This window comes from Pinus tabuliformis, chromosome X, assembly GCF_031772625.1.
Source record: "Pinus tabuliformis cultivar Carrire ecotype Pingquan chromosome X, CPIR1, whole genome shotgun sequence".
Lineage (NCBI taxonomy): Eukaryota > Viridiplantae > Streptophyta > Pinopsida > Pinales > Pinaceae > Pinus > Pinus tabuliformis.
Window position 1 is genome coordinate 467186328 of NC_142308.1, and position 72089 is coordinate 467258416.

Sequence of the window (72089 nt, forward strand, 5' to 3'; positions counted from 1 at the left end):
GATGTAGAGACATTATCTTCTAGGCAAGAGGTTCACATTGATGAGTGATCAAAGCGGGTTGAGGTATTTGTTTGATTAATAGAATCTAAAAGCTAGGAAAGCTATATGCTTGGCTACCCTTGATGAGTTCAACTTCGAGATTAGATACATCAAAGGGAAGGAGAACCGGGTTGTAGATGCTCTTCGCAGGAAGCTACAAGTAAATCATAGAGAAACTATGAGCTCTTATGGGACAGAGTTATAGGATAGGATCTTGCATGTAGGTCAGCAGGATGACAAATACATGGAGATCATGCATAGGTTACAACAAAGTATAGGTACAGGTACAAGTGTAGGTGCAAGTGCAGGCACAGGTACAAGGGATTAGGATGCAGATTACCATCTCACGACAGATTATTTGGTGAGGTTTAGAGACAGGATCTAGGTGACGAATTGCAGTAAGCTCAAGAAGCTCATCTTGAGAAAGTTTCGCGCAAATCCATACTCAAGTCATCTAAGATATCAAAAGACGTTGACATCAGTGAAGAAGTTATACTATTTCCTCGAATCTAAAGAAGAAAGTCCCAGAGTTCATGGCCGGATGCTTAGATTATCAACATGTAAAGGTAGAATGTACGAATCTAGGTGGTAGCATCTAGATTGTCAACATGTAAAGGTGGGAATGTAAGCATCTAGAATGGAAATGGAAGGTCATTTCCATGGATTTCATTACATGTCTTCTGAGAACAGTGAAGTAGCATGATTCCATTATGGTCATCATTGACAGGTTGAGAAAGGTAGCTCATTTCATTCTAGTAAGGGCTACATACTCATCCAGTGAGGTAGAACAGGTGTTCATTAGAGAGATAGTGAGCATGGAATATTTTATGGGCTAATATTCGCAAGTAGGCTAATTTTTTGTGATTTTTCCAAAATCAAGATTCACCAATTTCCATTTCTTCCAAAAATTATTCGCCCAAATTTTACAGTATAAAATTATTTTACCCTAAAAATTGCCAAAATTATATTGACTCTGTCGATAAAATAAATATAAATTTGGATATTTTTATAAATATATCAAAAACCAATATATAGTTTTCATATTAGACACTAGTGAGATTCGCCAAGACTTATAAACTTTAAAATAATTTTCCATCCTTAAAATTGTCTTTGATAGTGAGACTACACAGTGTTCCAAAGAAGATTGTGTCGGATAGGGATGCAAAGTTCACTTCCAAGTTTTGGAAGGAGCTATTTGTAGGCTTAGGTACAAAGTTGGCCTCCAATACATCTTGTCATCAACAAACATATGGATAGATAGAGATGGTCAACAAGATCTTGGAAGATATGTTGAGAATGTACGTGATGCACCAGTAGAGGAAATGGGAAGTGTATCTACCATTGGTGGAGTTCACATACAACAATGGTTATCAGGAGTCATTAAGGATGAGTCCTTTCGAGGCATTGTATGGGCAGAGTTGTAATACTCCCATCAGATGGAGTGATCCAGTGAATAGGATGCTTATTGGACTAGACATGTTTGTAGACATGGAGAAGGAAATACAGTTTATAAGCAAGAATCTAAAGGCATAACAAGATAGATAGAGGATTTATGTCAATTAGCACAGAGTATTCAAGGAGTTTTAGGTTAGAGAGCATGTGTATTTGTGCGACAAGCCCAAGAAAATCTCTTTGAGGATTGGTTCATGTGCTAAGTTGGAACCACTATATTGCGGGCCTTTTAAGATCCTTGAGAGGATTGGAGCATGGCATATCAACTTGCACTGCCTCCAACAATGAAAGTCCATGATGTTTTCCATATTTCATTTCGTAAGAATTATATAAAGAATGTTGATCATGTTATTGATTGGTCTGTATTGTAGGTGGAGCAAGAAGGAGAGTTTGAGCCATAGCCTCAGTGCATACTGCAGCAAAAATGTCTCGTGCTCAGGAACAAGGCCATAGAGAAAGTTAAAGTGTAATGGAAGCACTTTCGGCCTGGATAAGCTACATGGGAGATGGCAGATTAGATCCGAGCCCTGTATCCTTCATTGTTTGCTAGTTGAGGCAAAATAATTTTGGTTTGATGTTGGTATATGTAGGCATATGATTTTATGATGTTTTGATATATGTATGTATATGTATATGGATGTAAAGACCTCCATGAGCTAAGTTATAAAGCCCCAATAAGCGATATGGGTGTCATATTATTATGGTTGTTATATTGTCATGATGTTTTTCTTTTGAGTAGGTCTTTCATTGTAGATATTGTAGTGATCTAAGTTAAGAAGCTCCATAGACAATATATTTTCTTTGAAGTAGGTTTGCTAAGGTCATGGTGTGGTTTAATACCAACGATGGTGTTACCCAAGGGGGAGGGTTCTGTAACAACCCTGGTGAAAATTTCATGTAATAAAAGTTCATAAAGGAAAAATAAGACCATGGTTAAGGGACACTTATTCCAAGTTGAATGTTGGGAAAAGATATCTTAGTGTGCATCACTGGATGTGTGTTTTGGTTAAGGAAAATTGGCAAAGGCTAAGGCAAAGGCATTAAAAGGAAAAAATGCATTTTTGGCACATTTACTTATGAAAATAAAGGAAATTAGGAGAAAAGGAAGGTGAAAGGTCACAAGTTTCATGTGAGGAGGAAAATGAAGGAAAATAATGGAAAATGAAGAAAATAGAAGCCTTATTCATAAAAAGGCTTCTGAAGATCAGTTGGTAACCTTTTGTTAGTTCATGTTTGGAGCTCTCTCACTATTCTCTCTCTCTCTCTCTCTCTCTCTCTCTCTCTCTCTCTCTCTCTCAGTATTGGTCACTTAGAGTTTTTCTTGGAGCACTCTAGTTTGAAGCAAGGAAAGGAAAAGAAAGCAAGGATCAAGGAAGGAAAGTGGCATCAAGCAACTCTAGAAGGAATACTTGCAGGTAACCTTGTGCATGTGTGCTTTCCTAGTTGGTTTGTTCATGCATGGCTTTGCATGTTGGTGTATGGCTATCTTGTTGCTGGTAGCATGGTTTTGTCAGATTATGGTAGTGGCTTTCAGCCTAGCCTTGCCTTTTTCAAGATGCCACAATGTTGGGATGTTTATTTCGGTTTTTGAGCTTTGGTTTGCTGGATGGATTTCAGAATCCGGGGTGGAGGTGGTCTCAAGTTCAATTCCCAAAGGCCTAGGAATCCCTTGACCGGTTTTGGTGGGATACATGCTAAAGCCTAAGGCATAAGTCTTGGTTTAGGGCCTAATGATTTGGGTTTGGATTGCGGTAAATCTTGAGCGTATGGTATCGATTTAGGGCCTAGTGATCCAGTTTAGATTGCGGTAAATCCTGAGAGACAAGGAGACAGAAAAATTCCTCAAGGATAGTGATGGATTTCGGATGGCATTCCAACTTCAGTTTGGTTGTGATCGGAGCACCGACTTTGGTCTGATCACAGTTTTATTAGGGTGGAGGTGGTTTGACCTCTAGGTTCCCTTGGTTTCTCTTGTATTGGTTGTTGTATGAGATCCCACAATCATGCTTGGAATATGGCACACAGGGGACTGGCTGAAAGAGAGATTTGGTTCAACGATTTCTATGGTCAGGTGGTATGTTGAAGTCCTAAGCCTGGTCAAATTTTCCTATGATTAATAAAAGCTAATTTTTCTTACTTTTGCACTTATGTATATGTGGATTAAATGGTTCTCTTATCTCTGACATTTACATGGTTTTATGCTAGTTATAAGCATGCTTAAATGATTGGTTCATGTCATGGTTATTTTATGTATTTAATTGTAACCGTCGAATGAATGGATGAAAGGCCTCTTTGATGATATAATAGTTCATTGGAGAAGGAGGTGATCCTTCTCGTTATGTTTCATAACTTATTTTAGTCATTTATGCTCAGTCTTGTATTCGAGCCCTCTAGGTTATATTGATGCCAAGTGTTTAATAGAATATCAGTCCTAGTTGGGGATGCTCAGGCCTAATCCTATGGTTGATTTTGATTCATTTGAATTGCTATCATGTTTCTAATGACTCTTGAAGTTTCCAACAAGTTCTAGGAGGAGGTTGGGAAGTCTAGGCTAGAAAAATGGCTCAATTTCCAGGATTGCTGGCCCACAAAGTGTTACCTTAGGGAGTAACAATGTTGGCTGGTGAATGGGAAGAATAATAATTGACCTAGGTTGTTGCTAGGGTGCGTTACTCTATCCTAAGTTTCTCAAACAATTTTTGGACTTAGGGAAAGGTTGTCTGAGTGGATGACTTGTCTCTTGGAGGGTCTGTTGATGATGTTGGATGACTGTGTGTGATGTTCCATCGATTCCACTTCCTTAAGGACACATAGGAAGTCGAATCTCATCATAGTACCCTCTCACCTCATGTTTACCCTAGTAAATGTGGTTACATTGGATAAATCTAGGAGGTGGTGTTACACAAATTCCTCATGGTTTAGGTGGAGAAATATATAAGAATTCATGCTTGTATAAGCCTAGTGATCCCTCGAGTCATATTTGGTGGGATTGTGGTAAATCCTGGTCGTGTATGTTTCTTGTTTTGGCATAGGAATCCCTTGGTGGGATATATTATAAACCCTGGTTATATAAATGAGGGTGTGGGCCTGGGAATCCTTGACTGGTATATGGCAGGATTACGGTAAAGCCTGAGGAAGCCCTAGTTTTTTTGTTGTGAGTCCCACATTCATGCTTGGAATATGGCATGGGGGTGATTAGCTAAAATAAAGATTTGGTTCAACCCAATATATGGTGAAGTGGTACGTGGAAATCCCTAACTTGGTTGGTTTTTTCATATGTTAATAAGAGCTCTCTTTCCCTTGTATTTCATGAGTAAATTTTATTTCTATTATGTGGCTTTAATGGTTGTGCTATCATTGATGTTTCTCTAGTTATATGTTGGTTATAAGCATGGTTTTATGATAGACTTGAGTTATGGCTCTCATCATGTTTTGATTAGTGAAATAATGGATAATCAATGAATGGCGTAATAGATGATAATAAAACTATTGTGAGAGGTCTTCATAGCTTCTTAACGAATCTAAGATAAGTACGAGGTCCCTATGTTCAAATGTGTTTTTATGAGCTATACATTAAATGTTCATGATGTGTTTAACGAAATTCCTATCATGGTTAGGATGAGTCAGGTTAGGTCCTTGTTCAAGTTTTGCATTAGAGGCCTTTTATTCTTGTTATTTATCATTTCTAATAATTTCATCATGTTCTAGGAATATCCTTGAAAACGTGCCTAAGATTTTGGGGTCACTAGTAGAAAGTTGCCTCATAAAGACTGCAATCACATGGAGGTATTTCTATGGGACCAATTGGATGGTTTTAGTTGCATACAAGCCTTGTTATGGGAGACACTGGGGGTCTAGTTCAGTAAAAAGGCAAGTTAAGTAAGGGTTTTGGCACCTGGAGTGGTTGGCTAGCCCCTAGGGGTCTTGTAGCTCCTAAGGAAGGTCATTTTGGTTTTTGGTGTGTCGATTCCACATCCTTAACTATACATGGGGAGTTAAATCATATCAAAGTAACTCTTAATCACATGTTTGCCCCAATGGACTAGTTATCTTGGGTAAATGTGGGAGGAGGGTGTTACGCAGCGGTATCAAAATGGGTTTCGCTCTCTTTGGGTGATTTCTGATTTCTGTTCTCTTTGGGCAATACCTTAATCCACAAAGTGTCATCAAAGCATGGTTCATCCCTTGGACTGGATGGGCGTAATGTAGTTGTCATGCATGCATATAGGTTGTATATGTGCTTGATGTGTATGATTGATGATGGTCATTGTTGCATTTGTGTTTCCATGTAGAAGTTGATGGTGTTGTTGTTAGGATGTGTTTGTCGTGAATGCATGTCGACTGAATATGCATTTATTGTGTATGTGAGTTGTATATGTATTTGTTATGCATGTCAGTGCCTATATGTTGTTATGCATGCATTGTTATGAGAATGATTGTGGTGAATGAAGTCATGGTATGTAGTTTCTATTGTCATGCATGATGTCGATATATTGTTATGATTATGAATATACATGTATCATGCTAATCTGGTTGATATTGCATACGAGATACCCTATTCTGAACTATACTGAGGTATGTTGATTATGTTTATATTTTGGTTTAGATGATATGATATACTTGTAGGAAGAAAAAGATCAAAGATGACTAGTAATATGGTGGGTTATAGTTCACAATATTCTCCCTATAAATCATATGAGAAACATGATGATGGGTACTCTCCTGACATAGAAGACACTATGATAAGTTTTAAGGTATAAATAAGGAGTTACAAAGAATATAATGACAGAATCATTTGAGTACAGGAGAAACAAGTAGAGATTAATGCAGTTAACCTTAGATTTTGTGAGACTTGTAGAGACATGGACCACTCAGGATTAGTCATGGATAAGAAGACAAGACTAATGGGGCATATGGAATTAGGTCTCATGGTGGACATAGGTCAAATAGGGATGACACAATCAGAGGTGGCAGGTTCTTGGATATGCTGGATAAGAGTGGTGTTGGACATAGGTTCTATTCTAGTTCAGGTTCTGATTGGTACCATGTTCATCATCGCTACTGTCCTTACAAGAGGAGTGACCTAGGATATTTTCCATATGAGTTCAAGAAATCCTAGAAACCTAACTTTGATGGAGATTTGAAGAAGCCAGAAGATGTAGAGGCATGGTTACTTGGCATGAAGAAGTTCTTTCAGTTGCATGATAACACAAAAAACATGAAGGTAGGAATAACTATCTTAAGCCTCAAAGGGAAAGTAAACATCTTATGGGAATATGTGAATCAGGCTAGAGACATCATGACAGAGGAGTTGATTTGGCATGAATTCAAGAGACTTTTCAAGAAGAAGTACTTGTCAGAAAGTTGATATGATGGTAAAGCCAAGGAATTATATGAGCTAAATATGGTAACGATGACAGATGAGGAGTATACGACCAAGTCCCTAGAATTATTGAGGTATGTACCGTATCTTAAGGATGCAGACACCAAAGTTTAGATATTTTTAGTGCATTTCCATTAGCATTTAGAGATTGGATTGAGTATGACAAGCCTCGGTCGCTTGAAGAAGCCATTGGTATTTTAAAACACTATTATGGGAAACTGAAGAGCAAGACACAAACTCAAAAAGGTTGGAAAGGGAGAGATAGGAATAAAGGTAAATGGTATCCAAAAGGAAGAAGACCCTAGGATGCAGGTGAGAAAGAGAATGTTTCACCTTACAAGAAGTTTAATGAACCTCATCCTAGATAATAACAAAATATAGGTGATGGTAGGAGATAGTTGCAGTGCTCGAAATGTGGGACGAAGAATCTCAGGAAGGATTGTCTACAGAATCAGGGTGGTGGGCTTGAGATATACAATGCACAAGAATTGCAGCCATTTGGGGATATTGGAAATAACATTCATTATATATTTGAAGCATCGTATGGTAGGTAGGTGGATCACCAGACATCTATTTTCAATACGAAAGGTAAGCTTTGTGATCAAGTTATTTCTGTTTTGATTGACCATGTATCTAATTATAGTTATGTTAACCCTGACTTGATGGAAAAGTGTGGTTTGAATAAAGAAGTGCATGTAGAGTCTTGGTTAGTGCAATTGGCTCTAGCTACAAAGAAAAGAGTTCACCATTGGGTAAGATATTTTTCATTTGAGTTAAATGGTATGCCTACATCAGCACATCTGAATGTGTTACTATTGGGTTCATACAAAATGCTATTGGGTATGGATTGGTTGTTTCTTAACATGACTAAGGTGGAATTTTATGATAAGGCTATTCAGTGATTGGATGAAAATGGGGAACAAAGAATCTTGCAGGGTAAGGAAAAGGAAACATTAGTGAGAATGGTTACAACCATGTAGGCAAAGTGTAGTCGTAGGAAAGTGTGTGTGTTATTTGCATTACATATTTCTATTAACAAAGGTAAAGATGTTGGATACAAAAGTCTTGAACAAGTACATGGTTTTACAATAGTTTCAAGATGTATTTCTCGTATATATTTTAGACTTTCCACCTCACAGGGTAGTGGACTTTTCCATTGAGTTGGTATGAGGTTAAGTTGGTACAAGGGGAAACACTAGCATGTAAGGAACCTTACAGGATGAGCACTCCATAGTTAGTGGATTTGAAGTTGCAGTTGAAGGAAATGCTTGAAAAACGATACATTAGGCCAAGTGTATAATTTTTGGGTGCACTATTGTTGTTCATGAAGAAGAAGGATGGTACTCTCAGGTTGCGTATTGGCTATGGGCGGTTGAATAAGGTAACCATCAATAATAGGCATATGTTTCCAGGGATTGATTATTTGTTTGACCAGTTGAAGGGAGCAACAATGTTCTCGAAGATTTTTCTAAGATCATGATATCATGAGGTATGCAATAAAGAAGAGGACATATACAAGACTGCTTTCTAGACCATGTATGGGCATTATGAGTTTTTTATAGTTCCTTTTGTTTTTACTAAAGCTCCTTATCTGAAAAAGTTTGTTATTGTATTCATTGATGATATATTGATATATTATAAGAATGAGGAAGAGGATGTTGAGCACTTAGAAATAGTATTAAGATTTCAAAGAGAGCATCAATTGTATGCCAATCTTAGCAAATGTAGTTTCTTTCAGACAGGTATATTACTTGGGGCATGTTGTTTCCAAGGAAGGCATAACAATAGATCCAGAAAATATAAGAGTTATCATGGAATGGGAGAACCCTAGGAATGTGGATGAGGTAAGGTCATTTATGGGGTTAACATGTTACTATAGGAGGTTCATTAGGAACTTATTTTGGATTTCATATCCTGTCACATCATTGTAGTGAAAAGGGAATAAATTTGAATGGTCAGATCAATGTGCAGGATGTTTTAAGCAGTTGAAGCAATTGTTGACAAATGTTCTAGTTCTAAACATTTTGGATCCATATAATGAGCTAGTGGTGTGTACATCACTTGTAAAATAGGACTTGGTGGAGTCCTTATGTAAGAGGGATAGGTGGTATGTTATGAATAAAGGAAACTACATGAACAAGACCATAGCTTTGTGACACATGATCTTGAGTTGGTTGTGATCATCCATGATTTAAATATGTGGAGACAATATATTCTATGAAGGAAGTTCATCTTGATGAGTGATCATGGTGGATTGAGATACTTGTTTAACCAACCAAATCTGAATGCCACGCAAGCTAGATGGTTGGCCGCGATTAGTGAGTTTGACTTTGAGATCAGGTACACTAAGGGAATGGAAAATAGTGTTTCATATGCTCTTAGCAGAAGATTGCAAGTGAATCATATAACAATTATGATTTCATATGGAAAATATTTATAGGATCAGATCCTACAAGCATGACAACAGGATGAGAGGTATAGGAAGCTTAGTCATAGGTTACAACAGTAGGGTAGTGGTGAACAGGATGTGGACTATCATCTCACAGTAGATTATTTGATCAGATTTAGGGAGAATATATATTTTCCAGACAAAAGTGAGATCAAGAAGATTATCTTGAGAGAATTTCATGTTAATTCATATTAAGGTCACTCTAGATATTAAAATACATTGACCAATGATGAAGAAGTTCTACTACTAGTTGAATCTGAAGAAGGCATTGGCAGAGTTTGTGGCTAGATGTTTGGATTATCAACAAGTAAAAGCAAAGTGTAAGTATCCATGTGGCTTACTACAGCCGATTCTAATTCCAGAGTGGAAATGAGAGGTCATTTCTATGTATTTCATCATGGGTTTACCGAGGACATCTAGAAAACACGTTTCCATCATGGTTGTGGTGGACAGGTTGATAAAGGTAGCACATTTCATTCTAGTGAGGTCTAAGTATTCAGCTACTAATGTAGCATAGGTCTTGATTATAGATATAGTGAGGTTGCATGGTGTTCCAGAGAAGATTGTGCCAGACAAAGATTCTAAGTTCACTTCTAGGTTTTGGAAAGAGTTATTTGCAGGTTTGGGCACATAGTTGGCCTTCAACATAACTTATCATCAGCCAACAGATGGACAGACAGAGAGGGTCAATAGGATACTAGAAGATATGTTGAGAATGTATGTTATACATCAAAAATGAAAATGGAAAGAGTATATTTTACTGGTTGAGTTTGCTTACAAAAATGGGTATAAGGAGTCATTGAGGATGAGTCTATTTGAGGCATTCTATGGGCAAAACTGTAATACTCCTATTAGTTGGTGTGATCCACTTAAGAGGGTATTGATAGGGTCGGAAATGTTGGAAGACATGTAACAAGAAATGCAGGTTATCAAGAAGAATCTAAAGGTAGCACAAGACATAAAAAACATTTATGCAGATCAACACACGATGTTTAAGGAATTTTAGGTTGGGGAATAGGTGTACTTACGCATGAAGCCCAAGACGAGGTCCTTGAGGATTGGCTTAGGTTCGAATCTAGCACCTCAGTATCGCGGGCTTTTTAAGGTCCTTGAGAGGATTTAACTAGTGGCCTACAAACTTGCACTACCTCTGACAGTCAAAGTCCATGATGTTTTTCATGTTTCATTGCTTAAAATATATGTAAAGGATGTTTATCATGTTATTTATTTCTATGTATTATAGGTGGAACCAAAAGGCAAATTCTAGTTGGAACCTTAGTACATTTTACAAAAAAATATTCTCATGGTCCTGAATTGAGAAATCAAGCAGGTTAAAGTGTAGTGGAAGCACTTTGAGCCCAATGAAGCTACATGGCAGATGGCTGATCAGATGCATGATGTGTATCCTTCATTGTTTTTTTATTGAGGAAAATCAGTTTTGGTATATGCATATATGTATCTTGATGTAAATACCACAATGAACTGTGTTATAAAGCTCCAATAAGTGGTATGGGTGTCATGTTTTTATGTTGTCATGTTGGTTTGCCTTTCAGCAAGTTATTCATTGTAAATATTGAATCGAGCTAAGTTATAAAGCTCCATAAGCACTATATTTTGGTTTTTAGTGGCCTTTCTAGTTGTAGGTCTCATTTAACACCAAGGATGGTGTTCCCCTATGGGGGAGGGATTTGTAGCAACCCCATGTTAAAAGTTCTTGTAATAAAGTTAATAAAGGAAAAATATGACCAAGGTCTTGGGACACGTATTCCAAGCTAAATGTTGAAAAAAACATCCTAGTGAGTATTCATTTGGTTTATTATGGCTAAGGGGAAATTGGCAAAGGCAATGAAAAAATGTTTGGAAAGGAAAAAGGAATTAATTAGCATTTTATTTATGAAAATAAAGAAAATTAGCAGAAAAGGAAGGTGAAGGTCATAGGTTGCATGTGAGGAGAAAAATGAAGGGAAAATAATGGAAATTAAAGAAAATAGAGGCATCATTAATAAAAAGGCTTATGAGGATTAGTTCACAACCTTTTGTCAGTTTTATCTTGGATCTCTCTCTATTCTCTCTAATCCCTCATACTCTTGCACACTTAGAGCATTCTTGGAGAACTGTCGCATTGGAGGAAGGAAAAGGAAGGACAAAAAAGAAAAGGGAAGAGAATATACGGAAATGAAGAGTTGGATCAAGCAGTTATAGAAGAATTACCTGTAGGTATAAAGTTGCATGTATGATTGCCTTGCTAGTTTTGGCATGCATGGTACATGAATGTGTGTATTTGGTTCTCTTTCTATCATTGGAATGGGTTTTTCCAAATATGATATTGGTTTTATCCTTTCCTTGCCATTTTTGAATAGCCATGATGTGATGGGGTTACTTCATTTGGTTGAGTTGGATTGGTGGATGGTTCCGAAACTGAGTGACATGGTCTCAGGAAAAATACCAAGGCCTAGGAATCCATGGACTAGTAAAGGTGGGATTACGACAAAGCCTAATTATGTATAACCTCATTGGGCCTAGGAACCCTCTACCAATGAATGGTGGGATATAAGATGAAGCCTAAAGGGTGGAGATGGATCAATTCCTCATAGTTAAGCTAGTGAAATATGGAGACATCCATGCTTGTATAGGCCTAGTGATCCTTGGAACAATATGTGGTGGAATTGCGGTAAATCATGGTACTGTATGTTCCTTGTTTGGGCCTAGGAATCCATTGGAATGATATATGGTAAAGCCTCATTGTATAGATGAGAGTTTAGGCCTAGGAATCCTTCATTGGTATATGGTGGGATTCTGGTAAAGCTTGAGGAAGCCCTGGTTTTTTTGTTTCAAGTGCCACATTCATTCATGGTATATGGCATGAGGGTGGTTAGCTAAAAGAAATATTTGGTTCAACCCAATCTATGGTCAGGTGGTATGTGGAAGTCCTTGACATGGTTGGATTTTCCATATGTTAATAAGGGCTCTCTTTCCCTTGTATTTCCTGAGTAAATGTACTTGTTATTATGTGGCTTTAATGGTTATTCTGTCATTGATGTTTCTTTGGCTATATGTTGGTTATAAAGATGGTTTTATGAAAGTCATCATGGTTTTATTATTAAATGAATGGATAATGAATGAATGACCTAATAGATGATAACGCAACTATTGTGAGAGGTCACCAAACCTTCTTAACAAAACTTAGATAAGTATGAGGTACCTATGTTCATATTTGTTTTAATGACCTATACGTTACACGTTCATGATTTGTTTGATGAAATTCATGTCATGCTTAGGACGAGTCAGGTTAGGTCCTTGTTCAAGTTTTGCATTAGAGGCCTTGTCTTTTTGTTATTTATCATTTTTTATAATTTCATTAAGTTCTTAATAGAGGCCTGAGTCATAGCCCTGAAAAAGTGGCTCAGATTTCAGGTTTGTTGGCACAGAACTGCCTAAAAAGGACTCAAGTCACATGTAGGCATTGTTTTCGGAGCGACTGGATGGTTTCATTCCTATGGAGGGCTTGTCATGGGAGCGATTGGTGGCCTAGTTTAGTTAAAAGGAAAGTTAAATTAGGTGTTGGGCACCTGGAGTGGTTGATTAGCCCCTCGGGGTCTTTTAGCTCTTGAGGAAGGTCAGTTTGGTTTTTGGTGTCTCCATTCCACTTCCTTAACTATACATGGGGAGCTTAATCATATCATAGTAACTCTTCATGACGTGTTTACCCCAGTGGACTAGTTAGCTTGGGTAAATGTGGGAGGAGGGTGTTACATTCTAACTTAAATTTATTGAGTTAACTGAGTGACAAGATCCATGTCACACTATTTAACTACCTCCTAGCTGTCCTGCTGATATGGAAATCGATTTACTCAATTTGACTAAGGCTAAAGTTAAATTGAGTCTTTCTAGATATATTTTTTCAACACTCCCTCTTAGCAAGAATTGGATTTTTCACCACCCCTATCTTGCAACTGTTGAATTTGAATTTACCTCTTAACAATGCCTTTGTCAAGATGGCAGTATCTTTCTCCTTTATTGGAATGTACCATAGCAACATAATTCTCATATGCACATAGTCCCACAAATGATGATACCAAATATCAATGTGCTTGGACCTGTGATGAAATACCATATTCTTAGAGTGCTTAATGCAACTCATATTATCATAATATGTCACTGTCTGATCCATCTCTTGACTGAAAATACACATAAGTGTATTTTCTTCATCCATATGGCCTCACATGTTTCTTGACTTATAGCCATGTACTCAACCTCTACTGAGTTGAGCACCACAGACCTCTAATTCTCACTAGAACAAGAAATAGTTGCAGACCTAACATTGAAGATAACGCCTCAAGTAATTTTACTAATTGATGGACTCCCTGCCCAATATGCATCAGCCAAGCCTTGAAGATTCACTCCCTTTTTCCTCCTATACTATAATCCATACTCGGTAGTGTCTGAGAGGTACCGTAACACATGCTTTGTTTCCTTCCAATACAACTTGTTAGGCCTCACCAAAGCTTGACATGGTTTATTTAATGTATAGAACATGTCAAGTCTTGTCTTTAAAAGATACATCAAAGTCCCTACAAGTTTCCTATAAATGGTAGCATCATCCTCTTCACCTAAAGTGGCATTCCCCTTCCTCCAGTTTATAGCTAGATGTATGTCCATTGGCTTACAATTCTCCATGTGAAATATCTAAAGTATTCCACAAGCATACTTCCCTTGAGACATAAATAATTCAACATCACTTTGCCATACTTCCAGCATGAAGAAATAATGCATTAGGCCCATATCTTCCATCTTAAATTCCCTTGAAAGATTCTCTTTGTAAGAATGGATCAACTGCTCATCACCTGTAAATATTATATCATCAACATAAAAAACAAGACTAGAAAACTTACCATCTTCCACAATATGACAGAGGTTCGCATCTTCCTCAATTTTGGTGAAGCCAAATCCACTGAAATAATTATCAATCTAAGTGTACCATGTTTGAGGCACCTATTTGAGACCATACATTGCTCTCCTAAGTCTACACACATGTGACTCTCAATCATATGTCTCAAATCCTTCTGGATGCTCTATGTAAATTTCCTCTTCAACAACATCATTGAGAAAAGTGGCCTTCACATCCATCTGGTGGATTTTCCACCCCATCGATGTAGTCAATGCTAAAATGTATTTGATTTAGTAATATCTTGCAATTGGTGCAAAAGTCTCCTCATAGTCCACTCTCTCTATTTGAGAAAATATTTTGGCCATAAATCCAGCCTTTTACTTTTTGATGCTCCCATCAGTTGCATGCTTCACTTTGTCGATCCATTTGGAACCAAAAGATTATTCCCTTCTCATATTAACAATATTTCCCATACATTGTTATTCATGTTGGATTTGTATTATTCCACCATGGCATCAACCTAAACAAGTTAAGAAATTGCTTCCTTAAATTAAGAGGGACCTCTCTTAGTGAGCTTTGATATGAAAGCCATGTAAATATTGTACCTATTAGGTGGCCTCCTCTAACTGTGTTATGATGTGAGGGGTCCCACATTCTCCCTTTCATCTTGTAGAAATAAATCAAATTCTATATTCCTTTTTCCCCCCTCTCTAGAATATTCTGGTTGAGTGGGTGACTCCACTCTACCTCTTGTCTGGTCCACTACATGTGGCTACTCCACTACCTCCTAAAGCTCATCATGAGGCCCCTCCTTTGGAGCTAAAATATATTTCTCTAGTGGGATACTCAACTCTTATTCTAGAGAGAATCTCATATCCTTCTCCTCATTGAACTTAACATCTCTCCTCACAATTGTCGTCCTCAGTGAAAGAAAATACACTTGATAATTGTGTGGAGTTTCAGTGTATCCTACCAAATCTTCCAACTCTACCATAGGCTCAAGTTTCATCCTTGAATCCTTGGAGACATGGAAATAAAATAAAGCTCCAAAATTTTTGAAAGGAGACACATCAGGATTTCTCCCAGAGAAATATCCTCTAGTTTGATCATGCCAAGTATTCTATGAGGACTCTGGTTCTGTAACTAGACTACTACGTTGTATGCTTCTTCCCATAGATGCAATGACAACACCTGATCATGCAACATGTCCCTAGCTGCTCCCACTAAGGTCCTATTCTTCCTCTCAGCTACCCCACTCTGCTATGGGTTATGGGGTGCAATCAGTTCTCTTTGAATACCTTCTTTCACATAAAAATCCTTTAAGGCATGCGAAACAAATTCACCTCCATTGTCGCTCCTAAGAGCCTTCACCTTCTTCCTAGTGTCCTTCCCAACCAATGCCTTGAATTCAACAAATTTTAAGAAAAATTCATCCATCTTCTGCATGAATAATATTAACCTTTTTCTAAAGAAATCATAAAAAAAAATAACACAGTACTTATGTTTTGCAGTGGAGGCTATAGAAAAGTGTCCAAAAATATCAAAGTGGACTTGTTCCAAGATTGCATATTATCTTCTCTCTGAGTCATGGAAAGTGGATTTGACATATTTTACAATGTGCAACCCTTGTGGACATCCTGTTGGTTAAGGGATCCTTTAGGGAGACTGGTGGTAATTTGTTGCATGATTTTTAAGGCACCATGGTGTAGATAGATGAATATCATGTGCTAAAGTTCTCCATCATCTCATCTTTACACCTTTTCAGCCTTTTTGCTCAATGCAGTTGAATCTCTCACCTCAATTTTGTATAGGTTCTTCACATGAACCTCGATCTACTTCACTTTCCCAGTAGCTACGTATCTTAGGAATAATTTCACTAAATTACCACTCCTACGAAATGAAGTGAAAAAATCGGGTCCCTCCCTAATTGATATCTCTTATTCCCAACTTCTATCTCTCTCTAACTAATCTCCTTTACTGAAAAATAATAGCATAGCCATGATCCTCTAATACTTCTATAGAGATCAACCTCCTCTTTAGGTCAGGTAAAAACATAACATCTTTGAGGTGAAGAGGAGAGGATTTCTCCCTCTCAAATGTGATAGTCCCAATTCCTATAGTATTTCACCTCCCATCATCCCCCATTTTGATATGGATCTAGAGATCCTTCTCCTCTAGGCTACTAAAAAACTTATTGCACCTTGTTATATGGAATGAGGCATCGAAATCAAGGTACCACACACTCCCCATAATAGTGTTGGCCATGCATTCTATTAGGGCAAGCTCTAGTTCGAATTTTGAAGTTAGTGCTTCACCTCCTTCTCCTCCTAAAGGATTCTTGGTAAACTTCTTGTGCGGACATTTTCTAGTATAGTTCTTGAATTCGTGGTAGTGGAAGCATTTTGTCTTATTGAAGTATTTCTTATTGCCATTACTTTGGATAGATTTAGGTTTGCTTTGGGTTTTCTTCCTTTTTCCCCTATTGTTCTTTCGAGCCAAGGAAAAATTCTCTTCATCCTCAACTTTGGATGATGTCCCAACTCTATTATTTCTCATAAACTCTTTTTGAACCAAATCATACCACAATCTTTCCCAATTCAATAATTTTTCCCTTCCACTCATAGAGTCCTAGTAGTTGTGCCAAGATTTGGGAAGGCCTAGAAGAGATAGGCTCACCAAGTCATCTTCTACAATATTTACACCAACCCCTCCAATCTCATCTTGAACTTGTGTAAACTTGGAGAAGTATTGTGGAATAATATCATTCTTTTGCATTCTAATGTTCTGAAGTTTATCTTTCCAAGACTATTTTCTATGGTCACTACTAATTTTGAATAGCTCAGTCTATATGTTCCACATAGCAAATGGTGTCTCTCTGCGATGGATATTTGAGACCACATGGTCTCTCACACATTACAGAAGAATTCTCTTGTCCTTAGCAACACCCTTATTCCATTGGGCTAATTATTGTGCATCTAAATGTTGGGGTTTTTCAATGTCATTTTTAATGTATTCTAACACACCATTATCTTTGAGCACTATTTCCATTTGATCCTTCTAGAATATTAAATTCAAGCTACCCTCTAGGGCATACTCCAATCTCAGTCCACTGAAAGACATTATCCCGATCCTAAGGAAAAATTGTTGCACTGAAGTTGCCAAATCAAAATGTTTGAGGGACAAGTTTGAAATACTGGATTTAATGTGATTTGAGGGCTCCAATACCATATAGAAGTTTGATATAAATTGAACTTGCTCAAGCTTATAAACTAGAGAAAAAAGATACACAATTCTCCTCTACTGGTCTACGGAATGGAAATCATAATTTATAACCTCATTGATAGACATGCAATAAGAAAAACCACAAATAAACAATGATTTCTAGGGGAAGCCAACTGGGAAAAACACCTCAAGACTCTTTTCATTAATCAATTGAATATAGAAATTATTACAATTTCTAGCTCGAGCTCTGAGCTCAACCTACAAAAGAATAATTGTTCTTTCTACTTAATAAGAAACTCTGGCCAACACTTAGCCAATTATTTTCTCGCCAAACCTGCTATTTATGTGCGCAAATATTGAGGAAATTAGCCCCTAAAAGATAGGAATTTCCTCGAAACTGATTGCACAATTCCCAAGGATTGATATTCTAACTCATGTAACACATGTACACTCAAAATTATTCTACAATTGATGTTACATTGCCTTGTCCTCTCCACTTCAACTAGGAAACTCAAATTTCTTCCATGCACTAGCTATTTTGGATTGATTGATGATTTAACTAACAGATCTCTGAGTTAGAATTTTTTCCAAATGTGAAACTAATCTTCAACTGACTCTATCAATAGTTAGAGGTTAGTTAACTAAATACAACTGAAAATAATTGAACTAGATTACAAAAATTTAGCAATCACATAGACATAACTAAACTCTAAGCCTTGTAACTTGAATTTACTGAGATACCTGAGTGAAAAGATACATGTCACACTAGTTAAATGCCTTTAAGTTTTCCTATTGATGTGGATATTCGATTTAATCAATTTGAATAAGGCTAAAGTCAAATTGATCCTTTCTTGCTACATTTTTTCAACAATTTTCCATGTTTCATTACTTAAGAGATTTTTCTAGGATCTTGGTCATGTGATTAATTCATCTGTATTGTGGGTGGAACTAGGGGGAGAGCTCTAGCCATAACCTTAGTGCATTTTACATCGAAAATATCTCATTCTTTGGAATCGAACAATCGAGCAAGTTAAATTGCAGTGGAAGCACTTTGGGCCTAATGAAGCTACATGAGAGATGGTTGATCAAATGTAGGCTATGTATCCTTCCTTATTTTTTGGTTGAGATATTGCATTGATAGATGTATTTTGGTTTATGTTAAATATTCATTTATGTGTTGTAAATACCACATCGAGTTATGTTATAAAGCTCCAATAAGCAGCATGGTGTTCATGGTTTCAACAACTGATATAATGCAAATGCTACATTGAGCAGTGTTATAGAGATCCATGGGTAACATGTTTTTTTGGTTATAAGAACCATTGAACACTGAGGATAGTGTTGCCTCAAGGGGAGGGGTTTGTAATAACCCCTGGTTGATTTTCCATGTAAATAAAATAAGACTAAGGTCATGGGACATGTATTCCAAGATGAGTGGTGGGAAAAACATTATTGTGGGCATCATTTGTGTTTTATTTACGACTATGGAAATTGGAAAGGGCACTGGAAAAGGAAAAAGATATTAGTTAGCATTAAATGATGAGAAATAAAGTAAAATAAGAGAAAAGGAAGCTGAAGAGACAAAAATTTGCATGCAAGGGGAATCAAAGGAAAAATGAAGGAAAATGAAAAAAATAAAGGCATAAATGATAAAAAGGAATCAGAGAGAAAACTCATAGCTTTTGGTTAGTGTTAGCTTTTGTCAATTCAATTCTGACAGTCTCCTCTCATTCTCTCTCTACCATACACCCTTGCACACTTGGAACATTCTTGGAGCATGCTTGGAGCACTCTAGTATTCACTTGGATTTGGAGGAAGTGGGAAAAAGGACAAGCAAGGAATCAATGGGTAGTGGGAGGAATAATTTGATCAGTGGCTACAACAGTGATATTTTGCAGGTACCAATTTGCATGTGTGATTTCCTTGTTGAATTTTAGATGCATGGTATATGCATGTCGCTAATTGGTTATGGGTTTCCATTGGCATGGAGATTTTATTGGATTGAATATGATTGAAGCCTTTCCTTGCCATTTCCTAAATAACCATGGTGTTGTCAATTTCCTGCTTGTTTTCTTATTGCTTCTCAGGTTTCCTATGACTATGGGTTGGAAAAAATGCTCTAGAGCTCTGTACCATCTTGGGTTTACTTACAAGTTCCTAGAGCCTATAGGTTGGGACAAATGCTTTGGAGCCTTACGGGTAGAGTTACTAGTCATTGGAGTTGTAGGTTGGAATAAACCCTATGGAGCCTTGATTTAATTGTGGGTTGAGTTACTAGTTCCTCGATCCCTAAATAGCTTGGGTAGAGATCGATCTTGTTATTGTTAGTAGTTCCTAGATCCTGGAAGCCTTGGATGGTTATTGTTTTTATTTAACCCTTATGATCATGCATTCATGATTGTAATATGGCACATGCATGATTGCATAAAATAGAGATTTGTCTTAAGCCAGTCTATGGTCGAATGGTATGTGGAAGGCCCTGACTTGGTTGACATTCCCATATGATAATAAGAGCTATTTTCCTATTGTAATATATGAGAAATGGTTTTGGTTATCATGTTGAAATTATGGTTGATTTGTCATGGTTTCTACTCTGGTTATTGGTTGGTTATATGTTGGTTATATGATGTATATTTTCTATGGCTGTTGTCATGTTTTTATGAGTTAATGAATGGTTGATGAACACATGCAATAATAAGTGTTGTTGAAGCAAGTTGGAGAGGGCTTGGAGCCTTATTAAATATTCTCAAATGAATATTGTCAACTTATGATCAAATATGCATTCATGACCTCTACCTTTCATGTTTACCATTATTTGATGAAATTTCTATGATGGATTAAGCATGTCTAGCTCGAGTTCTTTCTTTACTTTTTATTGATTATTATTTTCATCACTTATGATTACCTTCTGGAAAGTTACAGGTAGTTTTGGGTAGTGGTCTGGAGGCTAGCCTAAAAAGTGGCTCATATCTCAAATCCGCCAGCATTGAATTGCAAATTTTAGGTCATAACCGCATGGAGGAAATCCTATGCATGTGTTTGGGACCTCATAAGCACATGCATGTTATTTTGTGGTTGTGGCTAGGTAGTTTCTTTGTTGAAAAGAGCCCCATCCTAGGGATTGATCACTTGGGTGGTTTGTAGGCCCTTGAGTGGTCTCTAGTTCCTGAGGGATGTTTGTAAGTTGATGGTATGTCAAACCCACTTCCACAATTGGAACTTGGTGGTCAGGTAATATCATAGTGACACTTAACTCATGTTTACCCTCGAGGGCTTGTAAAGGTGGGTAAATTTGGGAGAAGGAGTTAATACAAGAAGGAGGCAATTACTAGGATGACCCAACCTCTATAGTCCATGTAACATCCCTAGTAAAAATTCCATTTAAAAGTTAATAAAGGAAAAAATAAGACCAAGGTCATGGGACATGTAATCCAAGTTCAATGTTAGGAAAAACATCATATTGGGTGTTCATTTTAGTTATTGTGGCTAAGGAAATTGGCAAAAGCAATGACAATGGCTTTGGAAAGGAAAAATGGAATTTTTGGCACATTTATTTATGAAAATAATGGAAATTAGGAGAAGAGGAAGGTGAAAGTCACAGGTTGCATGTGAGGAGGAAAATGAGGGAAAATAATGGAAATTGAAAAAAATAGAGGCCTCATTGATAAAACGATTCTAAGGATCAATGAGTTGGCTTGGTGAGTGTAGCCTTTTGTCAATTTAGTTCTGGAGCTCTCATTCTATTCTCTCTCTCTCATACTCTTGGACACATATAGTTTTCTTGGAGCACTCTTGGAGAGTGTGGCATACTTTGATTCTTGGAGAAAGAAGGCAAATGAATAGAACAAAAGCATAACAGGACACCAGGACTAGTAGCTACAATGGGTTTTTCTTGTAGATACTGAGTTGCATGTATGTTTTCCTCACTAGTTTTGGCATGCATGGCATATGCATGTGGTTTATTGGTTAGAATTTGTCATTGACATGGAGGATTACCTATATTGAGAGTAGATTTTACTAGTCTTGCCATTTCTGAGATAGCCATGTTGTTGTGAGTTCATGTCTTTGTTTTTCTAGTTGGTTGTCATGTTTCCTTTAGCTTGGGTTGAGTTACTAGTTCCTAGAAGCCTTGGTTGGATAAACACTTTGGAAGCCTTGTAACAACTTGGGTTGAGCTACTAGTCTTGGAAGCCTTGGTTGGAAAAACACTTTAGAAGCCCTTGGTGGGATGAGTTACTAGTTTTGGAATCCCTAGTTATACAAACACTCTGGAAGCCTGGTGGCAGTTGTGGGTTGAGTTACTAGTCCTGGAAACCTTGGTTGGAACAAATGTTCTAGAGCACTGGAAGGCTTGGGTAGGAACCAATATTGTGATGGTTTATGATGTCTAACCATAAGGTGGAATCATTATTTGATGGGTTGAGGTGGTTTGGCCTCTGGAAGACCTAGTTCATTTTTTATGGACTGTTCCATCAGATCCCGCATTCATGCTTAGAATATCGCACAAGGGTGACTAGTTGAAGAGAGATTTGGCTAAGCCATGTCTATGGTTAGGTGGTGCATGGAAGTCCCAAACCTTCTTAACCTCTACATCATAAACATAATGTTATTTGTCCTTGTTAATTCATGAGTATTATACTGGTTTATATGTGGATTATATGGTTATTGTTTCCTTCGTAATTATGTTGTTATTATGTTAGTTATGAACATGTATTATGATAGTGGATATGTATGGCCCTCGTCATGTTTTTACTTGGAAATGAATGAAAAATGTATCTATGGCCTAATAGATGAAATTTCAGCTAATGTGTTGAGGCATCAATGCATCTTGGCGATTCTTAGATATGTATGAGACCCCTATGCTAATTTCCCTTGTTAAAACCTATAGCTTTCATGTTTGTGGCATGTTTGACGAAATGCTTTTCATGGCTAGTCGGGGTCTAGCCAATCCCTTGTTAATTTTTTTGCAAATGTATTATTGTTTTGTTGTGTAAATTATTTTTTGAGGGTGTCATTGAGTTATGGGCAATGACCTAGGCTCTCAGTCTAAAAAAGTGGTACAAATCCTGGAGTCGCAGGTACAACAATCGGGAAAAAAGTCCTCGGACGCTCTCTTGTCATTATTGAGGGACTGTATAGAGCCTCTTAGATGCACCTTGGTCCATATCAAGGGATAATCCATGGGTTTGATGCACTTAAACTTTAGTTGGTCTCAGGGACTGGTTACCTGAGTGGTTGGCATTGCTCCTAGGAGTTTTGTTGCTGTTGTGGATGGACTGTGTGATGTATTCCACCATTTCCACTTCCTTAAATGACACATATGGAGTCAAATCATATCATAGTAACTTCTCGTCACATGTTTACCTCAATTGGTCAATTACTTTGCTAGATGTGGGAGGAAGGTGTTGTAGAGTGCTATCAGAGCGGGTTGTGTTCTCTTTGGGTGATATATGATACCACATAGTGGTATCAGAGTAGCTTTTGTTCTATTTAGGTGTTATATGATACCATAGAGTGGTATTAGAGTGAGTTGTGATCTCTTTGGGTCATATCTGATACTATAGAGACATATCAGAGCAAGTCACACTCCCTTGGGTCATATCTGATACCACAAAGTGGTATCAAAATTGGTGTCATTCTCTTTGGGTGTTATCTGATACCACAGAGTGGTATCGAAGCATGGTTCACCCCTCAGAGTGGATGGGAATTGTGTTGGTCATGGATTCATGTCAGTTGCATATGTGTTCCTTATGCTTGTAGTCCATGTGCTTATTTCATTTGCATGGTGTTGATCATGGTTATAGTGATGTCACCATGTGGACCTTAATGGTGTGGGATGTGTCGTCATGAGTGTATGGTTTTATAAGTAGTTTTTATGCATGTCGGTGTCTATATGTTGTTATTCATGCATTTTCAAGGTGAAGTTTGTTGTGCATAAGGTCATTGTATATAATTAGGTCATCATGATGATATTGGTATGTTATGATGCTAATGTGTTGGCTGAGATAGAGCAGGAGATGTAGATCATCAAAGTGAAGTTGCAGCATTGGTCCTCGAGGCAAGAGCATGTCATCATACCATTTTGTATGTTGGGCATGCATGTATGTAGGTTAAGGATTTTTATATGCATTATGGTTACATATATGATAAACGTTATGTGATCAATGTAGTCATCTACACATGTGTGAGATAGTCATGAAAGATAGTAACATGTGGTCATATGCATTGCTATTGTTTTCTTATGATAGTTAACTTGATGATTATGTTATATGTTGTTGATGAGCATGTTATATGTTAAATTTTTGTTTTTATATGTTATTTAATGATTAGGGTTAGTGCATTAATATCTTCATGTTATATGTATCATGCTAAATTGGATTTGCCTATGCAGATAGTTAGGGTTATGAAATTCAGGTAGAGTCAACATATTTTTGATATTATGTTGTACTAATCTAAATTGACCTTGCAGTGATTGTTACGCATGAATGATAATTGTTTATGAGGTTATAATGTGTACATGTTAGCTAGTTACTTTTATTGATATCATGACCTTATTTATGGTTGATTTGATATGTTGTGAAGTTGTATCTTGCTAATCTAGATTGATTGTGTAGACAAGATAGCATCCCCTGAGATACATTAAGGTATGAGTTTTCTTATGTCATATATTTGGTGCTTGACTATTTGATTATGTTGTCTATTTGGTGTTTGAGTGTTTGGTGTCTATTATGTCATCTACTTGACTTATCTAACATGGTACGTTTATAGTTTGTTGAATATTTGATTTATTGCATGATATGAGTATGAGCCTATAGGATTTCATGAAGGAATGATCTTGTTTTAAGATAGTCGTACTAACACATATGTGTTGAGATAGCTGATATCTACTTGAGTGTAAGTAGGTGACAATTGTAGCATTATGTCTAATGACTACGAATTGACTATGGATTATGACATGACTATTATTCTTGGTAAAGATTGATTTCAAATTAGTAGATATGTTTTCTTGATCTTTAGAACATGTGGCTAACATGTGTGTTCAGTTACAAGGTAGCGTTATTGACACAACTAGGTAAGATAATTGATATATTGTTACATTTGTTTATGCACAAACAATTATGTGTTATGGTAGTACGATATAAAGAATTGCATGGAAAACGATTTTCCATGGAATCTTGAAGAAGGCTCATGTTCATATTTCTGTTGGAAGCACTGGGAACCCATGGGGATTGAGTCATGGTATCTATTGATATTCTTGTGCTTTCAGTAGCTTGTCATTTTCTTGTGCATGACTTGTAGTTTTGTTATTTCTAGTGAATCATTATGCCACTTTGTCTTTGGTGTCGTATTGTTATTGGTTTTTATGATTTCCTTCTTATCTATTTCTTGTTCTTTCCTTTTATGTTTTGAGGGTCTCGGGAATTGGTTAGGAAAGAGGAAAGCTAATGGAGTTCGAGGATAGTTGTATGGTACTAACAGGTGATGTAAGGCCTGGATGAATCTCAGTGCATGTATAAGTGCAGTTGAAGGCAAGGGTATGCCAACAAGTTGGATTGGTTGGTTCCATTGGTGTAAATGAATGATGGCAAGACAGTCATGAGAAAACTAATCAAGAAAGGTAAAGTAAATATATTTGAGGTGTCAAATTCCTTCACTATTTTGGGAATTGTTGTTCTCAATGTTGTGCATGATGTGCATGGATAAAGAGAGTTCTCTTAACCATGACCTTATGATATTTGGTAATTATGTTGTAATCATGTTTATGCTAATGTTTATATACATGTATGTATCTATATATCTATGTCACTATTCAACAGGGTCATTAGGGATCATTATTGTGGAAGAATGATTGCTTATGCAGGTGAATGTCATGGATAGAATCCTGGTTCGTGAGGAATCAAGTGGGAAGAGTAGATTGACAGATCTCTAAGGTCAATATCATGTGGATATGAATTGATATTATGTGATATACTATATCTATGTTTATGTTATGGAAAGGCTAATGATGAGAGATACATCAATGGAATGAAAATAATGTTATTCGCGGCATGAAAGGATAAGCATAGATGACAAAGAGACACTGGAAGTAAGGTTTCTTGGTAGAGGCAGTATGGTTTTTGATGTGCAGTGCTATTGTTGTGTATATGTTGTGCATATTTTATATTCAATGATTGTACCTATGGTGTTGTCTGCATATTGAAAATGCAGTTCTGGGTATAGATGGTGCTATCTACATGTTGGATATGCGGTGTTGTGTACATATCATACTGTGCACATGATGGATATGCAGAATTATGTGCATATGGTGATGTGCACATGTTGGATATGCAGTGTTGTGTACATATGATGATATGTACATGTTGTATATGAAGTTCTATGTACATATGGTGTTGTGTGCATGTGGTGCTATGTACATGTTGTACATGTTGTGTTGTGTGCAGGGGGTGTTGTGTACATGTTGTGCATATGATGTGGTTTACATGTGGTCTCGTGTACATGTTGTGCATGTGGTGTTGTGTACATGTGGCATTGTGTACACGTTGTGCATGTGGTATTGTGTGCATGTGGTATTGTGTACATGTGGTATTGTGTACACGTTGTACATGTGGTGTAGTGTACATGTGGCATTTTGTACACATTGTGCACGTGGTGTAGTGTACATGTGATGTTGTGCACATGTTGTGTAGGCAGTGTTGTGTGCAGGTGGTACTATGTACATGTTTTACATATGGTACAAGTGTACATGTAGTATTGTGCGCATGTCATACATGCTGTGTTGCAAGCATGTAGTACTTTGTATGTGCACTGTGTAGTCGTGATATTGTGACATGTGTATTCATTGCATTGTACTCTGTGTATGTATATGTATATTGTTGGGCATCGAGTGTAGGTGTATGTATTGTGTTATGGTGTACAGTGAATGTAGGTGTATGTATTGTGTTTTGTTGTACACTAGGTGTATGTGTTGTAAGTCAAGTGTAGATGCATGTATTGCATGGTGTTGCATGTCATGTGTTGTTGTATGCGTGTGATGCACACTATGTGTATGTGCACATGGTTGAAGAGAAGGCACTGGGTGTTTTTTGGGTGTGGTAACTAATCCAGAGTGGGTATGGAATAAAGATAAAGGTAGAAGATAAGGATTGATTAAAGGATAAGTATCAATAATTTATTTTAGTTTTATTATGCATGTGATTTACGATTATGGTCTATGATGATTACATGTGATATATGATTCTGGTTTATGATGGTTACATGTGATTTATGATTTTGATCTATGATAGTTGTGTTTTGAGCTAACCTGATATGATATGTTTATACATGACCATTTGGTCAAAGATTTTATTTTGACTTGTTATGACAGGAAGTGAATAGAATTGCAAGTCTACCTTATTGATGAGCTACTAATGAGGTATGATTTGCGTTTACTTCAATTTATTTTGAATCTAATGGAAATTATTTTCTTGCTACAGGAAAGCATGGAATGCACAGTTGGGTGGTCAAAATTGACGATAAGCATTGGCAACAACAGCAAAAGAAATTAGAATAGGCAGCAGTATGTTGGTAAATCATTTAGGAGTAGGGCCATTGTGGGACATGGGTACCCAATAGTGTCCATTGATTTCCATGAGCATGCTATGAATGATATGATGGTTTGACGCAATGATATGCCTTGGTTTTTTGACATTATGATGTGAGGAAACCTTGCCAAGGGATGGGCTTCCTGGGATGGGGATGTCAGCGAAACATAGAAAGTGTGTGACTCCACAGAAGTGGGTGACCAGATTTCCCTAGGGTCTGTGAAGTAGAGAAGGGAAGGCCAAGGGATGGAATTGATTTGGTCAATAAAATTTCAAGATGGAATTAGATGCACATTAGGAATGTGCATGGAACAATGAGTCGGTAACTATTCACTGAGAGGACAAGTAGTGCCAAATTGTGGTGCTTGATAATAGATGCATATTTTACCTTGCAGTGGATTCTGAACTTCTTGGGAAGGAGGTGAATTCCGGTATTACTTTGAGGGTGGAGGTGTTAGCATCTGGATTCCCTTGTTGCGGAATCATACATTGTATCCTTTTATTTGTTGTTTGAGAAAATGTTCATATGTGTATATGTGTGTATTATTGTAAATATCGTATCGAGATGGATTTATAAAGATCCATAGAAAATATGATTTTGCTGGGTGAAGAAAATGTATGTGTGTGTATATGTGGTTATTATTGTAAATATCATAATGAGCTATGTTATAAAGCTCTAATGAATGGTATGCTTGTCATGTTTTAGCATATGGTCATTGTAAATACTACAACGAGATGTGTTATAAGGCTCCATGGGAAGTATGTCTTCTTTTCAATGATCTCATTGGTTATAGGTGTCATTTTACAACGAGGACGGTGTTCCCTCGAGGGGGACGGTTAAGTAACAACCCTAGTCACAATTCCATATAAAAGTTAATAAAGGAAAAAATTAAGATGAAGGTCATGGGACACATATCCCAAGCTAAATGTTGGGAACAAAATCCTAGTGGGTGTTTATTTTGGTTATTATAGCTAAGGAACTTGGAAAAGGCAACGACAAAGGATTTGGAAAGGAAAATGGCATTTTTGGCACATTTATTTATGAAAATAATGGAAATTAGGAGAAAAGGAATATGAAAGGTCACAAGTTGCATGTGATGAGGAAAATGAGGGAAAATAATGGAAATTAAAGAAAATAGAGGCCTCATTGATAAAAAGGCTTCTGAGGATCTGTGGGCAAGCTTGGTTAGTGTAGCTTTTTGTCAGTTCATTTTTGGAGCTCTCATTCTATTCTCTCTCTCTCATACTCTTGGACACTTAGAGTTTTCTTGGAGAACTCTTGGAGAGTGTGGCATACTTAGATGCTTGGAAAAAGAAGGAAAAGGAAGAGAAGGAAAGCATAAGAAGACATTGGGATCAACAACTACAAGAGGTTTTTCTTGCAATTACAGAGTTGCATGTATGTTTTCCTCACTAGTTTTGGCATGCATGTCATATGCATGTGGTTGATTGGTTAGGATTTCTCATTGGCATCAAGGATTTCCTATATTGATAGTGGATTAGCCTAATATTTCCATTTTTGGGATATCTATGGTGTTTTGGGTTCATTTATTTATTTTTCTAGTTGATTCTCATGTTTCCTTTAGCTTGGGTTGAGTTACTAGTTCCTGGAAGCCTTGGTTGGACAAATTCTCTGGAAGCCCTATAACAACTTGGGTTGAGATACTAGTCCTGGAAGCCTTGGTTGGAAAAATTATTTGGAAGCCCTTGGTGGATTGAGTTACTAGTCCTGGAAGCCATGGTTTGAAAAACGCTCTAGAAGCTGGGTGAAAGCTTTGGGTTAAGCTACTAACCCTGGATGCCTTGGTTGGAACAAATGTGTTGAAGCATTGGAAGGCTTGGGTAGAGACCAATCTAGTGATGGTTTATGATGTCAGACCATGAGGTGGAATCACCATTTGATGTGTTGAGATGGTTTGGCTTCTAGAAGCCCTGGTTCAATTTTGATGTATTGTTCCATGATATCCCACATTCATGCATAGAATATGGCATAGGGGTGACTGGTTGAAGAGATATTTGGCTCAACCATGTCTAGGGTCAGTTGGTTCATTGATGTCCCAAATCTAGTTGGCCTTTGCATCATTATATGAGGTTATTTCTCCTTGTTAATTCATGAGTATTATAGTGGCTTATATGTGTATTATATGGTTGTTTTTTCCTTGGTATTTCTATTGTTATTATGCTGGTTATGAACATGTATTATGATAGTGGCTATGTATGGTCCTCATCATGTTTTTACTTGTAAATGAATGAACAATGTATATATTCCCTAATAGATGAAACCAAAACTAATGTGTTGAGGCATCATCTTAGCGATTCTCAAATAAGTGTGAGACCCCTATGCTCAGTTCTGTTGTTAAGAGTTGTAGTTTTCTTGTCTGTGACATGCTGGAAAAAATGTCTGTCATGGCTAATAGGGGTCTAGTTTATCCCTTGTCAACTTTTTGGCAAATGTATCATTTTTATGTTGTGTAAATTCTTTTCTAAAGGTGTCATTGTGTTCTGGGCAGTGACCTGGGCTCTAAGCCTGAAAAAGTGGCACAAATCCCAGAGTCGCAAGCACAAAATTGGGGGAAAACATCCTCAGACACTCCCTTTCCCTTGCTGGGAGAGCGTGTGGAGCCTCCTAGACACACTTTCGTCCATATCAAGGGAGCATCCAAGGGTTTGATGCACTAAAACTTAAGTTGGTTTCAGGGGATGGTTACCTAAGTCGTTGGGATGTCTCCTAGGAGTTCTTTTTCTAATGTGGAAGGTATGTGTGATGTGCTACGCCAGTTCCACTTCCTTAAATGACAAATAGGGAGTTGAATCATATCATAGTAACTTCTCGTCACATGTTTACCCCGGTTGGCCAGTTACTTGGGTTGATGTGGGAGGAGGGTGTTACAGTCTAGTTATGGAAATGTGGCCTCTCTTTTTTTTACCCTTTTTAACTTTCTCAAAACCTAAAACTAATTACATCATTATGTTCATATTATCAATATCTTTCTAGTTATAATATTTTTTTTAGATGCAACTCCCAAATCAAAAGATATGACCATTCAAATATTTTCCTATGACATAATGCACATCATCTTGACTGGGCATGTGGCACCCACATGGTCCCCACGTGGTTCCCACATGATGCTCACATGGCTACCCCAGTAATGCACCATGTCACCACCCATGCGGTAGTTCCACATAATTGTCAACATGTTCATGTTGTTCCACAGATTAATACCCTCTCTATAGCTCACAAGGCCCAACACATAACTTATGCACTATATATACATTTCATGTGGGCATGGGACCCTCTAAGGCCACATGACCTTACAAATAAAATCTCATGAGGAACCTATGCAGCCCCTCATTGAATCTAATGGGGACAACCTTATTGGGGTTATGTGGACTCTTGGTGGTCCCTCCTCGACATGACCCAAACCCATTTGTTGTTGTCACTCACATGGGCTCTACCATTCAACATAATCCCAATCCATATCTATTTGTAAATCTTTCAAAATGTCAATTTTACGTGGAGAAGCCATCATACCACCCACTACCTTGACTTGGTCATAACGAATTACATGATTACACTCCTTTCACACCTATAAGAGTGGGCCCGGCATCAGCACATCACCCCGGAAATTAAATCCCAATGGGGTTGCACTTGACTCCCTTTGGAAATCACCAGGGATAAAAACATTGGGGTGACATCATAGATTATTGCCACTAGGTGATGTCACCCTCTATTTGGCCCCACTTTAGAGGTGCCACATGTCACTCGAATCTAATTCATATGTGCCCACCAAACCCTCAAAACTAGTTGGCATGTGTCTTGCTCTGTAGATTCCACATGGCCCTAAAGGCACATCACCTGCCACATTGGGTGTGGGTCCCACCTGGACCTCCATTGCATGCTAAGTTTGGGTTTCCATGTTACAAGTTTTTTGGGGTTTTCAGTTTTTTCTTTACAATGGGTGTTCAATTAGTCCAACTTCCATGTCATCTTGGCTTCTCGATCTAATTGGGATTTGGGGCTTTCTCTTCCATCAACACTTTGGTAACTTATCCCTTTCCAAGGCCTCCAATGCATTGTTTATAACTATCATACCCAACTATATGCCAGCCCTTCCCGACTATCTCTCTTGAAATTTCCAAGGCCTTGGACCATCCTACAAATACATAGATAGTTAGACATGCATATATTTATATTTTAATTCCATACTTCCTTAGCTTATGAGGGCATCAACCCAACATGTTTATACATATACAAAGAAACACACACACACACACACACATATTAACGTTATCCTTCCTGAGCTTTAACATTGCATGCATCTCTCATGAGCTTTCAAAAGGGCTTGGTCTGGCCCATTTAATATATATAGATATATATACAAACATATATACATATATACATCAAGTTGTCCCTCATAAGTTTAGTAATAGTTAAACAGGGCTCAATAAAACGTTATTTTCAATTTCAAAACTCATAAACAGAGATGTGCCATTCATTTTCATTGCAATCCATTAAAAAATTCCAAAGCTCATGATAGTTCAGAAAGCTATAGGCCTCTCATGCCAATGATAAGAAAAAAAACAAGCACATAAATACATGCAGGAATCCTTGTATTTACATAGGGAGACATACATGAATTCAACATTACTCAAGTAGACAGAAAATCACATTTCATGGAAAATCACAAGTGTTGAACTTGTGCATTGAATCTATATCAAAACAGGCCTTATGCCAACATAGGATTTAAACCATTCCTTATCCATGCCTTTGAAACATAAATGTTCATTTGTACATGAATATCTCATTCCTCAGCATTAAAATCCATGATAAAGCAATACATTAAATATGCATAAAGCATTCAAAATGTGAGTGTCATAGGCTGACAATTATCTTTGATAGATTGAACTAGGCAAATAACATTAGGACTTCAACTCTACACATAACCTTAGACACATTTCATCTAAGCCTTTCTTGTAGTAATCACCACTGGGCTATGTTCTACAGCTTGGGGATGTGTGCCTTAGGGATTAAACTTAATTTTCCAGCTGAAAAATGGATTGTAAAGAACCATCCACAGTGGATGATATCCATAAAGTTCCATACATGGGGTCATTTTTATTGCGGTCTGGAAGGAAGTGTTATACCACCATTCTTCCAGAGGCAACGACTTGACCCATTGTGTTTATTTATCATATACAATGCAAGGGAGATCTTCTCCCAAACATTTTTTCATTATGTTAGTTAGCCCGTCAGATTGAGGATGATAAGATGAGTTATGAGCTAATTTATTGCCAAGAGAAGAAAATAATTATGTCCAAAAAATTCTGGTGAAAATGGGATCTCTATCACTTACAATAATATTTTGGTTTACATGTAGCTTTTGAACCGTTTCCATAAATGCAATAACAACTATATTGGCTCTGAAGGGATGAGATAATGCACAAAAGTGTGCTTACCTGGTAAGTCTATCAACTACCACCATGCTGACACTCCTTCCTCAGGAATTGGGTAAACCTATGATAAAATTTGTTAATATCTCCTCCCAATGTTGACTTGGAATGGTTAAAGGTTGTAACAAACCTTGGGTCTTAATTGTCTCAAATTTATTTTGTTGGAAAACAAACTTTCTTCCACAAACCTCTGAATATCAGATTTAAGTCCATCCCCAAAAAAATCCTTCTTGACCCTCTCATAAGTTTTTAAAAATACTGAGTGCCCCACTAAAGTAGAGGTGTGGAATTCCAAAAGAATATTTTGTTTGATTTGGGATTTCTTACATAGATATAGTGATATTAGTACAATAATGAATCATTTTTGTAGATAAATTATTTACTCGGATCTTGTTTGAACTTTTAAATGATTGTCCACACCTCTTCATCATTCTTCCATTCATCCCTTTCTTAAGTTATCCAATAAGGTTGTATAATAGAAATGGCACAAAGCAATGCTTCCACATCCTCATCCTTTCTTGTGAGTGCATCTACAACAACATTTTTCTTCCCTTTTTTGTACATGATTTCAAAATGATACCCCAACATCCTTGTGACCCATTTTTGCTAATATTCTAAGGATAATATTTTTTCCAAAATGTATTTAAGGCTATCATGATCTGTTTTTATCTTGAAGTTTCTTCTCATTAGGTAAGGACATGATTGCTTTAGGGCATGTAGCATCGCCAACGTTTCCTTCAAATAAATAGGTTTGTGTATGTACTTTCCATTGATTTTATGACTTTGAAAAGCAATGGGTCTTCCTTCTTGCATTAAAAAAAAAATCAATTCCATTTCTTGAGGCACCATATTCAATAATAATTTTTTTTGTGAAGTAAGTTGTAGCTAAGACCAAAGCTTGGCACATTGCCTCTTTAAGATGTTCAAAGGCCTTAGTTGCTTCTGGAGTCCAAAAAAATGCATCTTTCAATAGAAATGTTGTTACATGTGCTATTCTTTTCCCGTAATTCTTAACAAACTTGAGATAATACCTTATCAACCTGGGAAATCCTCGAAGGTGCTCTATGTTTGTGCGGATTATCCATTGCTTGATAGATTTAATTTTGTTAGGGTCTACCTTAACACCCTCATGAAATATAATATGAACCAAATATTCCACCTCATATACCCAAAAGAAACATTCTAAGGGTTTTGCATACAATTGTTTCACCTCCAATAGATTAAAATCCCTATCAACATGTTGAACATAATTTTTCCAAGACTTGTTGTAGATTACTATATCATCAAAAAATACTAACAATTCTTTTTTAAGAAATGGTTTCAAAGTAGGATTCATCAAACCTTGAAATGTGGAAGATGCATTGGTAAGGCCAAAAGGCATGACCAAAAATTCATTATGACCTTCATGAGCTTGAATGTTGTTTTTGGGATGTCTTCTTCCTTGATTCTAATTTAATGATATTTGGAACAAATATCCAACTCGGTGAAGTAAATTTCTACATGCAATTCATCCAACATTTCATCAATGACAAGAATGGGAAATTTATCTTTAATATTGAGCTTATTGAGTTCTCTACAATCTAGACACATATGCCATGATCCATCCTTCTTTTGCACCAATACTATCAGAGAAGAGAAATAACTTTATCTAGGTTGAGTAATACCCACTTCTAGAATTTTTGTGACCATGTATTCCATTTCACTCTTTTAGGCATAGGGATATATAGAAGGTCTAATGTTTGGAGGAACACATCCTAGAATCAAGTAAATATCATGATCATGATCGTGAATAGGTGGGAGACGTTTGGGAGTATCAAATACCTTGGAATGATTTTCTAGGACTCTTTCAAGATCTGAATAAATGGATGATTTTGATGTTTGAACATCTACCGAGCATAATTTTTCATATATGCCTCATTGTTATTTCCTTAAAAGTTGTTTCATGCCATTAGAGCTGACTATCTTCTCTCGCATCCTTGCAATACCTCTTAATTCAATTTCCTTTCCTTCCTAGAAAAAAACCAAGGAAGGTTCTTGAAAATTAAAATTTATCATCCCCGAAGATTGTAATCATTGGACTCATAATACAACATCAACACCAAACATTGGGATGGAAAGCATTGGACTATTCAATTCATATTCCCCAATGGTTAGCTTGATATTATGGAACTTCCCTCAACAATTTATAGTTCCTCCATTTGCAACTATCACTTGACACTTTGGTGCTGGATTTAAAAAGCAATTCAATTCCTTGACAATCTTACAATGAATAAAATTATGGGTACTACCAGAATCACTCAACACTATTACCTTTTTCTTCATGATGTATCCTTCTATCTTGAGAGATTGACAAGTGGTAAATCCCACCAAATCATTACAGGATACGGTCAAATTTATTTCATCTTTATTTGGGGTTGGTTCCTGGTGTATATCCTCTTATTTTTTATGTTTCTTGTTCTTTTTCTTCCTCCTCTTCACAATCTATGCAAAAAGAAATCTTCTAAGCACACTTATGACCTTTAGTGTATTTTCTATCACAATTGTAATGAATCCCTTTTGCTCTTTTTTCCTCCAGTTATTGTGGTGTTTGTTATCACTCTATAATTTCCCTAGTTGTAATGGAAAATTACTAGTATAACCTCAAAGAATTATTTTTATTGGGAGTTAGCCCTTCCAATCTAGAGAGGGATATCTCTATGACTCAATTACTAAATGTGACCACAATAAAGGCTCATTTTATGTTTAGTGTCCAGATCTAATAAAACAACCTAACAAGTTTGGCTAGAAAAAAAGGAAAAGAACCATTGGGTATGGAGTCAAAGGGTGACTTCAGTCAAGATCTTCAAGATATGGTGGATAAATGAAACATGGCTTAGAGAAAGACAATCAATGCTTATTCATACCTTTTGATTGCTAAACGAGAGGTGGAAAAAGAGAAAACAAATTATTACAATGGAGCATCAAGAAGAATTCTATGTAACTTGAGCAGAAATATTGATAATGCTTGAAACTTATATAACACATAGCATATTAATCAAAGATGAATTCTACACAAACTTATATAACTTTCATTTCAAGTATGAACAATTTAGGAAATGGGCATCACCAAGAGACTGACTAATGAGCATCACAAAAGAATATCTGATATGAAAGATTCTAATACTTTTGTTTTGAAATATAATTAATCTGAAAAATAGAGTCAAATACACAACAAGTCTATTTTCTTGAAAAAATAACCCTCAGTTCTCCTTTCTTCATAGTTTTTATAGAATAATTACATATTCTCTAGATCCACAATCTTTGGGTAAATTCGATTTACAAAATATTAAACTCTACATATATATAATATTTAATATAATACAATTAGATAAATGGAACAAGAATTAGAAGCTTGTCATATTTTCCAACTTTGAACCTGAACATATAACTTATTTTGAAATATGGAATTTTCTGCTGATTTTCTGGAGGGAAATATGGATGTCAATCATCCAAAATTAGGACCACTTGGAAATTGCCAGTTGAGACCTTCGACCTTTCTTTTCAGAAAAATAGATAAGTCATCGTATCTCCTCAAAATGTAGGTCTTTGTTGATATAATATCATTCATATTTCTCAAGTGTAGAGAAAAACGCTCCCAACAAGATGTAAATTACTACTACCCAAATATCTGGGTAATGTGTTGCCAGAACAAAGTACTAACAAAGTAGATTTTTACACACTGCCATTTAATTTGGTAGTGTTATTTCACCTTGCTTATTTAAAATCCTCTGCTGCCTCTACTATGAGGCCAATATTACTAGTCTCTAGTCTTTTTTCTCTTTTTCTTCTCCTAAGCCTAGCAGCCACGGTCTCTACAATCATCTCCTAGAAAAAACTTTATTTTCTCTTTCTTCTATTTGGTGCATTTGTTTTTTTTGACATGTGTCTTTTCTACTTATTCAAGTGTTTCTTGTCTCTCTTCATCCACATTAATACCATGGTATTTAAGAGTAGGATTTAATATGATCCTTGAACTTAATCTCAACTTGTTAATAGGCCTTGTATGAGGCCTTCTTGCTTCATATTCTTCAGTTTATGCAACCTTCTTTTTCCTTCCTTTCTTTATAGAACTTAGTGATTTTTCTATATCTTTCTTTTTGAGTTTTAAAATACTTCTTTTAATAAAAAAAAGATAAAGGTACATTATCATCAACTTCGAATCTTTGAAACACTTGGATTTCAAACTTCTAGCATTTTTCTTGAATTTTTGTGGCTTTAAAAGTCTGTGGCTGAAAGACCTCTGACTTCACTTTCTTTGCAGGACATTTATTTTTCCTTATATAAACCCTTTCTACTAGGGGAAATTGTGTAGGGTTTTCTTCTTGTTTATTTAATGAAGTTATCTTCATACCCTAGGTTAGCACATAGGAACTTCTCTGCACTATTTTAGAAGTTTGCATAGGGGTTTGTTTTTTCCTTTGTTTCTTACCCTTGCTATCTTTAGTGCTAGTAGCATCTATTTTAACAAACCCTCCCTAAAATACAAAATGCTCCCATTTCCTTTCCACTTTCCTAAGGTGGCTAACAACTACTGTTCTGATGAGACCTTTGGGAAACATATAGTGAGGGGGAATTTTAGACTTTTCACTAACATTAGCTAACATTTTACTCAAACTATTCAATAAAAAATAAGGACTATTCATTCGAACTTGACTAGAAAGATGAGCTAAAAATTTAAAGTGATACATCCCTACCCAGTCGTATCTTCCTACGTAAGTGAAATAAATTCTGATGATCTTGAGGGAATTATTCCATAACGGTTGTAGCCAAGCTCTCTGAACTCAATGAGTTCTGTTCTTGGACAACTATTCTCTGTCAATTAGAAACCTCATTACCTCTGCAATGGTTTCCTTTGTGATTGGAAATGAAATATCAAAAACCATAGCAATTCTCCCATCAAAACATTCATAGAAGGTTCAAGCCACTTCATAGTTGAAACCTTGAAAGCTACAACAAAATGTTTCCCATCCAGACGTGCTAAACAACTTAGCAAGATCAGCGTCACACTTGATAAGGTTAGGACCTTCTGGCTCATTTTGATATAGATGGTTGCTTCTTCCCCTGTTTCAAATCGCTTGACACTAAAAATTGAGAAATTTTTTGGATTTCAACAAGAATTCTATCACTTGATGAGTTGGAACACTTATGAACCTCCACTAAAACAGTAAATGGTTATGATATAAGTTTTATAACATAAAACGTGAAAAAATGCTCCACACTTATCTATGCTTACATTAAAGCTCGATTTACAACTTGCACTTATTATAATGCACCTTTGACATCATAAGAGAATCGTTTGATTAAATCCAGATGGTACCCTAATGGATTGGTTACAATAATTTTGGCACATGGTCATTTGATTTCACAACTCCCTTTTTAAAATAATATGTGCTATCTTGTAATTTGAAATAGTAGTTCCTCTATCTTTGTATGATTTACCATCTATTTCCCTTTGATTTGGTATGGATTTTTACTTTTATCGTTACAATGAGCAATACCAAATTAGAAGGAAACTCTTTTTACTTATATTGTTACAATGAGCACTGCCAAATAAAAAGGTAGTGCAAACTAACGTGGATAGACTTTAAACTTTAGGACCACACAAGAGATGATTTTAATGTAATATTTCATGTGATAACAATGTCATCCTTGTAGGTTATGGGAAGCTAGGAACAACAACACTTCCATATTTATAGTTGTGAGTGGTAGATTTCCTTGTTGCCATAATTTTGCTTTCAACTTTTCATGCCACCTTGAATGTATTTTCCAATGAATTAGGTTCCCAAAGGTGAATTTCATGTTCGATGTTATCCTTTAAAGTCCCTATTTAGACATCAACCATATTCTCATCTAGAATATCATTTAACTTGACATTTAATGTTTGAAAGTCCTCAATGTGCTCCTCCATTGAACCATTTTGTTTGAGATTTATCAATTGGATAAAGAGGGTATTTCTATTTGTATCCTCATATTGTGCTACTAATTCCTCCATAAAAATTATCCAAGTGACAATTGATTTACAATAAAAAAGTCTTCAATACCACACAAATTGATCGGATATAAATATGTAATGTGTACCTTTTGTGTGTGTCGCAAATCATGTTAATCAAACAATTGCTCCATTTGTAGTATCTATGTTACCAAATCCTTGCCATCAAACTTCCTCATATTAATATATAGAATGTGGTGGTTGTTCAACCCAAAATTAGATTCTCTAAAACCATGTTTCACATTCCTTTTGTTGTAATCATCATTTTCATGGACTACCTTATCACCATTAGGAAGCATTTTCTATAGAAATTTTTTCAAACCTTCTATGTCTACTTTTATTTTTACCTATAAACCACCTATATTAACATTCATCATTGCTTCCAATTCATTTTTAGTTAATCTTTGTGGCAACGAAATGTGTTTCACTTCATCTCATAATTTTGATATACCATGTTGTGTTTCTTCATCTTCTTCACCCAGCATAGTAGAGCCTTCTATTGGCTTAATGAGTGTATCCATTTTTTTTGTTGCGAGTCATATTGGAACCAAATAATGATATATATTCTTGAGTATTAACTTTGAATCACTTCAAACATATTTTTGAAACAAAAGTTATGCAAATTTAAAAAATACAAACCTTTTTTCTTTCTTTTTGGAGCTTGATCTTGAAACTATTGTATCACTATAATTTAGGCCAACCAAGATATGAATCTTCATTCTAAGGTATATTTTTGTGTCTTATTTCCAGCCCCACCAATTAGACTGAGATTTGATTCTTCAAGAGAAATTTATGCCAAATTTCCCATGCTGACTTGATTATGGACTAGTTGAGTAGAGCGAGCTTGTACAGTATGCCACTTATCACTGTTTGAACATTCAGCCCTGAAATTGATACAAAAATAACTGCATTCCATGAAATTTCACCCGCCTTTTATGAAATTCAAATGTGAAACATGAAGAAAAAATTATAATTATTTTCCCTAAAATTCTTATTTAAGACAAAATTATAGAGCATGCAAAAACCCTAGCTTCCTTAGACCATATCTCTGAAAATATAGTGAACCAAGATTTAAAATTTTTGCATAATGTTCATAAAGGTTTTGGCTCTATGTGTTCAAAATTTTATCTTTTCAAGTTTGACTAGATAAAGTTATAGAAAAAATTCTAGGATGACCTATTTAAAGCAATGAAACCCTAAGATCCAAAGCTCTAATACAAAATGTTATGTAATGAGATTAGAAAACAAAAGAAAAGAAGGATCAACAACTTGAAAAAAAACCTTTTTAAGGGGGAAACCTCCTTTTACATCACATAAATGAATAATTTGTGGATGGTACAAATGGAAATACCTCCTTGGAATATATAGGAGTCTAAAGGGTCACAATATAATCAGAACCTACATAACAATAATAGTGTAAGGGCACAAAAATAACAATAGTGGGCTTCTATGGCACAAAATGATAACAATATAGGCTCTTCTCTAGTATGAGAGGGACCTAACAAATACTCTTTCCGTCGGGTGATTTCACACTCCATATGTCCCCACTTTAGGGGCACCACGTGTCACTCAAATCCAAGCCACATGTGCCCACTAAACTCTCAAAATTAGCTAACATGTGTCCTTCTCTCTAAATTCCACATGGATTTGAAGCCACAATACCCACCACACTGGGTCTGGGTCCAACATGGACCTATGTTGCATGGTAAGTTTGAGTTTCCATGTTAAAAGTGTTTTGGTTTTCCCCTTTTCACTTTGAAATGGGTGCTCAAATGGCCCCACTTCCATGATGTCTTGACCTTTCAATCTATGTAAGACACATGGATGGCTTAGCAGGGATCCAATCCTTTAACCCCTGGTAACGAATCATGTTTCCCACGATCCACTCTTAGGTATAGTTCCTAGTCATATGACAGTTAGGCTTGAACCCCTTTTTACTCCTTCGGGCCCTAATTTCATCCCTACAACACTTGCTCAATTATGTATTTGGGGATTTCCCTACCATCAATAGTTTGGTAATTGTTAATGCATGTACAAGAAGCCCTTTCCTAGTCCTCCAATGCATAGTCTATAGTCATACCCGAGTAAATGCTAGCCCGTTCGGGCTATCTCTCCTAATATTTCCAAGGCCTTGGCCTATCCTACAAATTCATAGATAGTTAGGCATATATATATATATATATATATATATATATATATATATATATATATATATATAGATATATATATATATATATATATATATATATATATATATGTATGTATGTATGCATGTATGTATATATATTTTAACATTATCCTTCCTCATAATATGAGTGCTTCAACCCAACATGTTTACACACACACACACACACACACACATACATATATATTAATGCTATCCTTCCTAAGCTTTAACACTACATGCATCTCTCATGAGATTTCAATAAGGCTCAGTCTGGTCCATTCGATATATATAACGTTATCCCTCCTAATTTTAGTAATAGTTAAATATGGCTTGATAAAAAATCTTTTCAATTTCAAAACCCATACACAGATATCTTCCATTTATTTTAATTGTGTTCCATTAAAAAAATTTCAAGCTCGTGCTATAGTTTAGAAAGATACAAACCCCTCAGGCCAATGATAAGAAAAAAAAGGCCCATAGATACATGCAAGAATCCTTTCATTTACTCAGGTAAACATATAGGAATTCAACATTCCTCAAGATGATAGAAAATCACCTTTCATGACATATCACATGCATTAAACCAACAAATAATATGCATCAATATAAGCCTTAGGAAAACACATAATTTACACCATTCCTTATCCATTCCTTTGAAACAAAAATGTTAATTTAGACAGGAGTACCTCATTCCTTGCCATTACAATCCATTATAAAGAAATATATTAAATAGGCCTCAAGAATTCAGAACATGAGATTCATAGGCAGACACTCAACTTTTTCATATTGAATCAAGAAACTGATATTGGGACTACAACTCTCCACCAAACCTTAGGAAAACTATAGCCAAACCTTTCTCACACTAGTCACCCCTAAACCAAATTCCAAAGCTTCAAGTTGAGTTCTTAAGAGAATAAAATTAATTTTTCAACTGAAACAGGGACTCCAGAGAACCATCGACCTCTACCCAACAACTACTTCATGAAATTAATATCCCTCAAGGAATCCAAAGGTCCACCACATATACCCTTCAAATTAGCAAGGAAATCTAAAGGTTATGCCTATACCCTCAAATAAGCAAAGGGAATCTAGAGGCTATATGTCCAACATCAAATCAATAAGGGAATCTAGAGGTTGTTCCTCCACACTAATATCAACAAGGGAATACATAGGCCTGCAAACTAGATCAATCCACGTCTGTGAAAATGTTGTCACCATCACTACAGAAAGCCCTAAGCATGACCTTTTCTAAATGACCAAGTTTATGGGATTAACTGCTCTAAATCAAGCTTTCCAGCCCCAATGTACCCTGTCCCTTTAGAGACCCGCATTTAGCACTGAGTGCTTCCTTCTACACCAGCGCTAGTCAGCAACAACTTTCTCCTTACTTAGGTTGTGCTAATTCTAGAAATTTGGGAAAATTAAAAAGAATCCTGAAGCTACCTCTTCTAGAAGCTTCCAAGAGTTGTTTTAACCGTTTACTATGGATACAAAGATTTATTAATCTAAGGGTTCATATTCCTAGGGTATAATATTATTCATAAGGTTTATAATATTAATCCTAGGGTTTATTATAAATCCCTTAGGTTTATAATCATGGTCAACCATGGTCCAACATCACATTGTGACAAAGACTGTCTCAATGTAAAAATCAACCAAACTCAACCATTTTCAACCATCATCAACCATGGTCAATCATGGTGAACATTGGTCAAACATGGTTGGCCATGGTTAATTATGGTCAACCATGGTCCAATGCTACATTGTGACAGTGATTGTATCAATATGAAAATTAACCATTGTCAACCATGGTCCAATGTCACATTGTTAGAACGATTGTCTCAATATGAAAATCAATCATGGTCAACCATGGTTAATCATTGTCAACCATGGTCACATTGTGACAAATATTGTCTCATGCTCCAACGTGAGATTGTGACAACCATGGTCCAACGTCACATTGTGACAAAGGTTGTCTCAATATGAAAATCAACCATGGTCAAACGTCTCATTATGACAAAGATTTTCTTGATATGAAAATAAATCATCATCAACCATGATCAATCATGGTCCAACATTGGATTTTGACTAATATTGTCTCAATATGAAAATCAACCATGGTCAAACATGTTTATTTTAGGGTTTATAATATTTATCTTAGGGTTTTTATAACTTGGGTTTATATTATTCCCTTGGGTTTATAATCCATTGGGTTTATAGTATTAATCCATTGAGTTTATTATTCTCTTTGGTTTATAATATATATTATGGTCAACCATGGTTTATAAAATCAATCATGGTCAACCATGGTCAAACATCGCATTGTGACAAAGATTGTCTCAATATGAAAATAAAAAATGGTGAACCATGGTCCAACGTCACATTGTGACAAAGATTGTCTTGATATGAAAATAAATTATGTTCAACCATTGTCCAATACCGAATTATGACAAGGATTGTCTCAATATGAAAATAAACCATGGTTAACCATGTTTATTTTAGGGTTTATATACCTTGGGTTTATAATATTAATCCCTTGGGTTTAATATTATTCCCTTGGATTTGTAATCCCTTGGGGTTTTAGTATTAATCCCTTGGTTTTATCATTCCCTTGGGTTTATAATATCAATCCCTTGGGATTCTTAATCTAATGGTTCATATTCTTAGGACTTAATATTATTCATAGGGTTTATAATATTAATATGAGGGTTTAATATAAAATCGTTGGGTTTATAATCATGGTCAACCATAGTCCATTATCACATTGTTACAAATATTTTCTCAATATGAAAATTAACCATCGTCAAGTATTGTCAACCATGGACCAATGTCACATTATGACAAAGATTGTCACAATAAGAAAATAAAACAGGTCAACCATGGTCCAATGTCTCATTGTGACAAAGATTGTAACAATAAGAAAATGAATCATGGTCAAGCATGGTCGAACGTCACATTGTGACAAATATTGTCTCAATATGAAAATCAACCATGGCCAACAATGGTTATTTTACTGTTTATAATATTTATCATGGGGTTTATATACATTGGCTTATAACATTTATCCTAGGATTTATCATAGAATTTTCTCAATATGAAAATGAACCGTTGTCGACCATGGTCAACATTGATCAAACATGGTCAACCATGGTTAATTATGGTCAATCATGGTTAACCATGGTTAACAATGATCCAACATCACATTGTGACAAATATTGTCTCAATATAAAAATAAACCATAGTTAGCAATGGTCAACCATGGTCCAATATTGCATTGTGACAAAGATTATCTCAATATCAAAATCAACCGTGGTTAATTATGGTCAACCATGTTCAACCATGGTCATTAATCATTGTCACATTATGACAACATAGTCTCTTGGTGCAATGTCACATTGTGACAACCATGGTCCAATGTCACATTGTGACAACCATGGTCCAATGTCGCATTGTGACAAATATTGTGTCAATATGAAATTTAACCATGGTGCAACGTCACATTATGACAAAGATTCTCTCAATATAAAAATCAATCATGGTCCACCATGGTCAATCACGGTTAATAACCATGGTCACATTGTGACAAAGATTGTGTCAAGGTCCAATGTCACATTTTGACAACCATGGTCAACCATGGTCCAACATCACATTGTGACAAAGACTGTCTCAATATGAAAATCAGCCATTGTCAACCATGGTCAACAATGGTCCAACATCTCACTGTGAAAAAGATATTCTTGATATAAAAATCAGTCTTGGGCAACCATGGTCAACCTTGGTCAATCATGGTGAATAATGATCAACATTGGTCAAACATGGTCGGCCATGGTCAATTATGGTGAATCATAGTTAACCGTGGTCAACAATTGTCCAACGCCACATTGCGACAATGATTGTCTCAATATCAAAATCAACCATGATCAAGCATGGTCAACCATGGTCAATTATGGTCCAATGTCACATTGTGACAAATATTGTCTCAATATTAAAATCAACCATGGTCAACCATAGTCAATAATCATGGTCACATTGTGACAAAGATTTTCTCTTTGTCCAATGTCACATTGTGACAACCATGGTCATCCATGAATAACCATGGTCAACCATTATCCAATGTCACATTGTGACAAAGATTGTCTTAATATGAAAATCAACCATTGTCAACCATGGTTCAAAGTCGCATTGTGACAAAGACTCTCAATATGAAAATCAATCATAGTCAACCATGGTCCAACATAGCATTGTGACAAAGATTGTGTCCATATTAAAATCAATAATGATCAACCATGGTCAACCTTGTTTATTTTAGGGTTTATAGTATTAATCCCTTGGGTTTTCAATATTAATTCATTAGATTTATAATATCAATATCTTGGGTTTATTAATCTAAGGGTTCATATTCCTAGGGCGTAATATTATTGATAAGGTTTATAATATTAATCCTAGGGTTTACTATAAATCCATTGGGTTTATAATATAAATTGTTTAGGTTTATATTCCATTAGGTTTATAATATAAATTGTTTGGGTTTATTAATCCCTTGGGTTTATAATATTAATAATCATTTACATTTATGATATTAATCCCTTGGGTTTATTATATTAATCTCTTAGTTTCTCAATATTAATCATTTAGATTTTTAATATTAATCCCTTTGGTTTATAATAATAATAATAATAACTTGCCTTTTGTAATATTAATCTTTGTGTTTAGTATTATTTCATGGAGCTTATAATGCTTTGAGTTTATAATATTAATTATCCTTTTATTTAATAATATCAAAATTTATTATATTATTGATAATATCAATAATATTATCATATTATTATAATATAATAATAATTATTCTAATTTGGCATTATAATTGTCATAAGTATTATGGTATTATTCTGGAAATCTGGGTGTCAATAAAAAATGGTCTTATTTTCATGGCTGTCATTCCATAATAAAAATCTTACGTGGGAGAATTTAAAAAAGCGTGGTTGGCTGGGACCAGGTATATGTCCCATTTGCAGATCTGCCGAGGAAGACAACTTTCATTTATTTCTTAATTGCAAGGACTCTTGTCAAATATGGTTGCTCCTGGAGAATTTTTGTGGGATACAACTCATGCCTCACTTGTTGATCACGGAAGCATTTATATGGTGTAGTAAACAAAATGCCTCATGGAGATCAATTTTTATCATTACTTTCTAGTGTATCTGGAGGTGGCGGAATAATTTCATTTTCAATGACAAAAGCACTCCGATGATGGAAATTTTCTCCTCCATATGTGCTCTCTATGAGGATATTCCACTTTCCTCTCCCATGCAGAAGACGCCTCATGATACAAATATCCCACTGGTGTATACATCTCTGCCTAGAGCGTCTTTTGATGGTGCTGAACAGAACGGTGTTTGTGGCTGTGGTTTTCTTATATTAGCAGATGAAGGCAATGTTTTCTCTATTCACTGGAATGGGGGGAGGGGTACAAATATGATGGCTGAGGCGATGGCTCTCACAGGCCTCATGAGTTTCTGTCTTTTTTTAAATCTTCAAGATGTTTCTATTTATGGGGACTCAAAAGTTTTGGTGGATTATGTTGCTGGGAAAAATACCATCTCCAAGCCTCATCTTGTGGGGTGGCTTGAACGGATCAGGTTCTTTTGGACTTCCTTAAAAGGTGTTTCAGTAAATTTCATCAACAGGGAGCAAAATCAAATGGCTGATTCCTTATCAAAAAAAGGTCTTCGAGCTCCTCCGGGTTTGTGGCATCTTCAAGTTTCCTCTGGTGGAAAATGTTTTTCCATGCAGGACTTTTTCCCTCCCAATTTCTAGTTTTTCGATTCATAGTTCTCTCTGTTTTTATTTCTATGCTATATAAGATTCTTGTAGCTATGAATTATATGCTATGTGTTTTTGGTTGAACATGCTTCATCTCAACCTCTCGGCTTACTTCGGATTGCATACAGTTTCTCTTTGTCCATACAGGCGGAGGTCCTTTATACCGGTCCTGATTTTGTATATGGTCTCATTTCGACGTTTGTCGTTTTTTCTTTTTTGCTCAATCGTCAAGGTTTCTCAGGCCTGATCTAGCTATATCAGGATATGGTTTTACTAATGTTACAACTTCATTATCTTTGGAACATAAGCTATCTCTTCGCTGAATGTATGCTTTTTCTACCCTGAAAAAAAGTATTATGGTATTAATAATATAATGATAATAATATATATATTTGTATTAATATATATTTATTAATATATATTTATATATGTAACTGATATATGCATATTTTGTGTATATTAATTATATTTATTAATGTAGTTAAGTAATATATTAATTATGTTTATTAATGTAGTTAAGTAATATAATATATCGTGTAAAAATGTTATTTTATGAAAACTAAATTTAGTTTAAAAAGTAATAATTTAATAAAAATATAAAATTATATTAATAATATATAGGAAATTTTGTTATATCTATATATATATATATAAACCTTTAATTAAAATATAGAACTATATAAAAGTTAAAATATAAAAATTAAAATATAGAAATTTCTGGTAGAGTTCCATTTTATTTTTTTTTATACTACATGGTGAATCGGTAACTGTCTGGCCTAATCTAGGGAGACCCAGGATCAAACCTTAACGCTGCCACTATAACACCAAGAGCATAACCAACCACCTGCAGATCAGTTATACTAAGTTCCTATGATTTTAGCAAGAGCAGACTCAATGAGAAAGGGGAATCCGCCCCTCTAGCCACCACCACAGCAGGTCAATGTACTCAATGAGATTTGAACTCGTTATTTCCTTGATGGCTAGATTGTCTGCCCGTGTCGTTACAGTGGGCAAGTTCATGTTGTTAAAAATAGCACCGGACCTTTAATTTTTTTGGGATTTTGTTGATATAGAGACCCTTTGAGCAATGAGCAATGGGAAATGAGTTCCGTTGGGTTTGAGAAAGGTTGTACCCTTGGAAGGGGGGGTCTGTAAATGATAGGTGAAATCACGGCTGCATAGTGTATGATATACCGTGATTGTAAATATTTCTATGCATACAAATTAATAAACAGAAAGAGGGTTTCTAGCTTCTGTGTCTTCTTCTCGACTCAGGGTAGAAATAAAATTATATACAGATCGGTGGTTCTAAAAATATATTACATGTATCTTATAAATTTGAAAACTAGTCAATCATGTATAAGTTTTGCTTTGAACAATTTATATTAATATTTTACGGGTTTGTCTTGATATTACATCGGCGTTACTCAAAAACTATGTTTCATTTGAGTACTTTCATGCTCACTCTTATCACCATCTTTAAGTTAGGTTTTGATGATATCTAAATAAATATCTTAAATTATAAGATGATGCTCATCAGATTGACATTTTAATTATAATTATATATAAAAAAATAATAAAATTAGTATTTTTTTTTTATTATCAGAACATTTAAGTAAAAAGATTTTATAGAAGAGCGATTTTCTTTTTAATCATGTAAATTACTAACCAGTCACTCAAACCTATAATAGTATAGTGTAAGGGTTTTCATTTTATCTATAATTACAAATTTTGGTAACATTTTCATTCATTATTTTATTAACTAGTTTAGTTATATAAGTTGAATGGTTAATAAATGTTGATAGGTTTAATATGAGTTAAATGTTTAATAAATTATATAAGTTAAATGTTTAATAAATTTTAATAGGTTTAAAATATTAATGTAAGAAATACTAAAAAAGATAAATGTAGAAATAAAGCTGGTATGAACCCAATCTTATTTATAAATCACAAATCTTTATTTAGAAAATGTAAATATCTTAATAAATTTAATCACAACTTTTTATTATATATAAAAAGTTATTTAATCACAACTTTTTATATATAATAAAAAATTATTTGTAATAAAAACCCTCTAAAATTTATCTTACTTTCTTATTTTTCATATGAATATGAATTTCTTATTTTTCATGTTCATATTAGTTTGAGTATTTTTCATATTCAAATATTCATATTAGAATAGTTTGAATATTTTTCATATTCAAATATTCATATTAGTTGTAATAAAAACCCTCTAAAATTTATCCTAATTTCTTATTTTTCATATGAATATTTTCCATATTCATATTAGTTTGAATATTTTTCATATTCAAATATTCATATTAGATGTAAATATCTTAATAAATTTAATCGCAACTTTTTATTATATATAAAAAGTTATTTAATCACAACTTTTTATATATAATAAAAAGTTATTTGTAATAAAACCCCTCCAAAATTTATCTTATTTTCTTATTTTTCATATGGATATGAATTTCTTATTTTTCATATTCAAATATTCATATTAGTTGTAATAAAAACCCTCTAAAATTTATCCTACTTTCTTATTTTTCACATGAATATTTTGCATATTCTAATATTCATATTAGATGTAAATATCTTAATAAATTTAATCACAACTTTTATTATATATAAAAAATTATTTAATCACAACTTTTTATATATAATAAAAAGTTATTTGTAATAAACACCCTTTAAAATTTATCTTACTTTCTTATTTTTCATATGAATATGAATTTCTTATTTTTCATATTTATTTTTTTATTTTTCATATGAATATGAATTTCTTATTTTTCATATTCAAATTTTCTATATTCATATTAGTTTGAATATGAAATCTTTTTATTATATGTAAAAATTTATTTAATCACAATTTTTTATATATAATAAAAAATTATTGGTAATAAAAACCCTCTAAAATTTATCCTACATTCATATTTTCCATATTCATATTAGTTTGAATATTAGTATATTCGTCTGAAAAATAGTCTGAATATTTTTCATATTCAAATATTCATATTAGTTTGAATATTTTTCATATTTTCCATATTCATATTAGTATATTAATTTGAATATTTTTCATAATATTAATTTGAATATTTTTCATATTCAATATTTTTCAGGAATACTTTTCATATTCAAATATTCATATTAATTTGAATATTTAAATATTTAAATATTCATATTAGTTTGAAAATTTATTTTTCATATGAATATATTTTTCAAATATTAGTTTGAATATTTTTCATATTCATATTAGTTTGAATAGTGAGTATAGATAAATGCCAATCTATTTTCGTATATTTATTTAATTACTCTAAATGGTCTATATTGGAATTGGCAAATTATGAGGTTGAGGAGGCCAAGATTTGATAATGTGGGAATATTCTTCGTGTAATTCGCCGATATGTGTATGGTGTGTCTATATCAACCTTGGTCGTACCGACGTTGATTTTATTTATGAGGAAATATTTTTAATTTATGGAGTACCATGATTGAACCCCAACCAAATATGATGACCAAATATGCTTCATCTGATTTTGAGATCGATGGTTGTGGCGGTGGGGAGCATGAAGCGTTTCTGCAGAAATTCTTTATGCAGGATTATTTTTTTTCGCGGGAATATTTGACCCCGCGGTAGTGGAACGAAAATGCCGACGGTGTGAAAATTCTTTATGCAGGATTATTTTTTTCGCGGGAATATTTGACCCCGCGGTAGTGGAACGAAAATGCCGACGACGGTGTGAGATGGCAGAATATAAAACATTAAACCAAAATTTTGTGGCAGACATACGAGTAATGGATTGGATTTGTGGAGGGAGGTGGTGGGAGCGCTGGCGGTTTCTTTGCGTGGGTTAGAGGAGTCAAGGAGCCACGCGTTCAATTTCACGGGTTCAAACCACCTAGAATTTCATCCCGTTCATATCCCCGGTGAGACACAACCTCGGTGAGACTGTGTAGGGAAAGGAGTAGCTAGGCAAGAAGTCAGGTGTCCGATATCACGGGTTCGAGCCAACTAGAGTTTCATCCCATTCACAGCCTCGGTGAGACTGTGTAGGGAAAGGAGTAGATATGGGGCCTATTGCTCCAGAAATGGCATACAGAAGGCAATCTATGTTGGTGCTACTGATTCTTGTGGTGCTTCATCTCATTGCATTCGGGTTCAATGTATTCCGCTGTGGTTGTATAAAGAATCCTATGTTTCTTTCCTAAAAAAACAAAATACTCTAATGCTTGTGCATCTAGTTGGGTTGGGTACTACCACAGGAGAGAAAATTGTAGCTTTCCCATTCTAGCAATTGTACCTGATTAACCTGTGTATTGCAATATTAAAGAGAAAGGAACAAGGTCGAGTCAGAGCATTTTGACAGCTTGAAATTGTACTAGTTCAAGCTCTCGAACTGAGTACCAAGACAAGCTATGCATTACCTGAGAAGGTTAGCTTCAAAGGTTAAGCCGAATTAACAAGAATTTGCACAAGAACCCTTGATGTTGTAGTTGTCTTATTAAAAGAGATTTAGGAGTGGAATTCAGTGTGAACAGTGGTTATGGGGTTCCTCTCTTAAAGGATGAGATGGGAAGCCAGAGCTATTATCTAGTGAAGCTGGTGGTCAGGGAATGAACTAAGTTAACCTAGTGGGTGTGATAATTTTAATGGCAGAACGAGAACATGTTACGAAATGATTTCGAATCTAAGAAGAAATGTTCTAGTTTTCCCGAAGGGATTCTTCCCAAGGGAATTGTTATAATATTCTCATTGAAAATGAAATAAATACACAGAGCTCAAGGTCTTTGTAAAAATTGAGAAAAATTATGAGTAAATACAACATATATTGTAAATGAACTGTAGCCGAGAGGCAATTAAGGAAAAAAAATGCATACAATAAGTCCATAACCATAACAGTTATGTTGGAAAGGTAGAGGAGACAAAAAACACAATTCACACATAAAACATGAGCTGCTGCTCTTCTATTGATCACACAAAACATGATGATTACAATGAACCTGGTGAAGGGTATTTAAACCTTTTCCAACTAGCTAACTACCTAAAATATCTTGACATGCAACTACATGCAATCTCACACTCAAAGTAGTCTATCACTTAACTCACTTGACTCAACACTTAAACACTCAATCATGCAATCACTCAGTTAATTGACTCTCTATTTTTAGCTAACTCTTCATGTAGGTGTAATTATCTTATTTTAACACTCCCCCTTAATTACGACTGTTAAACTAAAACATGACTCATGACAACTCAAACATCCCTACTAGTCTATCTCAGCTAGGCTTACAACACCCAAGTTTCTTCTATGAAACTCAAATACGTCATGTGCTAATGACTTAGTAAATATATCGGCCAATTGATCACTAGATTTACAAGGCTTCAAGTGAACTTCTCCATTGCTCACAAGTTCTCTAATAAAGTGATATATAGTATCAATATGCTTGCTCTTCTGATGAAACACACTATTCTTGGATAGTGCAATTGCTAAGGTGTTGTCACAATATATTGTTGTTGATCTTTGTTGTTTCTGCTTGAGTCTATCAAGTACTCTTCTTAACCACACTGCTTGACATTATGCTGATGTTGCTGCAACATATTCTGCTTTGGTTGACGAAAGTGTCACAATGGGCTGCATCTTAGATGCCCATGAAATCACACCTAAACCATGGTGGAACACAAAACCACAAGTGCTCTTCCTATCATCCAAACTGCCTACAAAATCACTATCTGTGTATCCAATCAATTCCTTCTTTTTTGTGCTTGCATACATTATTCCACAATCTCTAGTTCCTGCTATGTATCTCAAAATTCGTTTTCCTGCACTCCAATGTGTGTCTTTTGGAGTTTCCATAAATCTCGAAATCAAACTCACTCCTTGCATGATATCCGGTATTGTAGCTATGAGATACATGAAGCTACCAACCAATATTTTGAATAAAGTTGGATTGACATCTGATCCTTCATCATCCTTGCTTAACTTTGTACCTGTTGCAACTGGTGTAGGGACAGGTTTGCAATTTTCCATCCTGAATATTTTTAACAAATCTTTGGAATATTTATTTTGACAAATAAAAATTCCTTTTTCAGATTTCTCAACTTCTATGCCAAGAAAATATTTCATGAGACCAAGATCTGTCATCTCAAATTCTTTCATCATGGCTTCTTTAAATTCATCTATGTCAAAATCACCTGTAAAAATCATGTCATCAACATATAAGCAAACAATCAAAATCTGTTCATGCTCATTTACCTTTGTGTACAAGGTAGGCTCAATGTTGCTTTTGCAAAATCCATTATTAATCATGTAGGTGTCGATTCTGCTATACCAAGCTCTAGGTGCTTGCTTCAGTCCATAGAGCGCTTTCTTCAACCTGTAAACTTTGTCTTCATTACTCTCAACTTCATATCCTGGAGGTTGCTGCACATAAATTTCTTCTTCTAGAATTCCATTCAAGAAGGCTAATTTCACATCCATCTGATATACTTTCCACTTGTTCTGAGCTACTGTGGCTAGAACTGCTCTGACAGTATCTAATCTGGCTACTGGAGCAAACGTTTCTCCAAAGTCTATTCCCGGTTGCTGCGAGAATCCTTTTGCTACAAGTCTTGCTTTAAATCTGTCAATTTCACCTTTCTCATTCAACTTTGTCTTGTACACCCACTTCACACCAATGAGATTTTTGTCCTTTGGTAAATCAACCAAATCCCATGTGTCATTCTTTTCAATAGCTTCAATTTCTTCATCCATGGCTTGCACCCAATTTTCATCTTTGATTGCTTCTTCAAACGAAGAAGGTTGGAATGACAACAATGCAAAATTTGAACTAACATCCAAATCATCATAAATATCTTTCAAACTTCTCATATTTCTCTTACCATTGCTTGATTCATCCCCTGATTGATTACTGGGAGAATCTTGATCTGTTGATCTGCTTGAGGATCCATGCTGCTCTGAAAATCTTGGAGTCCTTGTTGGCGTGTCTCTATTTGGTGTCTTCACCTGTGATTCTTGCTACTCCTTTTTTGCTACATCATCTTCTTCCATCAATGGCACTTGTCCATCAACTTTTTTGTCTATAGTTCCATTCCATGACTCTTGTTCCTTGAACACAACATCTCTATTAATTATGGTCTTCTTTGTGACGAGTTTGTACAATTTGTAAGCTTTTGATTGCTCACTATAACCAATGAATATGCATTTTTCACTTTTATCATCCAATTTGCCTCTTCGCTCCTTAGGCACATGTGCATAAGCTACACATCCAAATACTCTGAGATGAGATATGCTGCAATACATACCTGACCATGCTTGTTCTGGTACTCTATTCATCACACTCTTTGTAGGATATCTGTTGATCACATAAATAACACATGCAACTGCTTCTGCCCAATACTCATTAGACAAGTTTCTTCCTTTCAACATGCTTCTTACCATGTTCATAATTGTCCTGTTCTTTCTCTCTGCTACACCATTCTGCTGCGGTGTGTACCTAGTTGTAAACTATCTTCTGATCCCATGTTGTTTGCAGTAATCATGGAATGCCTTTGAGTCATATTCTCCACCATGATTTGACCTCAATACCTTGATCTGTCGATCACTTTGGTTCTCTGCTAAGGCTTTGAATTCTTTGAACTTTGCAAAAGTTTCAGACTTCTGCTTCAAAAAGTAAACCCAAGTCTTTATGTTGTAGTCATCAATGAAAGTGAGGAAGTAGCAACTTCCACCAATTGACTGTGTCCTCATAGGTCCACACAAGTCTGTATGCACTAGCTCAAGAGGTTGCTTTGCTCTGTATGCAACTCCCTTTGGAAAACTTTCACGGTGTTGTTTTCCCAAGATGCAACACTCACAAGTACTAGCAGGCTCTTTGATGGGAGGTAATCCTTTGACCATCTGTTTCTGCTGCAACAATCTTAAACCAGAAAAGTGCAAGTGTCCAAATCGAAAGTGCCATAACCAATAATCATCAAAACATGCAACTATAAAAGAACTCACCTAACCACTGTAATTCAAAATTAGAGGAAAGAGTCTGTTCCTCGTCATCTGCACCTTTGCTATCAGTTGCCTGCTTGGGGGCTTATCATATATAACATCTTCTTGACCTTGAAAAATAACTTTGTATCCTTTCTCTATCAATTGACCAACACTTAACAAATTATGTTTAAGAATTGGAACATAATATATCTCTAAGATTGTCTTCGGCTCCCCCTGCTTGGTCAGAATGTTGACCACTCCTTTGCCATCTACTTCCACAGTCTTGTCAGTCCCCAACTTTACCTCTATTTTCACATATTGATCGAAATTTGTAACCAAATCCTTGTTGCCTGTCATGTGGTTACTGCCACCATTGTCTGACAACCACACACTAGCAAAAGGTTCATGCATGGTATGGCAAGCTAGGAACATAGAGTTAGTACTCTCTGTAGTGACATCAGCTCTTTGGTTCCTTGGATCAGCTATTTTCTTCCTGTAGTCACGAGAAAAATGACAAAATTTATTGCGATATTAACATCTCACCTTTGATTTGTCAACTCTTTGATTATTGTTGAAGCTTTTATAGTTGCTTCCACTTGCATGTTCATGCTCTTCTCGGTCATCTCTCTGACCACCATATCTTCCGCTTCGTCCTCTGCCTCTCGTTCTACTTCTGCCTCGACCTCTATATCTTGAAATAAAAACTTGACTTTTGAAAGCGGTCTCTAAAGTGGAATCCTTATTTCTGTTTATCCTTGCCTCATGGGATAGAAGTGATCCCATAAGCTCATCAACTGTCAATGATGCCAAATCCTTGGCTTCTTCTATGGCTGCTACCACAACATCAAATTTGGTAAACAAAGATCGGAGGACCTTCTCAACCACTCTTTGATCTTTTATATCTTCACCATAAATCTTTAACTGATTTACAACAGTTATGACCCAATTCATGAAAGAATCAATGTCCTTTGTCTCCTTAATCTGTAGACTTTCAAAATCTCTCTTAGTATTATGAAACTTAACAATATTGACTTTGGCCATACCTTTATAGTTTTTCGCCAAATTATCCCATGCTACTTTTGCTGAAGACGTGGTCATAATCTTCTGGAACACTGTTAGGTCCATTCCCTGTTGAATAAGCTGCAACGCATGTGCATTCTTCTTCTTTTCTTTCTTCCATTGTTCCCTCTCTGCATTAGTGAGAGCTTGTTCTTCTTCTTCGTTCATAGGTTCTGAAAACCCAAACTTCATATAATCTCAAACATCATGTGCCCGCAACGTGGTCGCCATCTTAATGACCCACATCATAATCTTTCCCTGTATACGGTGGGAACTCGGGCTGCAAATTTGAAAAAGCCATCTTTCTCCAAAAAAAATTCTCTTCAATTATTTTATTTTATTTTTTCCTCTTCTTGTAAGCTTTGTAAAACTCCTTTTCGAAAAAAAAATATCTTTTTCAATAAAAACCCTAGGTTTTTTTTTTTTTTTTTTAACTTTTATTATATAAAATCTTTTATATAAAAAACTTTATATAAAAAAAAATGGTTTTTAAACACTCTTTGAAAACAACACTTTTAAAAAACAAATTTTAAAAAACAAATTTGAAAGAGTGAGTATTAAAGTCCCACTTGCTTGTGATGAAGCACTTCATACGCATACCCATATGATAACCTGAAAAATATTTAAACCGTAAGTGACTATGACTTTCGACTTTCTAACCTGAAAACCACCGTTGACTCCGAGTTACGGCAAACACCCACTGTACTGAACGATAGTTCAATGCAAATACAAATTCGAGTTACAACAGCGACTGTGCTTTATATTTTTCCCTGGGCTCTTCACAATGGCACGACTGCGACTGAGCTTGCGCAACAAATATGGTGGCTCTATAGACTGAAGCCAGCCACGGCTCCATTAACTAAAAAATAAACGGCAGATTATAGCTCTGGACAATTTTTAGACTGAAGCCAAGGCTGCCAGCCAGAACTGCATAAATTCGAAGAGCAAGTCCACTGATGGGCTACTTTGAAAATTGCTACTTTGAATAATTTTCAAGGGGAAGGGAGCCTGCATGCTCTGTACATTTCTGGATAGCAGCTGACTCCCTAGATACTCTGTGCAATTCTTGAGAGTAAGGTTGGTTTCCCTCCAATTTTGCGCAATTCTCCAAGTGAGCACAAGAGAAAGCAGAAGACCAAGTCTTGGGATGTCATCTTGAGGGTGAAAGGCAAATAAGTTAGCGAACACAAGTTGATAAGTCAAACAAACTCAACTGAAAGCATAAGTACCTGGGCAGTGCAAGACATGCTGGTAAGGATGGTTGGTAGGGAGGCTCCAAAATGAAGCTAAGGCAAAATTTTCAAGGATGGTTGTCGCCGCTACAATAGGTTCCAATAGCTTATATGTTGCCTACTCCACTATCTCATCCTTCTTAAGGATGCAAATCCCTGGACTTTGGCAAACCATACCTTTTGATACAGGAGTACATTTTTTGACTTCTGCATATCATTGGAAAACTCTTCCAGAGCACTTTTCATTGGATAGGGTCTAGTGTAGGTTTTGCATCCATTTTCTACTTATGAGATGGCTACAAACTATCTACATCTACCACACTTTTCTCTTGGATTCTTCTTCTGGTGCTTCAAAAGCTGAACTCCCCACCACCATAGTCATATTTTTATGGCTTCTCAAGTAAACCTGCTATTGTGATGATTATGTACATAAATCCTAAATCTACCATGGAATTCCTCTATGAACACCCAATCATCATCTTGACCGTTGTTTTCATCAATGCCAACACTAACACTAACACAGCCACCCATACACCACCAATTTTCCAACACATACATATGTACTTTAGAAAGGAAAACTCCAAAATTGCAAACTCCAAAATTGCACTTTATCAAGTCCTTGAACCACATTTAGTTTATCAAAGAAAGAAGGACAAGGAAGAAAATACTGAAGGCCCTCTAGCCTTATCTATTTTAATAAGTAAGCCTAACCATTACATACATGTTCAGGCTCTAATGGCTACTCCATAGTTGACATATGCATATATACCTCTCAATATTGTTAACATTGTAGGCCAATCTCGTGATATGCCCAATTCCTTGGGCTATATGCACACATTTACTAGGGATAGTTCAGTTAGAGAAAGAAATCATTATATATATGTATATATATTCATCTCAATGAAATTCTTAAATACTTTGCATTATCTTTAAATGAAGATGTTATAAAATGGTTTCTTATTTTTCCAAATAATGGTATTAACCGTGTTGAGCCATGCAATGATACTTATATCAATAAACGAGATGAGAAGAAATGTGTATGGCTTTTGTTAAATGTTTAGAGAAAAATTAATATATTCAAAAATAAAACTATGGTGTTTAACAAAATATTCAACAATATGGTGCGAGATATTACATAAACTCATCGCCCAACCAAAGAAATTGTAATCATTTATCACATGAATGCTTTCCAATGTCATTTTAGCTTCTTCCTAAATGAAGAAAAGCATAAATAATAGAAAAAAATGGAATATGGATCAAAATTGGGTGTTCCCTCCATGAGAGGTTAACCATAAGCAAAAGGTTCAATTTTAAGCCCCAAATCCTCCTTCTAATCCATATCCATTCTTTTTCTTTGTTGTGAAATTCAAGGAATTAAAAATAAATGTTAAGAATTAAAAATCCATTTAGGAAATAATTTTATAGATTGAGAAGAGTTAACAACATTGTATGTCTTTGCTAAGAAAAGATTTCATAACCTCACCATAAATTCATATATTTCCTCTCATTGAAACTGACAAAAAAAGGTGGATTAAGTGCATCCATATTATTTCAGGGCATGCGAATATTTTCACTCAAAGCACACTCATGCTATATTTTGGGAAAGAGTGGGAGAGAACATGTTACGTCATCCAAATTCATATAATATGGTTGGAAGGAATATATGCATGTAAAAATTAATGGTTGAAAAGATACATGGAGGAATATTGGATTCTATAAACAATACTACAAAAAAGACCATTAAGGGTGGTTAGGCTTGTGACAGTCTCACTAAAACCATCCCTAAAATTTTCTTTAGGGATATAAGGGTTGTTTTGTAACCCCTCCACTGTGTCACCCAAAATTCATGAAAATTAAACTTTTATGGTGTGTGGGGTTGTAACAATCGCCTCTAAAAATGTTTTCTCATGACTTTTTTTTGTTGGGTGGGGCAGGTGTTAAATGATTGCCCCTAAATATATTTTTCATGGTTTTTCTTTGAAAGGCCCTCCTAAAATGCATGATAGTTTAACTTTTGGAGGTGTTTTTGGAAACCCCACCCCCAAAAGTCATGAAAATTCAACATTTGAGGGTATTTATTTAACAATCCGCTATAAAATTTCAATTCTCATGACTTTTTTTTGTTGGGGGGGGGGGGGGAGGAGGACGGGTTGTCCAAAACCATCTCCAAAAGTTCAATTTTCGTGACTTATAAGGGGGATCGTTTGGAAATCTCCCTTAAAAGTCACAACATTGTAACTTTTGGAGGCACTTGTGGACAACCCTCCCCTCCCCCCCCCCCCAAAAAAAAGAAGTCGTGAGAATTGAACTTTTTGAGGCAATCATTATCAACTTCCAAGTGTTGATCTCATGACTTTTGGGTGAGGGGGATATTTAGGTGTATTGAATGTGGAAAGGGGACATAAGGGTAGAATGGATGTGTAGAAGTGGGAGATACAATCATGGTTTACATAGATCTATAACCCTAGCATTAGAGAATGATAAGGGGGATTAGGACCTAATGGCTTAGGGGCTAGGGTGGATAAAATGAAGGAAGTGAGATAAATTGATACGGGAACCCCTAATAGTTGTGACAAGGGGATTATGGTCCCCATTATCAAAATACATATTCCCTTAATACCAAACCACTAAATTCCATACACTCTTAACCCAAAACCATAAACCTTAACCCCTACTAACTCGTAACCGATTAACCCCTTGGTTCCTTAAACCCTGAGCCACTAACACCTTAACAACTAACCCTTGACCTAGAATCCTAAGCATTGAACACCGTAACACCTAAATGTGCTAACCCCTAATACTTAAGCCTTTAACAATATCCTCATTTCCATCGATAATTCATCATGTGCTTGTTGTGCTCATGATCATTTTCCTTGTCAAATCCAAGTGCATTGTAATTATAATAGCACATATGTCACTTTTATTGTCGTTTTAATTTCGATCTACGTCGTCATCATATTATCACAAAGTTTCGATGAACATGTTCATCATTCCAATGACATCCTTATAATAAGTTTCCTCAAATGTAGGACTTTCAACATATATCCTACCATTATCATCATCATCATCATTTTCGTTAAGCATGTTGTCAACCCTTGTGATTCTTGTCACATTAATCATTTTCCAACTGAGATATATAAATCTATATGTAATTCATGGATGTATCATTGGTTTGATGACACCTTTCCTTGGCCACTATGACACTAGGTGTGAGAAGAGGTTGCTTTAGCTACCACATCTAGCTTGATATGTATGATTCATGTGTATATGATATCTCCAATGTGTATTACTTTATTATGATCACTTAAGCACTCAATTCTACCTCTTAATGCTTTGGATTCCCTAGTGTTTCATAATTTTACTTAGAGAAGGTGTCATCTTGGTGGTTTGGGTATATACATGGTGATTTGAGTAGGTGCTACACATATATCTTATTGTACCCCTTATTTCCTTTAGTCAAATTTTATCCCATGTCATTATATAATATATTCATGTAGTTTCATGACATGGCACCTTTATGATTAGGCATGTAAATATTTGTGGCAAATTATTTCCCATTTTCTCATTTGTGATGAATGAAAAGAAAAAGTGAAGGCCAAAATAATTAAAGATACACTGTAATTATGTATCCAAGTATAAACTCTAAGGTATAAGTGAAAATTCATTAAATGTTATATGTATGATTTTTTTCAAACCAATGAAATCGTTATTCCATAAGTCATGGATATAAGAGAAAGGAAAGGAAAGGAAAATAATGCCTAATGAATGGTAACTCATGTACTAATTCCCTCTTTGAAATCATATGAATATATGCACTCCTAGTCACACTTTTATATTTTTTTTTCATGTTGTCTTTGATCCTCCAGGCTTGAACTGTAGCTTGAGGAGTCATGACCAAGGGGCATCTAAGCTATCAAAGTCACCCAGGGATTGCACCCGACCTAGGCCACACTAGCCCTTAGTTGGCTGGATTTTTTTAATCATGTCTCCTCCCCTTAGCGTAGGGCACAAACACTCGTGTGAGGTTTGATCCTTGGTTTCCTTGCTGAAAAGGCCCATCCTCAACCAGTTGTGCTAGTGGGACTTGACACACACCTAGTGACACTTGATCACATGTTTGTGATGTCTAAATCACGAAGTACCCTTTTACCCTTTCATTTTCACTTCATCATCTAAGAACCTACTTTAGGATCTACATAATGCATTTTGCCTAAGGGTTTCATGTCTACTCTTGGTTTACTTATGTCACACTATGGTCAATTTATGTTATGGAGTGAAATACTTATGGAGTTATTAGAACATTGTATTAAGTTAATACACAACAGGCACATGTACTACGTCTCATTTTATCCACATGTGTGGGTTGGATACTCATTGCATGGGTAATTAAACCTTTCTGGATGGTTTAATATTACATTATGGCTTATTCATGGATGATAGAGTCACTCACCTAAGGTGATGTACTTTCTAAATATTTGGAGACATTTATGAGGGTTTCTATGCTCACATGTGTGACTCGTTAGAGGAGAGCCAATTTCTTCTTTGTACACATGACATTTTCTTTGGTTTATGAATGAGATGTATGAGCTTCATGCTTCAGATAGTATTCAATTAATTCTATTATTTTTTATGTGGATGTTTTTCGTAGTTTTGATTGGATAAGTACCATTTTTCTAATAGAATTGTTGTATGTGCTATTGTCCTTGCACGGTGAATATCTTGCCTTAGTTTAATTGAAATTATCGTAATAGTATATTTTCATTATAAATCTTTGAATTATATTCAACCTTAAAGGATTTAATGGTGTTTGGTGTCCAACCGTATGAATTTTTTTATGGTTTTAGAACCATCAAAGCTATTTTTTATTCATCCCATTAGCCAAAGTACACTTCTACAAACAGTCACAACTTCCTAGCCATAAAAAATCTATCCAAAAACATTTTTCCTATTTTTAAATAGATTTAAAAATTAACCTTTCGTGTTAAAAAGACTTGGAGGAAAAGTTGCAGGGGAACAAAAATGATTGAGCGTTCCTACTCTATATCATAATTTGCAATTAGCCTTCTTTATTTGAAATGTTTGGAGGAAAATTTATGAGGAAATGAAAATGATTCAACATTTCTACTCTATCCTAGATAAAACACATATAGTTATACTTAGCATGCACATATAGAGGGAAATATCTCATGATCACTTGTTCATTTTACTAGTTCTATATCCATGAGATTGTTAGAAAATTATATATTACGGAGCAATGGAACAAATAAAATATTGCAGAAATATAAACACAGAAAACGCACAAAACAAGAGAGACACACATATACGTGGTTCACCCAGTTTGGGCTACGTCCACCCCGAACAGCCAGTCCTTCCTTTCTATTATCCAGCAAAATGAAGAGATACAACCTACAGCAAAACCGCTGTAATATCCTCTGTTTTCTCTCACAGTCTCACCTCTATGTTTCTCGCTCACCGAATACACATCTATATCACAGCCTCAAATACAATGCCCTCATATAAAGAGAGGGGTTGCCTTCTAGGGCAAAAAACCCTAAACTAAACATAAGTTCTACCGTCAGATCATCCACCTAATGAACGGCCTAGATTGACTAGAAATTACTATACTTTTACAAGGCAATTTTACAGCTGTTTTTAGCTTCGGGGGCGCTGCCCCCGAAACCCCCCGCCAGGGGGGCCTCCCAAAAGTCGCTGCCCCCCCCCCTGGACCCCCCACGGCAGTGATTATTTACGGGCAGCGTTGACGCCCCATTTTGAACTGGGGTCCAATATGCCGGTACTATAGAAGATAATCAGGCTCCACACCCAACAATTCCCACTTGGAGACTGATTGTAGCAACTCCACCGCTGCTCCATTTGCTGGACAATGACTCCTCTTTGGACCTGGCTGTTTCTCATCTTCATCTTCATCCTTGAAGACCAACTGAAACTGAGCATATTCTCAGTTTCTCCCTGGTTACAACTTTTGTTAGCATATCTGCAGGGTTCTGGCTAGTGTGTATCTTTTCCAGCTTCAACTCTCCATCTTCCAACACTGATCGTATGAAATGGTACTTGAGCTGTATGTGTTTTGTCCTGGAATGAAATGCTGAGTTCTTTGCAAGATGAATGGCACTTTGACTATCACTGTATAACATGCCCATATCATGCTCCTTACCCAATTCACCCATAAACCTTTGTAACCAAATCATTTCTTTACTAGCCTCTGTAGCAGCAACATACTCTACTTCTGTTGTTGAAAGTGCAACAACACTTTGGATTTTTGAAACCCAACTGACAGCTGTTCCTACGACAGTAAATACATATCCTGTAGTGCTCCTCCTATTATCTCTGTCACCTGCCATATCTTCATCAACATATCCTTGTAGGGATATGTTTGAACCACCAAAGCATAATGCCTGATTTGTGGTACCTCTCAAATATCTGAGAATCCATTTCACTGCCATCCAATGTTCCTTTCCTGGATTGTTCATGTACCTGCTTACAACTCACACTGCATGTGCAATATCAGGCCTTGTGCAGACCATTGCATACATTAAACTTCCAACTGCCGATGCATATGGAACTTTAGACATATAATCCATGTCTTCTTGGGTCTTTGGGCACATTTCTTTGCTAAGTTTGAAATGGCTAGAAAAAGGTGTACTAACTGGTTTTGCATTTTGCATGTTAAATCTTTTCAACACCTTTTGTATGTACTCATTCTGAGACAATGTTAATTTTCTATTTTTCCTGTCTCTAGTTATTCTCATACCAAGGATTTGTTTTGCAGCACCCAAATCCTTCATTGCAAATGAATTTGCCAATTTTCTTTTGAGCACATTTATTTCCTGCATGTTAGATCCTGCAACAAGCATGTCATCTACATACAATAACAATATAATATAGCTGCCATCATTTTGCTTTTTCAGATAAACACAATGATCAGAGTGACATCTAGTATAACCTTGTTCAGACATAAACTTGTCAAATTTTAGATACCACTGCCTTGGAGCCTGTTTTAAACCATACAAGCTCTTCTTCAACCTGCACACAAGTTTCTCCTTCCCTTTCACCTCATATCCTTGTGGCTGCTGCATATATATCTCTTCCTCCAAATCCCCATGGAGAAAGGCTGTCTTTACATCTAACTGCTCAAGATGCAAATCTTCAGCTGCTACAAGACTTAAAATAGTTCTGATTGAAGTCATTTTAACAACAGGAGAAAATATTTCATCAAAATCAATACCTTTCTTCTGTGCAAACCCCTTCACCACAAGTCTAGCTTTGTACCTTTGCTTTCCTCCATCTTCTTCCTTCAGCCTGTAAACCCATTTATTCTTCAATGTAGTTTTTCCTGCAGGCGACCTGACTAAATCCCAAGTCTGGTTATGCATTAAGGAGTCCATCTCTTCTTCCATGGCTACCTCCCACTTCTTCCTGCTTTCAACCTGCATTGCTTCTTCATAACATTCGGGTTCACCGGAATCAGTCAACAATAAATAATATAATGAAGGAGAGTATCGTTCAGGGGGTCTACCTATCCTGGTAGATCTTCTAACACCACTTTCAGGTGTTTGGGGTGCCTGTTGTTGTTGTGATGGTTGTTGTTGCTGTGGTTGTTGATTATTATTATTTTCAGGCACCTTTACTTTTTCAGTAATTTCATCAAGAACTGTGTATTCCTTGTTTTCTTTTTCTTGTTTCTTTTCCTGCAACTGATTCTTATACAAGACCTTTTCATTGAATATTACATCTCTGCTCCTAATGATTTTTTGATTTTCATAATCATATAAGCGATAACCAAAATCATTAGCACCATATCCAATAAAGGTACATTTCTTTGACTTTGCCTCAAACTTTGTTCTATTTTCTTTATCAATATGGACAAAGGCATCACAACCAAATGGTTTTAAAATATAGTTTACCTTTTTCCCTGTCCATGCTTCCTCTGGAACACCACCATCCAAGGAACTTGAAGGTCCTCTGTTTATTAAATAAACAACAGTATCTACAGCATTTGCCCAAAACTGTAAAGGCAATCCTGCATGCAATCTCATGCACCTTGCACGCTCCATGATTGTTCTGTTCATCCTTTCTGACACACCATTTTCTTGTGGTGTTCTTGGAACTGTCTTCTCTCTGCGAATTCCATGCTCTGAACAGTACCTATCAAACTCTTTGCTGCAATATTCACCTCCATTGTCTGATCTAAGACACTTCAATTTCTTTCCTGTCTCAATCTCAACCAAAGCTTTCCATTTCTTGAAAGTATCAAATACATCATATTTATTCTTAATACAATAAATCCAAGTTTTTCTAGTTGAATCATCAATAAAGGTAACATAATAACGATAGCCACCGAGAGATGATACCTGAGCAGGTCCCCATACGTCTGTATGCACAAGCTCTAATTTTTCGTTCTTCTTTTCTTTCCCAACTCTGAGAAATCTGACTCTCTTCTGTTTTCCATAAATGCAGTTCTCACAGAAATCCAAATCAACATTCTTCAAACCTAGCAACAAATTCCTTGAGTGAAGAATCTTCATCCCTTTTTCACTCATTTGTCCGAGCCTATGATGCCATAATGCTGCATCTGCTCCTTTGGAAGTCAAAGCATTAACAGAGTTAGAAATACCATTGCATAAATACAATGTACCAACCTTTTCACCTTTTGCTATTACCAGGGCTCCTTTTGTGACCTTCCAAGCTTTATCTGTGAAAGTTGTCACACAACCTTCACTGCCTAACTGCCCTGTTGAAATCAGATTTTTCTTTAGATCTGGAACATGCCTTACCTCCTTTAGTAGCCATTGGTTTCCATTCTGCTATTTTACAAGAACCTTACCTATTCCAACAATTTTACAGGGTTTGTCATCAGCCAGACGAACTTTTCCAAAATCTCCTTGAACATAGTCATAAAAGTATTTCTTTTCAGGTGTGGCATGGAATGAGGCCCCTGAATCTACCACCTAGGAATCAGTAATATTTTCGAAAGAAAGAATCAAAGCATATTGTAACACCTCACCTGTCACATTTGCTTCATGATTGTTTTCTTGCTGTGCATCTCCTTCTTTTCCCTTCCGAGATCTACAGTCTTTCTTTAGGTGTCCTTTCTTTCCACATTTCCAGCACACTATCCCCGATCTGGACTTGGATCTGCCTTTCCTTGATTTACTGCGATATCCTGAGCTCTTTCCTCTTTCCATTTTTCTTCCTCTAGACTCTGCACTCAAAGCATTTCCCGATGTCTCACCGGAACTTTTCCGTCGCATTTCCTCGCTAAGGATAGCACCGACAACATCATCAAACTTTAAAGTACTAGATCCAGAAACGGAGTTACTAATGGCCATTACCAAACCATTCCAACTTTCTAGTAATGAGCACAAGAATAACAGATCTCTAACTTCATCATCAAAGTTTACCCCTACAGAACTTAACTGACTTGTAACTGTATTAAAATCATTTAAATGGTTTGCAACAGATCCACCTTCCGACATATTCATATTAAATAACCGTTTCATAAGAAATACCTTGTTTGAGGCCGAGGGTTTTTCATATAGTTTCGACAACGTCTGCATCAAACCCTCTGTCGTGGTTTCCTTCGAAATGTTGAAGGCGACTGACGCAGCAAGGCACAACCGTATTGTTCCGAGTGCCTTTCTATTGAAAAGGTTCCATTCTTCGTCTTTCATACCCGTCGGCATCTTTGTTTTTCTGCCCAATGGTAGGTATAGATCTTTCTGATACAGATAATCTTCCATCTGCATCTTCCAAAGCGAGAAGTTTTGGCCATTAAATTTCTCGACCCTAAACTTACCATCTTCCGCCATTGCTCCCACTCGAACCAGGAACCCTTCTTTCCTGCGAGTTTATCAGCCAAATAGACCTTCGGCTCTGATACCAGTTGTTAGAAAATTATATATTACGGAGCAATGGAACAAATAAAATATTGCAGAAATATAAACACAGAAAACGCACAAAACAAGAGAGACACACATATACGTGGTTCACCCAGTTTGGGCTACGTCCACCCCGAACAGCCAGTCCTTCCTTTCTATTATCCAGCAAAATGAAGAGATACAACCTACAGCAAAACCGCTGTAATATCCTCTGTTTTCTCTCACAGTCTCACCTCTATGTTTCTCGCTCACCGAATACACATCTATATCACAGCCTCAAATACAATGCCCTCATATAAAGAGATGGGTTGCCTTCTAGGGCAAAAAACCCTAAACTAAACATAAGTTCTACCGTCAGATCATCCGCCTAATGAACGGCCCAGATTGACTAGAAATTACTATACTTTTACAAGGCAATTTTACAGCTGTTTTTAGCTTCGGGGGCGCTGCCCCCGAAACCCCCCGCCAGGGGGGGGCTCCCAAAAGTCGCTGCCGCCCCCCACTGGACCCCCCACGGCAGCGATTATTTACGGGCAGCGTTGCCGCCCCATTTTGAACTGGGGTCCAATATGCCGGTACTATAGAAGATAATCAGGCTTCACACCCAACAGAGATGGTTAGATAGCTCTTCTCCTCTTAGGTCATCATATTCTTCATGAGAAGGTGAAGGGAAAACATATTATATTATACTTTATAGGAATGTGGTATATCTACATCTTCTTGTTTTGTCTCTCTTAAAAACACATGTGGAGGTTGTTGGCTACTTGAATTGTTTATTGATTAAACTGTCAAGTACCACATTAAATTGTCGACCTGGGAAAGTCCTTTTATTTCAAAGGTGACCTCGTACTGTATGTACTTAATTCTAAAATCATTAAAAGCTGTAGTATACACAATTCTGTTTCTATCAAACTCCTTACTCTATGTTATAACAATTACAGTTTATTGCAAAGATACAATGAAAGCAGTTAACGAGAATACAAATCTGAAAAGAAAAGTAATGGTTACTCTGTTAGTAGAGGATCAAGACCCTATCCTCAAGGTAAGGATGTTCAGCACCTGCCCCTGTAACCAGGTTGCTAATACACACTGCAATTCTAATTCACCGGTGAAGTATTCTTTTTCAACATCAAGCAATTAACAAAACAGAGTATCAACAAAAGGAAAATTATCAGAGGTGATGCTACAGAATTCAAACAGAGTACCAACAGAAAGGAAATTGCCAAACACACTCACACACTAACAGAAAATAAATGGGTGAATCTTGTGAAGAAGGTGGGCACTGTCCCTCTCACAAGATTCCCCAGAACGCAAATGCTGGATTAGATGCTCAGAACAACTTTTTATTCATCTGCCAAAATGTCCAGTTACAATAAAGATTCAGACTTGCTTTTGTTTTCTTCAAAATTTTCCTTACACTTCCCCCCCTTCTAATGTAGATGTCTCCTCTTTATAGAGGAGACATCTATTACAATAGACTATCATCGTTCATTCAGTTAAACCTTTTTGTCAAAAATAAGAAATCCATCCTTGTTACAGGATGTTGTTACAACAGTGTGACGGTGTATTCTTTCTTGGGTCTCTTACTGTTACACAGCTGGTAACCAAACTTCAACCGTCTTCTTGGAATCCTCGTACTATCCTTTGCCGCTTCCCTATTGTTGCTGATTTAGTAAGCTCATGTTGTTCCTGGTGTTTTAGCAACTGTAACCATGTTTTACCCTTTCTGGACAGTTGTTGATCGTGTTGTGTCAGCATGGAACTCTGGCGATCTTCTGATAGTTGCCGTTTGTTATTTCTGGTATTCCAGTTGTTGCAAAATAACGTTTTCCCTGCTTTAGATAGTTGCTGTTACTGGTGCTGCAACAACTGCATAGTTGCTGTTTCTGGTGCTGCAGCAACTGCGTAGTTGCTATTTCTGGTGTTACAGCAACTATGAATTATAATTTCTGCAGACTTTAGATAGTTGTTACTTAGCAACTTGGTTAACTTTTCGAAAGATAATTATAAAGATAACATGAATATGTAATGAATAATTAAACATATAGTCATGCGGAGAGTTACTTCATACCTTGGGATGATTAGGTCATTATGTAATCAAAGCTTTCAACTTATGGACTGAAAAGGGATAATATTATAGCAAATATACAAGGTCAAAAATGGTCAATTTGGAGTCTTAACATCCCCCCCAACTGAAAGGATTGCACGTCCTCATGCAATGCTTACTTTGAATCTGAGTCGGAGTACTGGGATGAACAGTGTAAATTACTGAGACAGTAGCTATAGAAAGTGTTATCAAACTTGTCTCTGAACCCACAGACAGTCTGTAGTTGCCTCCATGCTGCCGCCTCTTCCTTTTTGGATAATCCAAACTGACCCTTGTATTGCTGACCAGATAACCATAAAAGTGGAAATTTAAATCTGTAGCCAATCCAATTTTCAGGACATTGTTCCATACATCTAACATAGTAAGGTACCCTTGAAATTGCTGCTTGTAAATTAGGTGGATTGTAGGGATGATACTCTTTCCTTTCGTCGGGACAGTTTTTCCAGAATAGGTTGTTGGCTTTAATAGCCAAAGGTGCCTTCATTCTCACATAGTGTTGGCAATCTCGCAGGACCACTGCTTGTAGTTGCCTAATGTGATCCGTCATTCCAGGTTCACTTAACATTCTTTGGTGCTGTGCAATGAAAGTGGTTGCATTTTGAGGTTCAACCCTAATCCAAAGGAGGCAGTTCTGTTCATTATGTTGTGCTGAGATGAAGGCGTTTTGCTAGGTGAGTTGGTTGGCTAAAAAGGAAATGAAAGCTCTGAGTTGTATGTCACCACAAAGAGGGAGTATATTCATTTTTCTGTCTTCAGACATGGCTTCGTTGTGGATATAAAGCTCACACAAAAATTCTGATCATTTTTGGGTACCTCTGCAAAGGTTTCAATAAATTGTTCTGATGTAATCACCTGATGAGGTCTACCATCTCTAACTGCCTTTATCTGTAAGAATGTTAGTCGTTCCCTCAAAAATGTTGCATAGTTGAAAGAGGGTTTCCTTCTGGCAAGTATTCTTTGAACCAACTCAAACATCCGGGACAGTCTAGCTTTTAGTTCCTTAATTTCTTTGTACTGACCTCTAGACTGCTCAAGTGCTTCCCAGTTCTTATATGCATAATTGAACCAGATTACCTTTTGTTGTTGGAATGCTTTGCCTTGTGACAGCTCATATTCTCTCCACCACTTTCCTTTTAATTCTTGAAAACTAGCGGTCTCTATGCATGCATCACTAACAGAGGGAGATTATGTTTGTGTAAAGGCATCAACAAGAATTTTCTGCTCTGTGATAATTGGAGTAGGCCGGGGTGATTCGGTGTCTTCTTTTCCATTTCCAGCTAATGTTTCTTCTTCTTGTTCTATAATAGTTTGGGTAGGCCGGGGTGATTTTATGTCTTCTTCTTCATTCCGTATTGATTCCTGTGTAACTGCTTCTTCTTCTTGTTCCATAGAAATTTGGGTAGGCCGGGGTGACTTTATGTCTTCTTCTCCATTCCCTGCTGATTCCTGTGTTACAGCAAGCCCTTGTAGTTATTTTACACTTTTTGGAGATCCTGTTGGTTCTTGTGTTACAGCAGGTTGCTCTGTTTCCACCTGCACAGTTTGTGGAGAACCTACTGGTGCTTGTGTTACAGCAGGTTGCTCTGTCTGCTCCTGCACCTTTTCTGGAGAGCCTGCTGGTTCTTGTGTTACAGCAGGTTCTTCTGTCTGCTCCTGCACCTTTTCTGGAGAGCCTGCTGGTTCTTGTGTTACAACAGGTTCTTCTGTCTGCTCCTGCACCTTTTCTGGAGAGCCTACTGGTTCTTGTGTTACAACAGGTTGCTCTGTTTCAGCAGAGGGTTGTGGTGGTTCTGTTTTTGATTCTGCAGTTAGTGTAACAGCAGATTCTTTCGTTTCAACCACAACAGCAGAAGATTCTAGAATGACTTCAGTCATTGGTTCTGCAACTATCTTGTATCCTGCTTGAGTGTACATCTCACCACAGTTGGCGTACATGTATTCACTCTCTTTACTCTTCTCTGCTGCAGATGCTACCCGTGCTAAAATGTGCAGGCTAAGTTAATTTTGATAAGCTTCCTTGACCCTTATTATTTCCCCCTGGTAATCCTGAATTTGGGATTTCAGAAATTCAATTTCTTCCTGCAGGGCAGATATGGTAGGCTGAGCTTGTGGAGCGACAGGTTCCAGTGTAGGCAGAGGTTGTGTTTCAGCATTCATTTGATCACTTATACCCCAACAGGTGGTTCTTGTGTGTCACCTGGTGGGGTAGTGGCTGTTTCTTGTGTTGCAGCCACTTGGCCAATATTGCCTTGGGTGTCGGCCGCTGGTTCTTGTGTGACAGTTACCTCAAAAGATAATGTCACGACACTGCGAACACTCTGCATCTCAGCCTCCGAGGGTGAGGGAGAGGAGTTTCCAGGGCTGGTGGGAGTACGGGTTTTTAACATGATGGGTGGTGAGCTGGGGAAGGTGTGGCTAGGAGATTCAGCTATTACAGACGACCGAGTCCTTTGCTTGGGTAGAGAAGTAGGGAATTCAGAAATTTTTCTTTTTAGGCCAGCTTTCTTTAAAATAGGGGCAGTGGCGGAAATAGCAGCTGCTTTAGCCGAAGCCCTAGTTCTTCTTCTTTTTGGTGGGGTTTCATTTTTCTACTGCATTTTTCGTTTGAGAAGGGTAATAGGGATGTTATCATCAGAGTCATCGGTAGAAATACCAAGTATTGGAATGGATGGGTTGGTTCTATTGGGGGATGGGGTTGTTTCCGTGGGTATTTCTACTGCTGATTGTACATTTTCAGCAACTTGTGGGGGCGTTTGCTGGAGGATTTCCTCGGGCATTTGTTCTGGAATATCGTCTGTTTGCTGAGGGATTTCTTCGGGTATTTGCTCTGGAATGTCCTCTGTTTGCTGAGGGATTTCTTCATCCTGCTGAGGTATGTCCTCAGCTTGGTGAAGAATTTCCTCTTCCTGATGAGGAATTTCCTGCTCTGGCTGAGGGATTTCTGCCTCTTGATGGGGATTAATGAGGGGAGGGGGGTTATTTAAGGCAAGGCCTCTATTTATCAACAATTGAGCTAGACGATGGTGTTTCAAGGAATGGAGCGGACGCTTTGCGTTGAAAGTGTAACGTGACATATTTTTAAGACATCCCAATAGATACAATGACATATTTATCGACTAACCATGCCTCAAGTGATTCAACAAGACAAAATCGTGCTGGTAAATTACCTGGTACCGGCCTTCGCACGTCAAGTATTGCTTTACGAACTCAGCGACTTTCGGCCATGGTTGAGGCAGTGATTGAAGTGCTACGCCTCTGCCCTTGGGTTCCACCTGCTCGCCTGGTTGAAGAAAATTCTACTGCGCATTGAGGATCAGGTGCTTCCTA